The sequence below is a fragment of the Lynx rufus genome, unplaced genomic scaffold (genome assembly GCF_022079265.1).
Source record: "Lynx rufus isolate CCGP_SWC_20201006 ecotype Redwood Valley unplaced genomic scaffold, mLynRuf1.p SCAF_1, whole genome shotgun sequence".
NCBI lineage: Eukaryota > Metazoa > Chordata > Mammalia > Carnivora > Felidae > Lynx > Lynx rufus.
Window position 1 is genome coordinate 190,288,455 of NW_025814823.1, and position 65,867 is coordinate 190,354,321.

At 37.3% G+C, this 65,867-nt stretch overlaps 1 protein-coding gene across 2 annotated transcripts; it reads left to right on the plus strand.

Moving 5' to 3' along the window:
• The first annotated feature begins 13,538 nt into the window (after positions 1–13,538).
• SOX30 (SRY-box transcription factor 30) lies at positions 13,539–49,198 on the plus strand. Of its 2 annotated transcripts, XM_047073397.1 has the most exons (5): positions 13,539–14,550; positions 16,150–16,389; positions 17,581–17,760; positions 24,057–24,549; positions 48,817–49,198. In XM_047073397.1, the coding sequence occupies exons 1-5, from the start codon at positions 13,539–13,541 to the stop codon at positions 49,196–49,198; spliced, it is 2,307 nt and encodes a 768-aa protein (XP_046929353.1). The 2 variants fall into 2 exon arrangements, with proteins under 2 accessions (XP_046929353.1, XP_046929361.1); XM_047073405.1 differs by lacking the exon at positions 24,057–24,549 and having other exon boundaries at positions 48,817–48,935.
• Positions 49,199–65,867: the final 16,669 nt, after the last annotated feature.

Below are 65,867 nucleotides of genomic sequence, written 5' to 3' on the forward strand. Positions count from 1 at the left end.
CTGCTTTACTGTCCACACCATATCAGAGAGATCTCTCCTCATGTTCACAAAATGGCTGCCATAGTACCAGACATCACGTTCTCACACTATAACATCTAAAGTGGAAAGGAAGGTGATGAACACAAAAAAACTTTCTTTGTACATCTGCTCTCTTTTCTACTAGGGAAAATGGTTTTCCTCAGAAGCATCCAATAGACTGCTCCTTATGTCTCAGTGGAGAACCTGGGTCACGTGCTCACCTCTATACCAAGCTCAAGTAAGGGAACAGTACTTGGGACAGTGTCTTCTAAACAAAAGCAGGGTTTTGTTAGTAAGGAAAAAGGGAGAATGGTGGAAAAGTAGGCAATCGATAGTGTTTACCATATCCTTTTTCTAATATGAATGCCAAAACAGAGGTATATAGAAAGTGCTGTGAAAGAATAGATTAAAAAAATATTTTATTCTGCCTATGAGATCTAGAGATAGCTTTTTAAGGAATTGTACATTTCAGCTGAGTCTTGAAGGGTAGATGGAAGTGTACCAGACAAAGAACCAGAATCTCAGAATATCAGAGATAACAGACCTTAAAGAATATTAGAAAAAATTACACTGAACATGTACATCTCCTTCACAGTATTTTCCAATTCTGCCTCATTTCTTTCTATGACCTCTGCCTCTAGTCAAGTCAAAACCAACAGTGCTTGGGCCTCTTTGCTTTGGCCAATAGGGATTTTATGTGGTAGGAGGTCCAAGATAATAAAAATGCAAGAACCACATTTTTGCCAGCTGACCAAATGCTCTTTTGACCAAATAAGATAATAAAGGACACAGTATGTACACTGTGAGGGACCTCAAATATTTGTTCCTTTCCCAGCTACCTTTATTTCTCTTTCCATCTTTCTCTTTTATTAATTATCTTCCATTCTTATTTCAGAGAATGACAAAATTGAAAAGCTAGAATTTTGATTCTTCTGATAGTAATAAAATAGAAACTATAGGATACCATGTGATAGAGACCAAGGAGCCTCGCTTTTCGCTCTTTATTCAGGACAAAAATTATGTTACTAATCCTTTCTTATGTAACAAATTATCCTAAAACTTAGTGGCTTAAAACAATAATAAGTATGTATTGTCTCACATGGTTTCTGTAAGTCTGGAATTCCGGAGTAGCCTAGCTGGGTGGTTTTGGCTCAGGGTCTTTCACAAGGTTGCAATTAACATGCTGGGTGTGTAGTCATCTGGAGGCTTGAATGGGACCAAATTATCTGCTTCCAACATAATTTACTTATGTGGCTGTTGGTGGGAAGTGGCAGTCCTCCCCACGTGGCCTCTTCATAGGGCTACTTGGTACATGGAGGTGGGCTTCAGTAGCAGACAAAACATAGATTGTTAGATGGAGTTAGGATAACTAAATATGAAGTGAACTCCAGTCCTTATTTTACATCACATATAAAGGAAAATCACACACAATAAAGACCTAAATATGAAAGGTAAGACTATAGAACTTAATGGAAGAAAATATAAAAGAATTCTTTGGAGAAACTTGAGGTGGGAAAATATTTACATTTCCTTTTCCTTTTCTTTTTCCTTTTCTTTTTCCTTTCCTCTTCCCCTTTCCCTTTCCTTTCCTTTATTTCTAGAGAAAGGGAGATAGTGTGTGAGTGGGACAGAGGGGCAAAGGGAGGGAGAGAATCCCAAGCAGACTCCATGCTCAGCATGGAATCCAATGCAGGGCTCAATCCCACGACCCTGGGAACATGACCTGGGCCAAAATCAAGAGTCAGACACTCAACCAAATGAGCAACCCAGTTTCCCCAAGAAAATATTTCTTAAACAAGACTCTAAAAGCACAAATTATGGGGTAAAAAAATGATGGATGCAACTGCATTAAATTAAGGATTCCTGTTCAACAGAGGATATCAGAGATAAATGAACAGATGGGTCACACACAAGAAGATATTTGCAATGTTTGAAGATCAATAATAAATAAGGGACTCCTGTGGATCAACATGGAAAAAGCAGGGAACAATAATAAAATGATAAATGATTTGAATATGCATAGTTATTAATTGAGAAGGCCAAAAGACTAGTAAGCTTATGATGAGATGCTCAGCCTTTCTAATGATCAGAGAAGTGCAAATCGAAACAATAAGATACTTCTATACTCCAATAAGATTGGCAAAATTTGTTGAATAAAACCAAGAGTTGGTAAAAAAGTAGAAAACAGGAAATCCTCGTGTGTGCCACTGTTATGAGTTTGAAGTCAAACAGACACCTGAGAGAGCAATCTGTTCATTAGTGAAGTGGTGTGTGTGCATTCCTAGAACCCAGAAATCCCACTCTTGGATGTGTCTGCACAGAAGATGTTGTACAGGTTTATGGGGGCATGTCCATGACAACACTGCTTGTGGTGGGAACTTGCCGGAGGCACCCTAGGAGTCCATCAGTAGAGCAATGCAGAGGTAACAAGTGCTTGACAGAATCCAGAATTCAAGAGCTCAGAACCAGATGTACCTATATAGCATGGACAGATATTTCTACAGATTTTTCTGCTTCACAAGGGTAGAAAGTAGATCAGTAGTTTCCAGGAGCTGGGGAAAGGAAAAATGGGGAGTAACTACTAATGGGTTTGAGGTTTCCTTTTGGGATAATGAAAATATGCCAGAATCAAATAGTGGCGATTGCTGCATACTAAAAAACACGTACTAAACATATTAAAAATGTACTAAAAACTACTAAATTGTACACTTAAAAAATAAGCTAAAAAATCAGTAAACACATCCACTGGAAAAAATACAGATAACCCAGAAGAAATTTTAAAAATTATGCTAAATGAAAAAAAGAAACAAATTGAGTCTGTATCTAAGATGATATGTGTAAATTAAAAAACAAATACATGTATCCACCAAACACTGTATATCACTCAATGATACATATATAACCAAAGATACACTAACTACATTAAAGTGGGTGCCTGGGGGATGGGGGTGAGGGAAAACAGAATTGGAACGGGAATAGAAAATGGTGAATAAAGAAGTGTCATAAAATAATAAAATAAAACAGGAATAGGGACTTCAGTAGACAGACTAATGCCCCTCTAAAGACATCCATGTACTATCATCCTAGGAACATATAATTACGTTACCTTATATGGCAAAAGGAACTTTGCAGATATGACTAAGTTAACGATTTAAAAACAGGGATATTATCGTAGATTATCTGGGTGAGCCCAATGTAATCATAAGGATACTTAAAAGATGGCAAAGGAAGATAAATGAGCCAGAGAAGATGATGTAATGATGGAAGGCAAGGGGCATGGAAGGTCAGAGTGATGCATTTGCTGGCTTTGAAGACGGAAGAGGTCCATGAGCCAAGAAATGTGGGCAGCCTCTCAACAGTGGGAAAATCAAGAAACAGATTCTTCCCTAGAGCCTCCAGAAGGAAAGCAGCCTTACTGACTTAGTTTTTGTCCCATGTGACCTACTTCAAATTTCTGACCTCCAGAACTATAAAGTAATAAATTTGTGTTGCTTTAAGTCATTAAATTTATGGCTCCAACAGCAATAGGAAATTTACACAGGGACTTGCCCATAGCAAAGTTAATACTCTGCTGGAACTACAGAGAATAATGAACTCAACTATCTGTACTGAAAGTCCAAAAAGAAAAAAAAAATGTCCGTCTCCCCACATAAACAATTAGTACTTGGTTCATTCTGTATTTGTTCTAAGAATTAGCATGCGGTGGCAATTCTAAACCTTAAAAAATTCTAAAATTTTTTAAATGTAAGTTTAATCAAATTCATTTCACAATTTTGTAAGGATAAAAAGGTACCCCCTTCTCACCAGTTACTATGGATATTTGGTTCCTGTTTGTGTTAACTGCTTGGGCTGCCATAACAAAAAAACACAGGCTGGGTAGCTTAAAAAACAGACATTTATTTCCTCACAGTTCTGGAGGTTAGAAGTCCTAGATCAAGTTCTGGCAGGGTTCATTCTTGGTGAGCGCTCTCTTTCTGGCTTATAGATAACTACCTTCTTGCTATGTTCTCATATGGCCTTTCCTAGGTGTGTTCTCAAAGAGGGTGGGCAAGAGAAGAGAGCTCTCTGGCTTCTCTTCTCATAAAGACACTAATCCTATTGGATCATAGTCCCAACCTTATGACCTCATTTAAATTTATTTAGTTCTGTAGAGACCCTATCTCCAATACAGCCACACTAGGAGTTAGGGCTTCAGCATTTGAATTTTGGGAGTCACAAACATTCAGTCTATAATACCGGTTTAGTGGATCCATTTTAAGTAATCTTCTTAGGACATTTTTGTGACCCTAGACAGTGTTGTTATTAATTTAAATTTTCTGTTAAAAAGATAAGCTGCATAGGGGCGCTTGGGTGGCTCAGTCGGTTAAGCGTCTGACTTTGGCTCAGGTCATGATCTCGCGGTCTGTGAGTTCGAGCCCCACGTCGGGCTCTGTGCTGAGAGCTCAGAGCCTGGAGCCTGCTTCGGATTCTGTGTCTTCTCCTCTCTCTGCCCCTCCCATGCTCATGCTCTGTCTCTCTCTGTCTCTTAATAATAAATAATTTAAAATTTTTTAAAAAATTAAAAAAAAAGATAAGCTGTATAAGAGAAGAGAAATCATTTGTTTTATCTTCTGTTATGTTCCCAGTACCTAGTACAGAGCTTAGCACATTTTAGGGGTTCATTAAATATTTGCTGAATGAACAAGTTAATCAATCAGTGAATGGAAACTCTCCTCTAGGCTTTTAGTCAGTGACTGGTAGCAACCACAGAAAAGAACAGAGCTCAAAACGTTCTGCTGCATATTCTCTCTTATGAAAAGAGAAAAGAAATGGAAATGTATTAGTTTCCAAGGCTGTTTTAACAAAGTACTGCAAACTGGGTGGCTTAAAACAGTGGAAATTTTTTCTCTCATGGTTCTGGAGACTAGCACTTTGAAATCAAGATGGAGGCAGATTGATTCTTTCTGGAGGCTCTGTGGGAAAATCAGTTCAATACAGGACATTTCTCCAACGTAGACATAGAGATCTCTGCCAACAGGGGCACCTGGATGGTTCAGTTGGTTGAGCGTCTAACTTTGGCTCAGGTCATGATCTCGTAGTTTGTGAGTTTGAGCCCTGCACTGGGCTCTGTGCTGACAGCTTGGAGCCTGGAGCCTGCTTTGGATTCTGTGTCTCCCTCTCTCTCTGCCCCTGGCCCGCTCACACTCTGTCTCTGTCCTCTCTTTCAAAAATAAATAGACATAAAAAACATTAAAAAAAATTTTTAAAAAGAAGACATAGAGAAGGTCAACAGACACATGAAAAGATGTTCAACATCACTCTTCATCAGGTGAATACAATTCAAAATTACAATGGAATATCATCTCACACTTGTCAGAATGACTAAAATAAAAAAACACAAGAAACAAGTGTTGGCAAGGATGTGAGAAAAAGGAAGTCTTTTACATTACTGGTGGGAATGCAAACTGGTGCAAACACTGTGGAAAACAGTATGGAGGTTCCTCAACAAGTTAAAAACAGAACTACCCTACCATCCACTAATTGCACTACTGGGTATTTACCTAACAACAACAACAACAACAAAACAACAACAACAACAAACATGAATTCAAAGGGATATATCCACCCTTATGTTTCCTACAGATTTATTTACAATAGCCATATTATGGAAGCAACCCTTAACCATCAACAGATGAAACAAAAAGGTGTGGTGTGTGTGTGTGTGTGTGTGTGTGTGTGTGTGTGTACACACACATAATGGAATATTATTCTTCCATAGAAAAGAATGAAATCTTGCCATTTTTAATGACATGAATGGAGCTACAGAGCATAATGCTAGGTAAAAAAGATAAATACCCTATGATTTCACTCATATGTGGAGTTTAAGAAACAAAACAAATGAGCAAAGAGAAAAAAAAGAAAGAAATAGAGACAAAACAAGAAACAGACTCTTAATTATAGAGAACAAACTGGTGGTTACCAGAGGGGAGGTGGGTGAGGGGATGGGTTAAACAGATGGTGGGGATTAAAGAGTACACTTCTTGTGATGAGCACTGTGTGATGTATGGAATTATTGAGTCACTACATTGTACACCTGAAAGTAATATAGCACTGTATATTAACTACACTGGAATTTAAAAATAACAGTAATTTTAAAATAATACATAAAAAATAAAATAATAAAATCAAATAATCTCTATTTTAAGTAAGCATGATTTCAGGGGAACCTTGGTGCTCAGTCAGTTGAGTGTGTGACTCTTGATTTCAGCTCAGGTCATGATCTCAGAGTCATGGCATCAAGCCCTGCCTCAGGCTCCCTGCTGAGCATGGAGCCTGCTTGGGATTCTCTCTCTCTCTCTTTCTGTCTCCCCCTGTCCCTCCCCAGATCACACATGCACTCTTTCTCTCTCTCTAAAATAAAGACAATTAAATTTAAAAATTTAAATAAAAAGCATGATTTCAGATAAATTTCTCTAAGTGTTTAAGTGCTCAGATAAATACATATTCAAAAATATGTGAGATTATATTTTATGAAATGTAATACAATTCATTAAATGTAAGTTCATTGAAACTATAAGGAGGACAAACTAGCTCAACTACTGAATTTCAAATACATGTTTCCTTGTCCCAAGATGTAGCATTCCATAATATATTCCTTTAAGGTAAAGAAAAAGTTATTTAACTAAAGGATGAGACCATAAAAAAATAAAACAGATTGAAAGCGATAGTATGGGAAAAGGTATATGAAACAAACACTAACCATAAGAAAGCTGGAGAGGCTATATTAAAATAGACTTTAAGAAAATCACTAGAGGGGCATCTGGGTGGCTCAGTCAGTTAAGCATCTGACTTTTGGTTTCAGCTCATGTCATGATTTCATGGTTTGTGGGTCCGAGCCCCATGTCGGCTCCACACTGTCAGTGAAAAGCCTGCTTAAGGATTCTCTCTCTGCCCCTCCCCCACTCACATTCTCTTTCTCTCTCAAAATAAATAAATTTAAAGAATTTTTAAAAAATAAGAAAATCGCTAGAGACAGAGAAGAATATTTCATAATGATAACAGGGTCAATTAATCAAAAAGATACAGCAATTCCAAATAGCACCTAGCAAGAGAACCCTGAAATATGTAAAGCAAAAATTGATAACTTTGAAAGGAGAAGCAGACTATTCAGGAATTATAGTTGGATATTTCAATATTTCTCTCTCACTGACAATACTAATTCATAATACAACTAGACAGTAAATAAGAAAGGATATAGAATACTTGAGCAATACTATTAAACAACTAGAACACTCCACCCAGCAACAGTAGAATATACATTCTTTTCAAGTACACATGAAAGATTCTCTAGAATATATCACACGCTAGGTGAAGGAACAAATCACAATACATTTATAAGGACTGAAATCATACAAAATATGTTCTTTGGCCATAATGGAATTAAATTAGAAGCCAATAACAGAAGGAAATCTGGGAGATCTTTATATAGTTTGAAATTAAACAATATGCTTCTAAATAACTCATGGATCAAAGAAGAAATCACAAGAGAAATTGGAAAATATCTCTACTGCATGAACAAAAAATTGGGACATAGCAAAACTAATGGAACACAGGTAAAGCAGTACACAGAGGGAAATTTATAGCCTTAACTGCTTATATTAGGAAGGAAATGAGCTTTAAAATAACCTAAAAAAAATTAACTAAGCTTTCAACTTAAGAAATTATAAAGGAAGAGCAAATCAAACCCAATGTAAGTAGAATGAAGGAAATAATAAAGACAATAGCAGAAATCAATTTTTCAAAAACCAGCAAAACAATAGACAAAATCAATGAAACTGACAGTTTTTTGAAAAGATCTATGGAATTGATAAAATTTTAGTAAAATGACAACAAAAAAAGAGAAGAGATACAAATTACCAAAATTAGGAATGAAAGAGAAACATTCTGAACCCTATAGAAATAAAAATATTACAACGTAATATTATAAATTATAAACAACTTTATTTCAATAATTTGACACCTTAGTTGAAATGAGCAAATTTGAAGACAGAAATGACAAATTGACTCAAGATGAAATATAGAATCTGAATGGACCAATATCAAGCAAAGACATTACATTACTTAATTGAGTTACTAAACTACAGACCAATACCCTTCATGAATATAAATGTTAAAACTCTTAAAAGATCCAGTAAGGTATAAAAAGTATTATACATTATGACCAAGTAAGGTTTACCCAGATTAGCTTAACATTTGAATAGCACTTAATGTAATGCATATATTAGCAAAATAAAGCAGGAGCCAGCAAACTACAGCCTGCAGACCAAATCTGGTGTCTTTTTTTCTGTAAATAAAGTTTTGTTGAAACATAATTATTCCCATTCATTTACATGTTGCCTATAATTGCTTTCATGCTACAAAAGCAGAGTTGATTGATTGCCACCGAGATCATACAGCTCACAACACCAAAACTACTTACTTTATGGTCCTTTCTGGAAAATGTTGCTGACTCTGGAATAAAGGAGTAAACAATATGATCATCTCAATAGATATAGAAAATGCATTTGATAAAATCCAACAAACATTCATGATAAAGCTCTCAACAAACTAGGAATAAAACATAACTTCTTTAATTTGATAAAAAGCAGCTACATAAAACCTACAACTAACATCATGCTTCAAGATGAAAGACAATGCTTCCCCCCAATATTGGGTACAAAGCAAGGGTGTCCACTCTTGCCACTTCTATTTAACACTGGACTGTAGCTTCTAGCCTGTGCAACAGGCAAGAAAATATGAATATAATATCAATATACAACCAACTAGAAATGAAATTAAGAAAATAATTATATTAACAACAGTTTAAAAAGTATTCAGGGATTTTAACAAAAGAAGTGCAGAACTGTAGACTGAAAGTTACAAGACATTGTAAAGAAAAATTAAAAAAAAAAAAAGAAAAAAAAAAAGAAAAATTTAAGACCAAAATAAATGGAGACATGTCCCAAGTCTGCAAATTGGAAAACTCAATATTGTTAAGATATCTATTTTTCTCTGCAAGTGAATTGCAGAGATTCAATGCAACAGGCTGTGTGTGTGTGTGTGTGGTGAAAATTGATAAGCTAATGTTAAAATCCATATGGAAATCCAAAAGACCAAAAATAGTTAATATGGTTTTTGAAAAGAACTAAGTTTGAGGACTTATTTGACTTAATTTCAAGATTAACCATAAAACTGTAATGATTAATACAGTGTGGCATAATACTTCTAGAGAAAAACATGACAGAAAAACCTTTTTAACTTTGGTTTAGGCAAAGATTTCTTAGATATGATTAAAGGCATATTGATAGTTAGACTCCATCAAAGTTAAAAAACTTTTACTATTCAAAAGACATCATTAAGAATGAAAAAATGGGGTGCCTGGGTGGCTCAGTTGGTTAAGCATCTGACTCTTGATTTCAGCTCAGGTCATGATCTCACGGTTTGTAGTTAAAGCCCTGCATCAGGCTCTGCACTGACAGTGCAGAGCCTGGTTAGGATTCTCTCTCTCCCTCTCCCTCTGCCCCCCCGCCGCTTGTGCTCTCTCTCTCTTTCTCAAAAGTAAATAAACATTAAAAAAAAAAAAGAATGAAAAATAAGAAGGAGACTCTGTATCCAGAATATATTAAGAATCCCTAAAAAAAAAAAAAAAAATCCCTAGGGGCTCCTGGGTGACTCAATCAGTGTCGGACACTGGATTAGGTCATGATCTTGCAGTTTGTGAGTTTAAGCCCCACAGTGGGCTCTGTGCAGACAGCTCAGAGCCTGGAGCCTGCTTCAGATTTTGTGTCTCCCTCTCTCTCTGCCTCTCCCCCTGCCACACTCTCTCTCCCTCTTTCTCAAAAATAAATAAACATTAAAAAATTTTTTTAATCCCTAAACATTAAGAAAACAGCCGAATATAAAAAAATGGACAAAAACACTTTAATAGACACTAGGCAATGGAGATGTATAGAATAGCAACTAAACACATGAAAAGATGTTCAGTGTCATTATTTATTGTGAAAATGTAATTTTAAATCACAATTATTTACTATAACATACCCACTAGAGTGGCTAAAATTTAAATGACTTATGATACCACATGTTGGAGAAGAGGCAGAGAAAGTGAGACCCTCATGTTGTGAGTGCAAATTTAAAGTGGTACATTCATTTTGCAAAGCAGTTTGGCAGTTTTGTAAAAGTTTATACTTACCGTATAACCTAGCAAGTCTGTTCCTAGATGCCACAAATATTTGTATATGAATGGACATCATATTCACGGCATCAAAAACCTAGAAATAATCAAAATACCAATCAGCTATTGAATGGATAAGCAAGATGAGTGACAGACATCTTACAACAAAATATCTAAAGACAATTTGGTATTTCCGTATAATAGAATACCACTCTGCAAAAACAAACAAAAAAAATGAACCACTAATACATTCAGCTTGGATGAACTTCAAAAACATTATGCTATGTTAAAGAAGACAAACAGATAAGCTTACATATGATATGATTCTATTTATATGAAATTTCTAGGAAAGGGAAAATTACAGAGACAGAAAGCACCTGGCGTTGGAGGTGGGGCAGAGTTTTTACTACAACTGGCAACAAGAAGAGTTTTTTGGGTTTCATTTCAGAACTTTCTTGAGTTGATAGAAGTGTTCTCAAACTAGATTGTATTTATGCTTACACAACTTTATCAATTCATTGAAACTGATCAAATTGTACACTTAATTGTAAGCTTATGATACAGAAATCAAACCTTAATGAAGCTATTTTTTGTTTAAAAAAATATTGCTTTCTGATTAAAATATACTCCCCATATACGATTTGCATTGCTGTTACAGAAGATTGTCATATCACTTTTTAAATTTCTAATTCAGATTGGAAAATGAACTAGTCCTGAACAAAATCAATTAACTTGATTTATTTCTATGCCTCTTTCAACATTCTTTGTACACATGTTTGGCTCTTATATTTAAACCCCAGTTCAGTGGTTCTCAAAATGCAGTTCAGGAACCAACTGTTTCTGAAAGTCTGCTAGGTTAATACTATTTTCATAATTCTTTAAAAAAAATTTTATTGTTTATTTTTGAGAGAGAGAGAGAGAGAGAGAGAGAGAGAGAGAGAGAGAGAGACATAGAGAGAGGGAGACAGAGGATCCAAAGCAGGCTCTGTGCTGACAGCAGAGTCCGCTGCGGGGCTCAAACTCATCAACTGTGAGATCGTGACCTCACAGTTGGACTGTGAGACGCTTAACTGACTGAGCCACCCAGGCATCCAATCATAATTATTCTAAGACAATATTTGCCTTTTTCACTTCATTCTCTCATGAATGCAGAATGAAGCATTCTATATGACATGTGGATCATAACACATTGCCTGAAACACATGAGAATCCAACCTTTTTTTTTTTTTTTAAATTAAGCCAGACATTAGATTTACAGTGCCACTCTTTTAATTTCTGGGAAAACAGGGGTTTAGCATAAAAATGTGATGTGTTAACATGTAATCAGTTTATTATTGATATTTTGAATGAATTGAGAATATTTTTATTTTTTATTTATTTTTTTAATGTTTATTTTTGAGAGCGAGAGAGACAGAGCATGCGCAAGGGAGGGAGAGCAGAGAGAGAGACACAGAGAATCAGAAAATTGTGTGCACTATCAGCACAGAGCCTGATGCAGGGCTCAAACTCACAAACTGTGAGATCATGACCCTAGCCAAAGTTGGACACTTAACCGACTGAGCCACCCAGGTGCCCTGAGAACTAATTTTTTTAAATGTCCTTAGTTTTTATTTATAATATGGCAAATATTGATAGATAAAACCACAAATATTGATAAATAAAAGCACTTTGGAATCTTCAATCATTTTTGTGGGTGTAAAGTGTTCCAAGATAATAAAGTTTGAGAACCACTGCCCTTGTCTACCTTCCAGATAAGAACTCCTCTTTGCCACATTTGACAATAGGGGATTAGAGAATTGGGGCAGGTCTTCTTGTAGAGACAACTTGTTTTGGTTACAAAAATCATCTGCTTCAAGATAAATCTATAGATCTTAGGACATCATTTAAAAATGTAGCAATTTCCTTTTTCCTCCATGATGAAAATAAACACAGTCCTAATAAAAGGAGAGGCATAGTCATAGAAAGGACTTGGAGAGTGCCTGGCACAAGAGTAAACCCTAAATATAGATAGTAATTACTGTTATTATTAGACGATAGGCAGTCTTTATTTATCTAACAAGAATTTCTTGAATGCCTACTATAAGCCAGGCTCTATGGACAGCATCGAGAATTCAATGATGAGCAAAACACTGTCCTCAAGGAGGTTGCAGTCAAGGAGTAGAGTCAGTAAATAATATAAAGAAATACATAATTACAAATTGTGGTAAGAGTTTTAAGTGATAGACATGAGTACATAAAGGAAATTTGCCCTGATTTTCAGAATCTGGTAAGACTTCTCTGAGGAAGTGACAGTTGAGCTACAATTTGAAAAATGAGCAGGGAGGAGGTAAGGAGACATAAGAGAGAAACAGCTTTGGGGCATTTTCAAAGTCCCTTAAGATAAAATGATGAGAGGACAGTGTAGCTGGAACCCACAGAGCCCAAGGTATTTGGAGCTTTACATGCTTTGCAAGTACATTAGGCCTTTATCATGAGATCAATGGAGAGCCATGGGAATATTTAGGAGCGTAGGGTGTGACAGGACTAGATTTGCACTTTTAAAAAGATCTCTGGCATCTGTAATATAGTGTAACAAGGATGCAAAATGGAGACTATTTACACAGCAGCATCCAGGTGGAAGATTATGGAAGCTTGGAATAGAGTAATGGCAGTGGAAGCCCCCCAAAAATGGGTAAATTTGGGATGTATTTTGCTAGTAGGGCCCAAAGAACCTGGCGATCAACTGAAAGTTATTGTACAAAAAGGAGGGTTGCAAAATCCTCCCCCTTTCCCCTTGGCAGAGATCTGAAGGGCCCCCCGTGATGCACGGGACTTACATGTATTCTGGCACGTCAGCCGGCAAGTACAAGGCCCAGCTCCCCATCCCGCGTAAGAGACTCACTCGACTTTATCCCCTGGAGGTCAGTGGCGTAGAACCGCACCGTTCCCTGGGCAACACCATTGTCGGGCTCTCCAGGCGGGGGAGGGGTAACTAAGGACAACGGCCAGGAGAGAACTCCGGAAGAGAGGCAAAGTCAGAGGGGGAAAATGGGCAGCACGTGCCACAGCCCCTGCCATCGCGGGTGATTCGAGGGCTCAGCACGAGGAGAGAGCGGTGGACGGGAGGGGCCGGAGAATGCGCCTGTGATTGGAGGGCCGGGGGTACCGGGACGCTTGTGGTTGGGCGAGGCCAAGACGGAGGGCCGCGTTTTGAACCGCGTAGGGTTCTGGGTAGTAAGTGCCTTGGAAGGGTCTTAACCGAAAGGGGAAAGGGGAAGGTCGCCAACAAACGGCTGAGCTCACAATCCGGGTTGGGACCAGGCCGGGGCGTCGTTCCCCCCCTCCCCCCATGGAGAGAGCCAGGCCAGAGCCGCCGCTTCAGTTGCACCAACTGCCGCGGGCGACCCCGCCGCGCCCGCTCCGTCCTGCTCCGCCTCAGCTGCCGGTGGAGGGCACCTCTTTTAGGGCTGCAGGCGTGGATCTCCCTGCGTCGCCGCCCACCCCGTGCGCGGCCGCCATTACGACCGTGGCCTCGTCGTGTGGGGAAGCCCAGTCGTCGAGTGTACAGCCCGCGGCACGGCGACTGCTGCAGGTCAAGTCGGAACAGGTGTTGCTTCTGCCACCAGGGCCACCACTGCCTCAGGCCCTGGAAGAAGGTGTCGTTGCTTCACCCTCGCCAGCGAGGCTGCTGCAGCTGAGGCCCGAGCTGCTGCTGCTGCCACCGCCGCCGCCCGCGTCCGACGGCGCCCCCTGCAGACCCGAGCTGCACCCGGTGCAGCCCCGGGCGCTGCACGTCAAGGCCGAGAAGCAGGAGCCAGGGCAGGGTTTGGATCCGTCGGCGGGGACTCGAAGGCCTGTGGAGGCCGGCCATAGGGCCCCCAGGGAGGCCAAGGTGGAAGGCCCCGGGCCAACCCTCGACTGCCGCCGCGGGGGCGAGAAGAAGGGCAGATTGGAAGCGGAGGAGGTCATGAGGGATGCAGCGACAGGCGGGGAAGGTAAAAACCTGGTGGCCATCAGAGAAGGCATCATCAAAACGGAGGAACCCGAGAGACTCCGCGAGGACTGCAGGCTGGGCACTGAGCCCGCATCCAATGGCCTGATCCATGGCAGCAAGGAGGTCATCCTGGGCCAGCCATCCAGTGCCTTTGGGCCACACCAGCAAGACCTCAGGATCCCTTTGACTCTACACACAGTCCCCCCTGGGGCCCGGATCCAGTTTCAGGGACCTCCACCTTCAGAGTTGATACGGTTGACCAAGGTCCCCTTGACACCAGTGCCTATTAAAATGCAATCTTTACTGGAGCCTTCTGTAAAAATTGAAACTAAAGATGTCCCGCTCACCGTGCTTCCCTCAGATGCAGGTATTAGACGACAGGGGAATCTGTTTTTCAAACTTCGTCTGTGTTGCCCCATAGCTGACATGTCAGCTTTCAGAAGCCTAAACTAGAAAAATAAAATCATGGAACTGATTCATTACAGGGCAAAGTCTGCACAGGTATCACTTCCGATTGACTTGTACATATACCAGTAAAATACACTAACATGTTCCAAGATTCCCAAACATTTTTTAAAAAAATCTATTTTAAGACCCAGTGAATGATGAGATTTAGAAGTGACTAGTGTTTATACACAAAATAGAAATATTCTCACTAGATATCACAGTTACCTCAGCCCTCAGTTATGCTGCACTTAAACTACCGTATTTAGTAGCTTAATATTTTTACGTGTATCAAGAAGAAAATTTTAAATGGTGTTTAATGAAAAAATGGTTATAATCCAGCAGGAAAGTTTATTCTGGATTTGGGGGTGATTTGTCTTCTTTAAAAATGAGTAGGAAACATTTTTCTAAGAGAGAAGTAGTATATGATTAAATGTAACAGTTTAGTATTCTAAATGCTAAGGATTTATAGACATAGAAAATGAAAACACAGTAGAATAAGCTAGAAATTGTTTTCAAAGAAATGACTATAGTTAACAGCAGTAACAACTACGAACATATTTCTATCCATTACTTACGAACATATAGTTAGAAAATTCTTATTTTAAAATTTAATTCAGACAGTATTATGCCAATCAGTATCATGGGAAATCATATCAATCATCAGTTCATATTTTCATTAACTTTCATATTTATTGTTTTCTTATTTTTCTTAATGATCCTTTCTCTATTTCACCCTCTTGCTTTTATAAACTTCATTTTCTAAAGGAGAGAAAGGGAGACCTTTCTTTATAATACTTATTTGTGTGTTTTAAACCATTTTATGTATCAAGTAACTAAAGAGAAAATATAGGAAGTTTGTAGAAAGCTGTTTTTGATGAATTAGGTAAGAGATGTGAATTTAGCCACCTTCTTTTATTATAATTTCATTTGGTCACTTTTGTTATTTTTCTTTCATTTTTCTGCCAGGACATAGGATCAGTGTCGATTACCCACCTTGGCAAGAGCTTCTCCTTCATAGTGAAATATAGTATTATATTATATTTTTGCTTGAATGGACACTACAGGGCCATGTAAATGAATTCCTTTAAACATTTAGGGAACACTTAGCTAATGCTAGGATTATAGTCATGAATAAGTCATAGTTCTCATCCCCCAGTAATAGAATATTTTTAATGGGAAAGAAACTATATGATAATTATTGGTAGAGGTATTACTAAAGCTCAAAGAGGTAATGAGCCAGCAGTTTACTATATTTTCAACATTATTACTCTTACAATAACTTCAACAATATTACCCTTTTTGAAGAAAAGAAGAGTCATTCTAAGCTATAGTTTAGAATGCTGAGTTCAGGCGTTATGAGGCATTCTGGAATACTGCCAGTTCTTTGACTCTATTGAAGTGTATATTTTCTCCAGATATTTAAAAATAAATATAGATGAATGTGCACTTCACTTTAACATTGTGTGTATGTATGTGTGTATGTAGCACATTAATTTAGTTTTTAATTTTTGTCATGTAGGAATACCAGATACTCCCTTCAGTAAGGACAGAAATGGTCATGTGAAGCGACCCATGAATGCATTTATGGTTTGGGCAAGGATTCACCGGCCAGCATTAGCCAAAGCTAACCCAGCAGCCAACAACGCAGAAATCAGTGTCCAGCTTGGGTTAGAATGGAACAAACTTAGCGAAGAACAAAAGAAACCCTATTATGATGAAGCACAAAAGATTAAAGAAAAACACAGAGAGGAATTTCCTGGTAATCCAATGAAATGAACAAAACCTCTTTTTAGTTTCTTTTAAATTTATTTAGGTAAAGATTAGGTTAGGTTGAGATGAAAAGACAAAAATGCATATTTTTCTAATCCAATATGTACAATTAAGAGAATAATGGCTAATACTGTAGTAATGATTGAATCGATACTGGGCATAAGTTTTCTTAAATAGAACCAAATAGAGCATCTGGTCTCATACTTGCCAACTAATAAGAAACCTGGCAATGTAACAATTTTAGTGTGGTTTTGATTAAATATATAGAAATGAACTTAATGAAGGTAAAACTCCAGAGTTCTAGACTATAACTTTGCAAATAGAAAATGAAGAGTTAAAATCACAGCAACAGAAACAAATATGCATCATACACTTAATGAGAATGCAGGAATTGACACCATGCTCCATTTTAATGTTACACAGTTATCAGAACATAGTTGTGCCTTCTGACTGATAAATTTATCCTCATCATGATGTAGTTTTAAAGGAATTCTGATTTATCCTTCAGCTGTAGGACATTTAGATTAAGCTTGGGTAAAGGCAAAGTGTATGGCCAACATGATCATGCATGATGGGAGAGGAGTTATTTTTTTCTAAAATATTAGCAGAAAGGTTCTGGATGTGGGGGTAGGTGGTCGCAGTGATACCCCTGGTTATTCAGTGGCTGCAAACTGTTATAACTCCACTTTTCTGACTTTGGAAGGAAATTGGGTTGTCTGTGGACTTAAGACTGCCAAGTTTAGGAGAGTGACTCTTCCAACTAGGCATAAAAATGACTGGTCGTTAGTGACCGTTTCATTGTAAGATATAGACAATTAGATCTCACAGAAAGGAAACAGGAGATGAATAATATCTTACCTTACAGGTAAAGGAAAAGCCTTGAGATTCAAACCCAATGTCTTTGATGTTGATTTTACTATGGAATCAATATGTGTCTTTGGATATAAGACATTTGACCTCACTCTGAATTGTGGGTTATAACACCGACCACTAGTTAAGAGCTATCTGGATATTAAAATGCACAGAAATAGCCTAATAAAGCTGGAAAAGACACTTTAGACAATAACTTATTTTTTTTTTAATTTAGAAGTATTTTGGATATTTTATTGTGAAAAAAACTATCTAAAGGCTAAATAGGGCCTATATGTTCAAATTAAAAATTGCTTATCTTCTTCTATAGGTTGGGTTTATCAACCTCGTCCAGGGAAGCGAAAACGCTTCCCTTTAAGTGTTTCCAATGTATTTTCTGGTACCACACAGAATATCGTGTCTACAAATCCTACAACAATATATCCTTATCGCTCACCTACCTACTCTGTGGTAATTCCCAGCCTACAGAATACCATCACTCAACCAGTTGGTGAGTTGGCTTTATTGTAGATTATGAGTTTTTTTAATAACTGTGAAAATTTTACCTTAAGGTGAAATTTTGTTTCTGTTAGCTTAAGAATTTTTAGAACAACAATATTAAGGGAAAAAATCAAGAAGAAATGTTTAATGTTTAAAAGCATTAAATTGGAGAAGGAAAAATTTCAGTAGACCTCAAAGCGCTTGGTTTGCCAGAGTAGCAAATGTTCCATGTGTAAAACTTCAGACCTTTTAACCAAATCAGCATTAGCACATAGATTAGGCAGATAATGCAGGAAATGACTGACATAATTCAATAGGAAATAGGAGTGTCTTTGTACTATCACCAAAAAAGAATGCCTTGCTAATGGGATATAGAGCATCCTGTTTTGGAATTTAGCAATGATGACTGATCTGTTAAGACTGTTCTCTTGCTGCTCTAGAAAAGTAGTGAAAGTAATCTATTTTCTACCAAATATCTGGTTCTTTATATTGTCTTTCCCTAAATTTCTCTTCTATTATCAATTCTTTATAACATTCCTGTCTGTTGCTTTTAAGAACCCAAAGTTGAGAATCTATTATCTTGATAACTTGTTATTGGGCTGTCCATCATGGGTTTGTTCTTCTAGCACCTATTTTACAATCTCTTAGGCAGAGCTTTATACATTCACTACTTACTGTTACTTGTCCTAAAACCACTGCTTTTTCTAGTTGCCACCTGTTGCTCCTTCTGGTAATACAGCCACCCCTTAGCACTAAGGGGTTTAGATATGTTAAAAGTTGACTTTTTAGAATCTTACACATTTTCAATGTTTTTTTTTTTTCCCTATGTATCATTATAGCAATTGATAGGAACAAAGCCACATTTAAGATGTCTAGGCTCAAGAGAAAGATGCAGAAAGCTGATTATGTTGCCTTATTCTCTTCCAGCAGAGTCAGGCACTTTCACACGTCATTATTTGGTAGTATCTCCTTTAATCCTGTATTTCAACCTAGGCTTAATTAAGCCTTTGTTGATTTATTTTGTTTTGTCTGCTATGTTATTTATGATTTATGCTTTCACAATCCATATTTCTTCTCTTTATTCTTCCTTTCAAGACCTCTCTTCTATCTGCCTCTATCCACAGTTAAATACTGCATGAGACCATTTGTATCTACTTCATCTAATATTTTCTCAGTTATGACTTTGAGCTTCTATATAATTATTAGGTGAATGCTGCCTAAGATCTAGTTATATTAATTTTATCAACTTGGATTAGAACATTCTGTGAACTTGACATTATACTACTGTAATCTATATAATCTTAACCTATCTGCTATGAAAATGAATTAGGGTTCAGAAATCTTACAGTCTTCTTCTGTAGGTGAAGGGGTTTATTGAGTCTCTCTGGTCTTCTTTCAGTTGCCTTTTATACTATAATGACTATTCCACTGATTCCACTGTGTTCCTTCTATAAAAGTGAAGTCACTTAGTATTGACTTTGAGGTCCCTCAGATGTGACTCCTTCAATTTTCCTTTGGATTGCTTAATTTTTATTTATACTTACATACTTGGGCAGCCCTGTTTAATACATTTGGACAAACTTTCCATTTTCAAAAGATTTCTTTCCTTTTTGATGGGTTCTCTGTTCTCTTTAATTTGGTCAGTTAATCAATAACTCTGATTTTTGAGGCACATTTTTTACTTCTAGGTTTTTAGCATTATCATATAAAATAACCTTCATTTTTAAATGAACTCTTCATTTTAGGTACCCCTATTAGCTTTTTTTTTCCCCTAGGCAACATCTGTATTTCCAAAAATCAACCCAAGAATGGACTTTTTTTGGTCTTTTTTTGTTGTTAGGATCTTAAATTTAAGTATGTTGTGATCACTAGGCAATATTTCATATACAGAATTCATGCACCTCCTAGTAGTCTTTATCCATTATTTGGTTCTCAGTCAAGCTTATTTCATTTTACTGTGTAGAAGCAATTATTTGTTGTATGTACTGGATCATCCTAGCACATTTTTATCTCATTCTGTCAATCTATTTGAAATCTAGCAATGTAATTTGGTATCCTACCTTGTTTTGACGAACTTTTCCATCTCAATCTATAGTGTATTCCACTGCCATATTTGCATGCCTGCCTACCTGTCCCCCACTGCCTAATGTTTATTAAGCACCAGTTATAGATAAAACTCTGTGCTTGAGGCAGAATATAAAAGTATCTTTACAGTCTCTTATATAAGAGCTTATAAGGTAGTTCTAGAGAGGATAGATAAAAATACAACCAATTTTACTACTTCTTTGATGGAATCTGTAGTACCTTGTCTGATATCATTTCTGTGACCAGTGCATTATGTTCACTCCACCTTTCACATTTAATGCCACATCCCGAGCTCTTCTCCTATTTCTCATTTCCAAAAATGATTACAGCATGATAGTCCAGAATTCTTTTTAAACATCTTTTATCAAATACCTTTGATGCCAGTTATGCCAGTACTATTATTTTATATTGTCAAGTTTGTTTACTTTAACGTCTTACAGAATTCTAGTGAAAATTATATATATATATTTTTTTAGTGTTTATTTTTGAGAGAGTGTGAGCAGGGGAAGGGCAGAGAGAACGAGAGAGAGAATTCCAAGCAGGCTCTGAGCTGTTAGCACAGAGCCGGACATGGGGCTCAATTCCATGAACCATGAAATCATTACCTAAGCTGAAATTAAGAGTTGGATACTTAACCAACTTAGCCACCCAGGCACCCTAGAAATTATTTTGGCCTGGGTTTTGAATGTCACTTTATACATATATGAATTTTCTTGTTAATTATTTTGTTCTCTACATTTTATTTCTCAGGACTGAAATTGGTTTGCCTTATTTTATCTTCACTCATTTGACATCTTTCACTCTTCTGAATTCATACCTTTCTCTAAATTTTTAGTTAAAAAAGTTTACTACTATTTCAGTTGTTTGATGCCTTTTTGGTTTACCCACCTCTTCTTGTTTGACTGAAACAAGCCAAAAAAACCCTCCACTGTTCCGATCCTATTATAATCCCAAAAAAGCTAGTTGTCTCTCTACCTTAAGATCCATTCCAGCAAAGTATTATGTCCATGAAAGACACAACTCTGGCTCAGAAATTACTTGAAAAGTGATATAGCTCTATATTGTAGGTTTTCTTGAGAGGGTAGGGAAGGAGGAATCACATGGTTCAACATATAGTAAGTCTTGGGACTCCTCATTACCATTGTCTCTCTCCAAAGTCCCACTTTTTTTTTTTTTAATCAGTTGCCTAACTGTCCCAATTCTTTATTCCCCAACTCTGTCTCTGCATCTCTGCCTATTACTTTATTTCTCTCTCCTTTCTTTCTCTGCCTCTTTTTCTCTTTACTCAGCCATATGCTGGTTCTTCTCTCCTTACTATCTCCATATAGCTTTTTCTTGTAGAGAAATATGGGCTGTCCTCATTTTCTGCCATTCCTTACTCCTTCACTGTTTATCCCAGCCACACAACAAAATCCTAGTTGCACTCTTTGTCCAGTCAGCACAGGCAGTGGATTCTTCCTTTTTTGTAGAGATGGTGAGAGATTATTTGTAGAGATCGTGAGAGAGATAACTTTTTTTTTGTTCCTGTCATACTATACTATAGGACTAGAATTCTGCTCTTTATCTCATGTAATGATTAGATAATGCAAGCTGCTTTAACAAGCACCTAAACATAATGGTTTAAACAGGATTATGGTTTATTTTTATACATTTCAAGTTTAAAATAGGTATTTCTAATCAGTGTATAGCCGTCTTTGAAAGAGTGCCTCATAGACACAGACTTCTACCCTGTGGCACTGCCATCTTTAATATGTGGCATCCAAGGCCACCAGACCTCGTGTGCATGAACCTGCAGAAAGGGAAAGAGCATGGAAGATAATGCATGAAAGTTTTTCATGGACCAGTCTTAGAACTGGTGCAAATTTCTTCTACCTTCCACTGGGTAGCCCTTAGCCAAATGGCAGTTCCTAACTGCAAAGGAGGCTGGGAAAGATAATCTAGCTATATGCTAGAGAAGAAAACAAGAGACTGGCTAGTCTTTTACATACTTTATCTACAGCTTGAAACATTAGAGCTCTGCCCTTCCCACAAGTCTTCCCTATTCACTGACAGTTTATAGAGATGACTGGATGATGCAGACTTTAACTTCCTGCTTAACCACTGGAATTTTGACATTTAAGACATCTTCATTATAGTACAGTGTAATTATGCATCTTTTTTTTTTTTTTTAACCTCAGACCAAAACAGTGCCTGGCATATGTTCGTTGCTTAGTGAATATTGAATTAAAGGAATGCATGACTTATCATCTCATGCCTCATACCTCTTTTTTTTATAGAAATATCTTTGGTAAAAAAGAACATTTCATATCAGCTAAAAGATGAGTCCCTTCCTTCTTCAGTAGCTGAAGTAATATTAGTTGGTCTGTGTAGTTCCTTTCCTTTCTTTAGGAAGATCCTACTTCTTTAATGAAGACTGAGAGCTTCTTATACTAGCTATGGGGGAAAGAAACCTGTGTCAGAGGTAGATTTTAGGAGCAGATGTCTTGAGTGCAGTGATAATTAATAAAACTTTTGAAAGATTTTACGCATCAGCCCAGCTTCATAGTTGTTTAGAGAAGGGAGTTCTCTTTATACTAGATCAGTGGTAGAAGTGCTGTCAGTTATAGACTTATTTGTTAGTTGTTGTTGTTTTCATCTAGTCATACCTTTCTTAACTATTATTAACCAAGTTCTTTGCCAAATACTGGGATGCAAACATGAATGAAACTGTTCCTTCTCTCAAGCTTCCAGTTTTTTGATTGTGGTAAAGGTGACAGGCAAGCAAATAACAAAGATTTATACTATTTTGTGATAAATTATAGATTTACATGTTCTGAGGGAACATGGAAGAGGGAAATTACTTTATGCTTGATCAATCAGGAAAGGCCTAAGGCCTGTGCCTCACAGATGAGAGGGTACATAACTCTATCAACTAAGAATCAGGACAGCTTCATTTACACCCTTCTCCTATATTATCTGTACTTAACTCCTATATTATCTGTAACTTAACTTAAGTACAGATATATCCCAATTTCTTGCCTGCAATATATCTCTTAATTTCTTGCCTGCAAGTTTAAGAGGAGTATTATATGCCTTATCTGGAGAGAAAGAAGAAAGGAAAGGCCTTACCTGGGCAAGACTAAGAGAAGATCTGCATTCCTTTCAGCCTCGCACAAGACAGTTCTAATCATAGAGTTTGCTCTTGGACTGCATCTTATATATGAACAGAGGTCTAACTGCATTGGAATAAACCAGATCATGGGTCTATTGCTATGGCTTCTCTATGTCTTTCTTTGGAAAAGTTTAGTTTATTTCAGCTAAATGTGTCATTTAAATAACTCAGAAACTCAATTAGTCCTCTCCTGTTCAAGAACATGATTGTTTTATCTACCTTTAAAAATCCTGCCATATCCATCATGCTTTGCTGCAATAATATTCCTTTCCTATCTGCCACAAATTGTTGATCTGTGGCGAGTCTTCTTCTCACCTGGGCATTTCCTTCTGTATCCACATTGAATGTAATAAAGCAAAATAATTTTACTGATTGCTTATTTTTTCAATTAAAACATTAAATGTTATTCATAATTTAGTTTAATATAGAGAAGTATATGACATAGGAGAGAAATGATGCATACCGCTGCCCTGAAACCTCAAATAATATTTAAAATAAAGTTAACATATTTAGACAATAGAAAATTCAAATGGTATTGATAGATATAAAATGAAAGTCTAGCTTTTTTTTCTGCACCACTGCCCTGTCCCTTTCCCCAGATGATTGTTCCTTACAAGTAACCGTATTATTAGTTTCAGTAGTTTCATATTATTTTTTAACGAAAGATTTATATATACATATTAGTGTTTGTGTGTATTTGTCTTTCACTCAAACACTCAATAATTTTGTTCATTTATTTATTCATTCAAAAGTATTTGTGGAGGGCCTATTCTGTGCCAGCTAGAATTTTGAGCCCTGGGGATACAGCAGTGAGCAAAACAAAAGGTTTGTCTTCTCATGGCACGTAGAATCTAGGTGGGAAAGAGAGACAAAAAATGTAAAATAGGTAAACAAAATGACTTTGATTTGTTTAAAATACTATACAGGAAATAGAGTGGTTTGATGTGGTGATGTTGTTAGGTAAGCTGGTTAGTGAAGGCTTCTGGTTGTACAGTTTATTAAATTCTGAAAAAAGAAAGACATGGAGCAATTCAGTTAATGCTAGACCTATGCTGTTTTTATTTCTAAAGGTGACGCCACACCTGCCATCCAGCTGCCCACACCTGCAGTCCAGCACCCAAGCCCCATCTCACTTTTCCAGCCCACTGTCTCCAGTACTGCTCAGGTGGCTGTCCAGGCTTCAAGTCTGCCCCTCCGACCGGCACTCCCACCCCAGCGCTTCGCCGGGCCCTCCCAGACAGACACTCATCGGCTACATTCTGGAGCCAATCGCTCTGTGAAGAGACCCACTCCTGTCTCTCTGGAGAACACCAACAGGATTCCAACAAGTGCAAGTACTGCCCATGCCAGATTTGCAACCTCAACCATCCAGCCTCCCAAGGAGTATCCCAGCGTTTCCACTTGTCCCAGAAGTGCTCCAATCCCCCAGGCTCCTCCTATTCCACACTCACATGTTTACCAGGCTTCTCCCCTTGGCCATCCAGCCACATTGTTTGGGACACCACCGCGATTCTCTTTTCATCACCCTTACTTCCTACCTGGACCTCACTACTTCCCATCAAGGTAAATTAACATTTTTTTTTCTTTCACCTAAAGATACATATAGCTAACAAATTTTTAGTAAAAAAAAAGGGACTTCCTCAATTCTGGTTGGAATCTGATTTAGATTAGAGGCTGAGTAGGGGCCAAGCAGTCAACATAAATATATGAAGGAGGATAGATGAGGACTAAGGGAGCAAAAGAGAGTTCATGCCCCATCTAATAAGATAGCTGTTACTCAGCTTAGGTGACTGTTGCCACAAGATAATATGGGCTCCAATGTTATCAGATATGATTTTTCAGAAAAAATCAGTGATAAGGGTTTTTAAGATCATTTAGGAGTACTGATGCATAGGGGCACTTGTACCCCAATGTTTATAGCAGCACTCTCAACAATAGCCAAATTATGGAAAGAGCCTAAATGTCCATCAACTGATGAATGGATAAAGAAATTGTGGTTTATATACACAATGGAGTACTACAGGGCAATGAGAAAGAACGAAATATGGCCCTTTGTAGCAACGTGGATGGAACTGGAGAGTGTGATGCTAAGTAAAATAAGCCATACAGAGAAAGACAGATACCATATGTTTTCACTCTTATGTGGATCCTGAGAAACTTGACAGAAACCCATGGGGGAGGGGAAGGAAAAAAAAAGAGGTTAGAGTGGGAGAGAGCCAAAGCATAAGAGACTCTTAAAAACTGAGAACAAACTGAGGGTTGATGGGGGGTGGGAGGGAGGGGAGGGTGGGTGATGGATATTGGGGAGGGCACCTTTTGGGATGAGCACTGGGTGTTGTATGGAAACCATTTTGATAATAAATTTCATATATTGAAAAAAAAAAGATCATTTAGTTACCCTCCCACTCCCAAAGCACACCTTATTGTATAGAGCTGTGCTTCTCAAACTTTTATATGTATATCAGTCACATGTGATCTTGCTAAAATGCAGATTCTGAGTCAGTAGGTCTAGGATAGAGCAGTCTAAAGATATAGTAGGCCTGATATTCTGCATTTCTTACAAGCTCCTAAGTGATGTGAGTTCTGTTAGTTTGTAGACTACATTTTGAGTAGCAATGATATAGAGGAGAGTGCTTGGTTTGTGAGGTTAAATGACTGGTCTAAAGTTACACTGTGGTTTTTTTAACCAAAAAATTTCCCATATAAATTATCAGTAAAAGAAGTGATTTTATTTTATTTATTATTTAAAAAAATTTTAATGCTTATTTATTTTTGAGAAAGAGAGAGAGCAAGTAGGGGAGGGACAGAGAGAGAGGGAGACACAGAATTCAAAGCAGGATCCAGGCTCTGAGCTGTCATCACAGAGCCCAACACAGGGATTGAACCCATGAACCACAAGATCGTCACCTGAGCCCAAATCAGACACAACTGACTGAGCCACCCAGGCTCCCCTAGGAAGTGATTTTCATAGGGAAGTATCTAGGGAAAACAAATTTGTAACTTTTCATTTTGGAGCCATGGAATTTAGCTCCTTTGCAAACATTATAATAGAGTGTAACTTCTACTTTTCAATTGCTGTTAAGTGTATAAACAGAGATAGTTTCTATTGAAATTGGAGTGTTACATATCTAACACCAGTCTTTTATTGTTACTTATTTAGGAAGGTAAAATTACTTCCCTTTTAGGTATACCAATAGCTCAAAGGACTTTTCAGGTGTATATTATGTTGCTTCAATTCTGAATGGGATTGCTTGCTTTAAGTCCTTAGCCCAGTTTGCCACAATCGTCCCCCATTTTGTAGTTTACTGATGGTCAAGGGGATGGTGGCCCATGTGACTTTCTGATATTAGAAGAGGCAATATGGACCTTTTTTCTCAAAGCATTATGATTGTGCATTTTGACCTGTTTGGTGTTTCCTGAAGAATTGGTTTAAGGGCTTACTTTTGTTTTACTAACCTCATAACACTTTCAGGGTTTGAATGGTCTTTCAAGTGGTGTTGTGGAAAATATTTAAAAGCATATACTATCCACAACTTCCTGGAGGAAGGGACAACAGATGAGGCAAGCAGCATACAGACTGAAAAGCCTAGAATAGACTGGGAAGGGAGATACACGGAGGAATAAGAGCTTTGAGAAGCTCCCACGTATATTGGGGAACCCAGAATGGCACACACGTGTCCTGGGCTAGCCACATATTCAGCAAACACCTGAGAAGACGGTAAGCTTTTACCCATGACTGATCTTTAGACTCTGTATAAGTAGGAAATCAAGTCTAAGAAAAAATTGTGAACAGCCTGGTTAAGCACTGAAGGAGTGCCCCAACTTAGAACGAGTCTGCAAAGATTGGGAGGCTATTTATTGCTTTGTTTTGCTTTGCTTTGTTTTGGCTCTACATGTTTAAAGAAATCTCTGCCAAATCACTAGGTGATCACTAAGCTAGTGGAACAGACTCAATAATCACACATGGCAAAGAATGAAATCTAAACAAAAAAGTTTAGAAAGGTCACCAATGAAGCACACAAGTACAACCCCAAAGAAGCAACAATATCATACCCTGGGTGGGGGAGAAATCTGATTTTTGGAAATACTACATGATAATACTCAAAAGGTCCAGTTTTCACCAAAAAAGTATTAAAAGCATGCCAAGAAACAAGATGGTATGGTATTTACAAGAAAAATGAACAGAAACTATTCCTAAGGAAGCCTTGACATTGGATTTATTAGACAAAGACTTTAAATCAACTTTCTTGAGCTAAAGGAGGTAAAGGAAACTGTGGGCAGAAATCTAAATGAAACCAGGAGAACGGAGTATCACCAAATAGAGAACATCAGTAAAGATACAGAAATTAAAAAAAGGGACCAAATGGAAATCCTGGAACTTAAAATTACAGTAAATGAATGAAAAATTCATTATGGAGATTCAACAGCAGATTTGAGCAGGCAGAAGAATTAGTGAATCTGAAGCTAGGTCAGTGGAATCATCCAGTCTGAGAAGCAGAAAGAAAAAATAGTGAAGAACCTAAAAGACCTGGGAGATACCATTAGGTGTACTAACATAATCATCAGGGGAGTTCCAGGAGAAGGGGTGAGAAAAGAAAGGGCAGAAAGAATATTTAAAGAAATAATGGCCAAAAATGATCCAAATTTGAAGGAAGATGTGAATCCAAGAAGTTCAATGAATACTAAATAGGATAAATTCAAAGAGATCCACACTGAAATACATTATGATCAAACCATTAAATGCCAAAAAATAAAGAGATAATCTTGAGAGCAACAAGAGGAAAGTGACTTATCTCATATAGGAGATTCTCAATAAGGCTAACAGCCAATTTCTCACCAGAAACCATGGAGGCCAGAAGGCCAGATGCATAGTGCTGAAAGAAAAAAAAACATCAATTAAGAATTCTATAATTGACAAAATATCCTTAAAAAATAAAGGAGAAATAAAAACTTTCAGAGATAAAAGTTGAGGAAGTTCATAACTAGTCGACATGTCCTACAAGAAATGCTAAAGGGAGAACTTCAGACTGAAATGAAAAGACACTAGACAGTTACTTAAAGCCAAACAAAGAAATAAAGAACCCTGGTAAAGGTTACCACATAAGTAGGTACAAAAGCCAGTATTATTATATTTTTGGTTAGTAACTTCTCTTTGTTTTATATATTATTTAAAAGGCAAATGCATAAAACTATTATAAATCTATGTTAATGGATACAAAATGTATAAATATATAATTTATGACAACAATATAAAGTGGGAGTGATGTTTTATATAGAGTTTTCATATGCCAATGAAGGCAAATATCAATTTAAAGAGATTGTTATCAATTTAGGATTTTAATTGTAATCTACAAGGTAATCATTTAAGGAAATAACTTTAAAAATACACAAAAAGGAGGGGCACCTAGGTAGCTCAGTCTGCTCAGGTCCAACTCTTGGTTTGGGCTCAGGTCATATCTCGTGGCTTCATGAGTTTGAGCCCCGAGTCAGGCTCTGTGTTAGCAGCATGGAGCCTACTTACGATTCTCTCTCTTCTTCTCTCTCTACTCACACTGTTTCTGTCTCTCTCAAAATAAATATTTTTTAAATATTTCTTTTAAATTTTATTTATTTTTGAGAGAGACAGAGACAGAGCACAAGTGGGGGAGAGGCAGAGAGAGAGGGAGACACAGAATTTGAAGCAGGCTCCAGGCTCTGAGCTGTCAGCACAGAGACTGACATGGAGCTTGAACTCACAAACCGTGAGATCATGACATGAGCCATAGTCGGACACTTAACTGACTGAGCCACCCAGGTGCCCCAATAAATAAATTTTAAAAATAAAATAAAGTAAAAATATACACAAAGGAAATGAGTGAAACAAAATAGTACACTAGAAAAAACCCATTAAATACAAAAGAAGACCCTAATGGATAAATTGAGAAACAATAACAAAAGAATGACATATAGAAAGCAAATGGCAAAATGTTACAGTAAGTCCTTCCTGATCAGTAATCACTTTAAATGTAAGTAGATTAAACTCTGTAACTAAAAGGCGGAAATTTGCAGAATGGATTAAAAATAGGATCAAAATATATCCTGTTTGCAAAAGACTCACTTTAGATCCAAAGACACAAATAGGTTGAAAATGAAAAAATAAAAGAAGATATTCCATACTAATAGTAACCAAAGAGAGCTGGGGTGGCTGTAATAATATCAGACAAAATAGATTTTCTGTCAAAAATTGTTAAGTAAACATTGATAAAAGAATCAATACTTTAAGAAGATACAGTGATTATAGTCATATACATATATAAAAACATGACTCCAAAATACATGAAGCCAAAACTGGCAGAATTAAAGGGAGAAATAGATAAATTTACAATAGTTGAAGACTTAAATACTTTGTTTTTGAGATATAGTTGATAGATAACATTATATTATTTTCATGTATACAACATGCTTTTTTTTTTTTTTTTTTGCTTGTGATAAGAAGTTTTAAGATTTATGGGGTACCTGGATGGCTGAGTCGGTTAAGTGACCAATTACGGCTCAGGTCACAATCTCACGGTTTGTGGATTCGAGCCCTGCGCCGGGCTCTGTGCTGACAGCTCAGAGCCTGGAGCCTGCTTCTGATTCTGTGTCTTCCTTTCTCTCTGCCCCTCCCCCTGCTTTCAGTCTGCCTCTCTCTCTCTCAAAAATAAATAAACATTAAAAAAAATTTTTTTTAAAGAGATTTATTCTCTCAGCAACTTTCAAATATACAACTTGACAGTATTATTAACTACTGTCACTATGCTATACATTATGTCTTCAGGACTGACTTATAACTGGAAGTTTGTAACTTTTGACCACCTTCACCCATTTTTGCTCATTTCTAACCTCCTGTCCTGCCATCTCTGGCAGCTGCCAATCTGTTCTCTGATTCTACATATAAGTGAGATCATACCATGTTTGTCTTTCTCTGACTTATTTCACTTTGAATAAAGTTCTCAAGCTCCATTCATATTGTCACAGGATTTCTTCCTTTTTTGAAGCTGAATAATATTCCATTGTGTGTATGGAACTTCTGCTGCAATGAACATGGGGGTGCAGTTATTTTTTCAAGTCAGTATTTTCATTTATTTAAAATAAATACCCAGAAGCGGAATTGCTGAAACACATGGTAGTTGTATTTTTAATTTTTTGAGGAATGTTCATACTATTTCTCATAGTGGCTACATCAGTTTGCTTTCCCACCAACAGTACACAAGAGCTCCCTTTTCCCTACATCCACACCAACATTTGTTATTTTTTGTCTTTTTGATAGAACCATTTTAACATGTGTGAGGTGGGGTCTCATTGTGATTTTTATGTGCATTTCCCTGATAATTAGTGATGTTAGCACCTTATCATGTACCTCTTGGCCATCTGAACGTCTTCTTGGGAAAAATGTCTATTCAGATCTTATGCCCATTTTTTTCCTTTTTTTTTAGGTTTATTTACTTATTGAAAGAGAGAGAGCAGGAGGAGGGGTAGAGAAAGAGGAGAGAGAGAATCCTAAGCATGCTCCACACTGACAGTGGGGGCTTGATCTCATGAACTGAGCCAAAATCAAGAATTGGATGCATAATCAACTAAGCCACCCAGGCACCCCTTGTGCCCATTTTTAATTGAATTGCTGTTGTTGCTGTTGAGTTGTATGAGTTCTTTATATATTTTGCATATTAATTCCTTATCAGATGTATGAGTTGCAAATATTTTCTCCCATTTGGTAGATAACTGTTACATTTTGTTGATGGTTTCCTTTCTCGTGCAGAAGCTTTTTATTTTGATGTGGTCCCACTTGTTTATTTTTGCTTTTATTGCTTTGCTTTTGGTGTCAGGCCCAAAAAATCATCAGTAATACTGATGTCAAGGAGCTTACTGTCTATGTGTTCTTCTAGGAATTTTATGATTTGAGGTCTTATGTTCAAGTCTTTAATTTATTTTGGGTTGATTTTTATGTGTGGTTTAAGATAGGGGTTTCATTCTTTCCATGTAGCTGTTCAGTTTTCTTAACACCAGTTGTTGAAGAAATTCTTTTCTTTCTCCATTGTATATTCTTGACTCTTTTGTAAATTAATTGGCCATATATGTGTGGGTTTATTTCTGATCTCTGTATAGTTTTCCATTGATCTATGTGTCTGCTTTTGTGTAATGCCATATTGTTTTGATTATTATAGTTTTGTAATATAGTTTGAAATCAGGGAGTGTAATGCCCCTAATTTTGTTCTTTCTCAAGATTGCTTTGACTATTTGGGGTCTTTTGTGGTTCCATCAAATTTTAGGATTGTTCTATAAAAAATGCCATTGGAATTTTGATAGGGATTGCATTGAATCTGTAGATTGCTTTGGGTAGTATAGACATTTTAACAATATTATTTCTTTTGATCCATGAGCACAGCATATCTTCCCATTTATTTGTGTTTTCTTCAATTTCTTTCATCAATGTCTTATATTTTTCAGTGTACAAGCTACTATCTTTTTGGTTAACTTTATCTTTAGGCATTTTATTCTTTTTGAAGCAGTTGTAAAAGGGATTGTTTTCTTAATTCCTTTTTATAATAGTTTATTGCTAAAATATAGAAATGCAAATGATTTTTGTGTATAGATTTTGTATCGTGGCACTTTACCTAATTTGTCAATTAGTTCTAACATTTTTTGTTGGAATCATTAGGGTTTTCCATGTATAGTATCATGTAACTGCAAACAGAGACAGTTTTACTTCTTCCTTTCCGGTTTGGATGCCTTTTATTTCTTTTTCTTGCCTGGATGTCTTTTTTTGACTTGGACTTCCAATACTATGTTGAATAAAAAAGGCAAGTATTAGCATCTTTGTCTTATTCTTGATCTTAGAGAAAACCTTTCAGCTTTTCAGCATTGAGTATGATGTTAGCTGTGTATACTTGAAATAATGAATAGAAGAGCATTCTCTGGGGCGCCTTGGTGGCTCAGTCAGTTAAGCATCTGCCATTGGCTCAAGTCATGATCTCATGGTTCGTGAATTCGAGCCCTGCATCAGCCTGTCTGTCAGCACAGAGCCTGCTGCAGGTTCTCTGTCTCCCTCTCTCTGCCCCTCCCCAACTAGCGCGCTCGCTCTCTCTCTCTCTCTCTCTCTCTCAAAAAATAAATAAATAAATATAAACTTTAAAAAAGGCAATTCCTCCAAAATGAATGAAGATTACAAGGAGATAGAAGACTGTATAATACTGTAAACCAACTAGACATAATAGGCATATATAATGCTTCACCCAACAACAGAATATAGATGCTTCACAATTGCACATGGTATGTTATGTAGGATAAATCATATGTTGGGTCACAAAACAAGTCTCAAAATTTTTTTAAAGTTTTAAAATTTTACAAAGTTTCTTCTCCAACCATGATAAAATGAAACTGGTAATAACAGGAAGAAAACCAGAAAATTTAAAAATATATGGAAATTTAACTCTTAAACAACCAATGGGTCAAATAAGACATCACAAGGGAAATTATAAAATATTTGAGATGAGTGAAAATGAAAACACAGCATCTCAAAACTTTGTGAAAGCAGTACTGACAGAAATTATAGCTTCAATGACCTACATTTAAAAAGTAAGCTTTCAAGCAAACAGCATAACTTTAAACCTTAAGGATCCAGAAAAAGAAGAGCAAACAAAACCTAAGCTCACAAAAGGAAATAAATAATAAAGATTAGAGGTAAATAAAGAATAGAAAAACAAAAGAGACCTTAATGAAGTAGAGAAAAGCAAAATCAATAAAAGTTAGCTTTTTGAAAAGATCAATAAAATTGCTGAAACTTTAGCTAGACTGACTAAGAAAAAAAGAGATAAGACATAAATTACTAAAATCAGATGTGAGATTCAGTACATTGCTACCAACTTTGCAGAAATAAAAATGACTATATGAGAATACACTGAATAATTGTGTTTCTACCTGTCAGATAACCTAGATAAAATGGACAAATACATGAATTATCAAAACTGACTCAAGAAGAAATAGCAAATCTGAACAGACCTATATTAAGGGATTGAATCAGTAATCAAAAACTTCCCAGCAAAGAAAAGCCCTAGGCTAGATAATTTCATTGGTGAATTCTACCAAATGTTTAAAGAGGAATTAACACCAATCCTCAAACTCTTCTAAAAAAATGTGAGGGAACACTTCTAGGGCCAGTATCACTCTGCTACCAAAGCCAGACAAAGATGTCATGAGAAGGAAAATTACAGACCAATATATCTTAAGCATATAGATGTAAAATATGTTCAGTAAAATACTAGCAAACAGAATCCAGCAGCATATGAAAAGGATTACATATCAAGACCAAGTGGGATTTACCCCAGGAATGTAAGTACGGTTCAACATCTGAAACTCAATCAGTGTAATACACCTCACAAATACAATAAAGGAACAAAATCACCCTATCATCTCAAATAATGTAGAAAAAGCATTTGATAAAATCCAACAATTCCTGATTTCAAAACTTAATGGGAAAACTAGGAATAGAACTTCCTCAGTGTGATAAAGGGCATTTTTGTTCAAAACCTACAGTTAATATTATCATCACTGATGAAGGACCAACAGCTTTCCTCCTAAGATTTGGAACCAGAAAGGGATATCTGCTTTCACAATTACTGTTCAACATTGTACTAGAAGTTCTAGCCAGAGAAATTAAGTGTGTGTGTGTGGGGGGGGAGACATCCAAAATAAAAGAAATAAAATTACTTCTTTTTACACATCATCCTATAAATGGAAAATCCTGTATTTAGAATATCCCAAAGAATCCACAAAAATTTGTTGGAGCCAGTGAATAATTCAGCAAAGTTGCAGGATAGAATATCAATATACAAAAATCGCCTGAATTTTCTGTACACTAATGAGCAATCCAAAAAGGAAATTAAGAAAACAGTTCCACTTACAATAGCATCAAAAAGTGAAATACCTAGGAATAAATCTAACCACGGATGTGCAAGACTATCAACTGAAAACTACAAATCATTATTGAATGAAATTAAATATCTAAATAAATGCAAAGGTATTTATGTACATGCATTGGAAGACTTAATATTGTTAAGATGACAGTACTTCCCAAAGTGATTTATAGAATCAATACAATCCCTGTCAAAATCCCAATGGCCTTTTTTTTGAAGAAATGGAAAAGCTGATCCTAAAATTTATATGGAATTGTAAGTGACCCAGAATAGTTTTAAAACAATCTTGAGAAAGGAGAACAAAGTTAGAGGAGTGACTTCAAACTTACTACAAAGCTACTGTATCAAACAGTGTGGTATCAAGAAAATGAAAAGACATGTCACTGTGTGGGAGAAAATATTTGCGAATGATGTATCTGATACAGGATTGGTGTACAAAATATACAAAATATTGAATTCTTAAAACTCAACAATAAGTAAATAACCTGATTAAAAATGGACAAAAGACCTGTGAACAGACGCCTCACCAAAGAACATATACAGATGGCAGTTAAGCACATGAAAAGATGCTTCACATTATGTATCTTTAGGGAATTAGAAATTTATTTTTATCTATTTATTCATTTTTTAAGATCAGCCCAATTATGATTTTTTTAATTTAATTAATTTTTAAAAAATTTATATCCAAGTTAGCATACAGTGCAACAATGATTTCAGGAGTAGATTCCTTAATGCCCCTTACCCCTTTAGCCCATCCCCCCCCCCACAACCCCTCCAGTAACCCTCTGTTTGTTTTCCATATTTAAGAGTCTCTTATGTTTTGTCTCCCTCCCTGTTTTTATATTATTTTTGCTTCCCTTCCCTTATGTTCATCTATTTTGTATCTTAAAGACCTCATATGAGTGAAGTCATATGATATTTGTCTTTCTCCGATTCACTAATTTCGCTTAGCATGATACCCTCTAGTTCCATCCACATAGTTGCAAATGGCAAGATTTCATTCTTCTAGATTGCTGAGTAATACTCCATTGTATATATATACATATGTATATATGTACATATATATATATATATATATATATATATATATATATATATATACTACATCTTCCTTATCCATTCATCCATCGATGGACATTTGGGCTCTTTCCATACTTTGGCTATTATTGATAGTGCTGCTATAAACACTGTGTCCCTTTGAAACATCATACCTGTATCCCTTGGATAAATACCTAGTAGTGCAATTGCTGGGTCATAGGGTAGTTCTATTTTTAATTTTTTGAGGAACCTCCATACTGTTTTCCAGAGTGGCTGTACCAGTTTGCATTCCCACCAGCAGTGCAAAAGAGATCCTCTTTCTCCGCATCCTCGCCAACATCTGTTGTTGCCTGAGTTGTTAATGTTAGCCGTTATGATAGGTATGAGGTGGTATCTCATTGTGGTTTTGATTTGTATTTCCCTGATGATGAATGATGTTGAGCATTTTTTTTCATGTGTCGGTTGGCCATCTGGATGTCTTCTTTGGAGAAGTGTCTATTCATGTTTTTTGCCCGTTTCTTCACTGGATTATTTGTGTTTTGGGTGTTGAGTTTGATAAATTCTTTATAGATTTTGGATACTAACCCTTTATCTGATATGTTATTTGGAAATATCTTCTCCCATTCTGTCAGTTGCCTTTTAGCTTTGCTGATTGTTTCCTTCACTGTGCAGAAGCTTTTTATTTTGATGAGGTCCTAATAGTTCATTTTTGCTTTTGTTTCCCTTGCCTCTAGAGATGTGTTGAGTAATAAGTTGTTTTTGCCTGCTTTCTCCTCAAGGCTTTTGATCCTTCCTTTCTTATATTTAGGTCTTTCATCCATTTTGGGTTTATTTTTATGTATGGTGTAAGAAAGTGGTCCAGGTTCATTTTTCTGCATGTTGCTGTCCAGTTTTCCCAGTACCACTTGCTGGAGAGACTATCTTTATTCCATTGGATATTCTTTCCTGCTTTGTCAAAGATTAGTTGGCCATACATTTGTGGGTCCATTTCTGGGTTCTCTACTGTTCCATTGATCTGAGCGTCTGTTTCTGTGCCAGTACCATGGTGTCTTGATGATTACAGCTTTGTAGTACAGCTTGAAGTCCGGTATTGTGATGCCTCCTGCTTTGGTTTTCTTTTTCAAGATTGCTTTGGCTATTCGGGGTCTTTTCTGGTTCCATACAAATTTTAAGATTGTTTGTTCTAGCTCTGTGAAGAATGCTAGTGTTATTTTGTTAGGGATTGCATTGAATATGTATATTGCTTTGGGTAGTATTGACATTTTAACAATATTTGTTCTTCCTATCCAGAAGCATGGAATATTTTTCCATTTCTTTGTGTCTTCTTCAATTTCTTTCATAAGCTTTCTATAGTGTCCAGTGTATAGATTTTTCACCTCTTTGGTTAAATTTATTCCTAGGTATTTTATGGTTTTTGTTACAATTGTAAATGGGATCTATTCCTTGATTTCTCTTTCTGTTGCTTCATTATTGGTGTATAGGAATGCAACCAATTTCTGTGCATTAATTTTATATCCTGCAACTTTGCTGAATTCATGGATCAGTTCTAGCAGTTTTTTGGTGGAATCTTTTGGGTTTTCCATCTATAGTATCATGTTATCTGTGAAGAGTGAAAGTTTGACCTCCTCCTGGCCAGTTTGGATTCCTTTTATTTCTTTGTGTTGTCTGATTGTGGAGGCTAAGACTTCCAATACTATGTTGAACAACAGTGGTGAGAGTGTACATCCCTGTCTTGTTCCTGACCTTAGGGGGAAAGCTCTCAGTTTTTTCCCCATAGCGGATGGTATTAGCGTTGGGTCTTTCATACATGGCTTTTATGATCTCAAGGTATGGTCCTCTGTCCCTACTTTCTGGAGAGTTTTTATCAAGAAAGTATGCTGTATTTTGTCAAATGCTTTCTCTGCATCTATTGAGAGGATCATGTGGTTCTTGTCCTTTCTCTTATGATGTGACAAATCACATTGATTATTTTGCGGATATTTAACCAGCCCTGCATCCCAGGTATAAATCCCACTTGGTCGTGGTGAATAATTTTTTTAATGTATTGTTGGATCCAGTTGGCTAATAACTTGAGGATTTTTGCATCCATATTCATCAGGGAAATTGGTCTATAGTTCTCCTTTTTAGTGGGGTCTTTGGTTTTGGTCTTCTATGCTGGCTTCATAGAAGGAGTTTGGAAGTTTTCCTTCCATTTCTATTTTTTGGAACAGCTTCACGAGAATAGGTGTTAACTCTTCCTTAAATGTTTGGTAGAATTCCCCTGGAAAGCCATCTAGCTCTGCACTCTTGTTTTTTGGGAGATTATTGATTACTAATTCGACTTCTTTGCTGGTTACAAGTCTGTTCAAATTTTCTATTTCTTCATGTTCAGTTTTGGTAGTTTATATGTTTGTAGGAATTTGTTCATTTCTTCCAGATTGCCTATTTTATTGGCATATAATTGCTCATAATATTCTCTTAATATTGTTCTTGTTTCTCCTGTATTGGTTGTGATCTCTCCTCTTTCATTCTTATTTTATTTATTTGGGTCCTTTCCTTTTTCTTTTTGATCCAACTGGTTAGTGGTTTATCAATTTTGTTAATTCTTTCAAAGAACCAGCTTCTGGTTTCGTTGATCTGTTCTACTGTTTTTTTGTTTGTTTGTTTTGTTTTGTTTTGTTCTGTTTTGTTTATGATAGCATTGATTTCTGCTCTCATCTTTATTATTTCCTGTCTTCTGCTGGTTTTGGTTTTGTTTGCTGTTCTTTTTCCAACTGTTTAAGGTGTAAGGTTAGGTTGTGTATCTGAGACCTTTCTTCCTCTTATGGAAAAGATTGGTTTGCTATATACTTCCCTCTTATGACTGCCTTGGCTGTGTCCCAGAGGTTTTGGGCTGTGGTGTTATCATTTTCATTGGCTTCCATATACTTTTTAATTTCCTCTTTAACTGCTTGGTTAACCCATTCATTCTTAAGTAGGATGTTCTTTAGTCTGCAAGTATTTGTTATCTTTCCAAATTCTTTCTTGTGGTTGATTTCGAGTTTCACAGCGTTGTGGTCTGAAAATATGCACGGTATGATCTCGATCTTTTTGTACTTGTTGAGGGCTGATTTGTGTCCCAGTATGTGATCTATTCTGGAGAACGTTCCATGTGCACTGGAGAAGAATGTATATTCTGCTGCTTTAGGGTGAAATGTTTGAATATATCTGTTAAATCCATCTGGTCCAGTGTCTCATTCAAAGCCATTGTTTCCTTCTTGATTTTCTGTTTAGATGATCTGTCCATTGTTGTAAGTGGGGTGTTGAAGTCCCCTACTATTATGGTATTATTATCAGTGAGTTTCTTTATGTTTGTGGTTAATTGATTTATATATTTGGGTGCTTTCACATTTGGAGCATAAATGTTTACAATTGTTAGGTCTTCTTGGTAGATATACCCCTTAATTATGATATAATGCCCTTCTTCATCTCTTATTACAGTCTTTATTTTGAAGTCTAGATTGTCTGATATAAGTAGGCTACTCCAGCTTTGTTTTGTTGACCATTAGCATGATAGATGGTTCTCCATCCCCTTACTTTCAGTCTGAAGGTGTCTTTAGGTCTAAAGTGGGCCTCTTGTAAACAGCATATAGATGAATTTTGTTTTCTTATCTATTCTGTTACCCTATGTCTTTTGATTGGAGCATTTAGTCCATTGACGTTTAGAGTGAGTACTGAAAGATATGAATTTTTTGTTTAATTTTTTTTTAATTATTTATTTTTGACAGACAGAGAGACAGAGCATGAGTGAGGGAGGGGCAGAGAGAGAGGGAGGCATAGAATCCGAAGCAGGCTCCAGGCTCTGAGCTGTCAGCACAGAGCCTGACACCGGGCTCGAACTCACAGACCACAAGATCATGACCTGAGCCAAAGTCGGATGCTCAACCGACTGAGCCACCCAGGCGCCCCTGAAAGATATGAATTTATTGCCATTATGTTGCTTGTAGAGTTGGAGTTTCTGGTGGTGTTCTCTGGCCCTTTCTAGTCTTTGTTGCTTTTAGTCTTTTTTTTTTTCCTCCGTCTTTTCTCTCCCCAGAGTCCCCCTTGAAGTTTCTTGCAGGTCTGGTTTAGTGGTCACCAACTCCTTTAATTTTCATTTTGTCTGGGAAACTTTTAATCTCTTTTTCTATTTTGAATGACAGCCTTGCTGGATAAAGAATTACTGGCTGCATATTTTTCCAATTCAGCACATTGAATGTATCCTGCCACTCCCTTCTGACCTGCCAAGTTTCTGTGGATAGGTCTGTTGCAAGCCTGATCTGTCTTCTCTTGTAAGTTAAGGACTGTTTTTCCCTTACTGGTTTCATGATTCTTTCTTTGCCTGAGTATTTTGTGAATTTGACTATGATATGCCTTGCTGATGGTCAGTTTTTGTTGAATCTAATGGGAGTCCTCTGTGCTTCCTGGATTTTGATGTCTGTGTCTTTCCCCAGGTTACGAAAGTTTTCTGGTATGATTTGCTCACATAACCCTTCTACCTCTTTTTCTCTGTCTTCATCTTCTGGGACCCCTATGATTCTCATGTTGTTCCTTTTTAATAAGGCACTGATTTCTCTAATTCTTAAGTCATTCTCTTTTGCCTTAGTCTTCCTCTTTTTGTCTGCTTCATTATTCTCCATAAGTTTGTCCTCTATATCACTGATTCACTGCTCTGCCTCATCCATCCTTGCTGCCATGGCCGCCATTAGAGATTGCAGCTCAGTTATAGCATTTTTTATTTCATCCTGACTGGCTTTTACTTCTTTTATCACTGCAGGAAGGGATTCTAATCTATTTTCTAACCCCAGCTAGTATTTTTTTTTATTTTTTTTTAATGTTTATTTATTTTTGAGACAGAGAGAGACAGAGCATGAACGGGGGAGGGTCAGAGAGAGAGGGAGACACAGAATCTGAAACAGGCTCCAGGCTCTGAGCGGTCAGCACAGAGCCCGACACGGGGCTCGAACTCACGGACCGCGAGATCGTGACCTGAGCCGAAGTCGGACACTTAACCGACTGAGCCACCCAGGCACCCCCCCAGCTAGTATTTTTATTATCGTGATTCTAAATTCTGGTTCAGACATCTTGCTCGTATCTGTGTTGATTAGGTCCCTGGCTGTCATGTCTTTTTTCTTTTGGGGTGAATTCCTTCATTTCATCATTTTGAAGGAAGAAAAGGAATTAATAAGGTAAAAAAAATTAAAATTAAAAAATTAAAAACAACACACACACACACAAAATCAAAGAAATTATGCTAGATCCTAGGTATATTTTGTTCTGGTTGTTGAAAGGAGCTTCATAGATTAGAGAAAAAAGAGAAAAAGGGGGGAAAAAAAAGAAGAAAAAAAAAGAAAAACATTTGAAAATTTGAAAAAGTGAATACAATGGAAAATAATAAAATGAAATGATGGAAGTAAAATAGAATTTGAAAAATTTACAAAATAGTAAAAAATATAATAGGAAAAAATTAAAGAAAAATATTTTTAATAAAAATTGAAAATAAAAATATATTTTTTCTCTTTCTGATGAGTTCTGTGGTTCAGGTTGTGAAGATTATTGTGTTAATCCTCAAATCAATTTTCTAGGTGTGCAGGATGGTTTAGTGTTGATCTGGCTGTATTTCATGGATGTGAGGTGCAAGAAAAAAAAACTTCCATGCTGTTTTGCCATCTTGGCTCTTCCCAGCTCCATTATGTTTTATTTGAAAGTTTTGGTTCTTCCTCCTTTTTTCTTTCTTTTTAAATTTTTATTTAAATCCAAATTAGTCAACATATATTGTAAAATTGATTTCAGGAATAGAATTTAGTGGTTCATCACTTACATATAACACCCAGTGCTCATCCCAACAAGTCTTCTCCTTAATGACTCTTGCCCATTTAGCCCATCTCCCACCCAGCACCCCACCAGCAACCCTCAGTTTATTCTCTGTATTTAAGAGTCTCTTATGGTTTGTTTCCCTCTCTGTTTTTCTTATTTTTCCTTCCCTTCCCCTATGTTCATCTGATTTGTTTCTTAAATTTCACATATGAGTGAAATCATATGATATTTGTCTTTCTCTGATTGGCTTATCTCACTTAGCATAATACACTCTAGTTCCATCCATGTTGTTGCAAATGGCAAGATTTCATTCTTTTTGATTACTGAATAATAGGGACTTACAAATTTAAATGAGAAACCACTATAAACCTATCTGAACTTACCAAATCCAAAATACAGACAACACCAAATACTGCAGAGGATGTAGAGCAAAGGACATTTTAATTCATTGCTAGTGGAAATGCATAATGGTATAATTATTTTGGAAGACAGTTTGGCAATTCCTTATAAAACTACAAAAACTCTTACCATATGATCCAGCAATCATACTCCTTGGTATTTACCAAAAATATTGAAAACTTGTGTTCACACAAAAACCTGCACACAGATGTTTATAGCCATTTTATTCATAATTGCCAAAACAGAAACAATCAAGGTGTCCTTCAGTAGGTGACTAGGTAAACTGTGATATACATAAACAGTGGAATATTATTCAGTGTTAAAAAGAAATGAAGCCCTGAAAACACATGGGGGAATCTTACATGCATATGAATGAGTGAAAGAAGCAATGAATAGCATTATATTTTTGTCTTAGTTACCGTCTAGTTACAGAAATTTTTATATGTAAAGCAGAATAGCATAATGAATCTCCATGTACCCATCACTCAACAATTATCAACAGTTTAGCTCTTGTTAGTTTATTTATTTCTTCTACTTTTTAGTGGGAAGTGCTTTAAGTATGTTAAAGTAAATCACAGATGTTATGTAATTTCATCTGCATATACATCAGTATGTATATTTATTAGCTAAGGACTTGAAAAAATGTTGAACCATTTTTATACCTGAAGCATTAATATTTCCTTATTATCATCCAACAACTGACCTGTTGAATTTTCCTCCATTCACAATTAGTTTGCATAAAACAGGATCCAAGCAAGACGTGCACATTGGACGTGATTATGTTTCTTAAGCCTCTTCTTTGCTAAAATCGTGCTCTAACCTCTTTTATTTTTTTAATTCCATGTATTTATTGAAGAAACAAGAAATTATACTCATCTTACATTTTGCTTATTACATCCTTGGATATTGTTTATATGTTTCCCTTTCACCTATTTTTTTTTCTGTAAAATGATAGATCTTGCAACTTGATTAAATTCAGGTTCAAATTTTTTTCTTTTACTTTTGTCCCCCTTTATTTTTCTTTTCCCTATTTCTCTCTCTCTCTCTCTCTCTCTCTCTCTCTCTCTCTCTCTCTGTCTTTGACAATGATACCCCCTGGGTGCTGTGTACTTTGTATTGTATCACATCAAGAGGTACACAAAGTCTGTTTTTCTCTAATAGTGATGTTAAGAATGATCTGTGGGTTCAGGTATTATCACTTTAATAGTACTTCTCAATTCTTGGCTTTACAGTAGCATCACTTGAAGAGTTTAGACCAAACAAATTAGAATCTTTGTCAGGGTAGGACCTGAGCAGCAGTATTCTTTAAAAGTTTCTCTAGGTTGGGATGCCTGTATGGCTCAGTTGGTTAAGTATCTGACTTCAGTTCAGGTCATGATCTCACAGGGTTCAGAGAGCCCCACATCGGGCTCTCTGCTGTCACTGCTTCAAATCCTCTGTCCTCCCCTCTCTCTGCCCCTCCCTCCACCCCCCCACCCCATCTCTCTCTCTCTCTCATAAATATTAAACATTAAATAAAAAAGTTTTTCCAGGTGATTGTAACGGTCAGCTAAGGTTGAGAATTACCATTGTAATGATTTTAGTAGCTATGGTGATTGTTGCCTAAACCAATGGGATTGTAAAATGGTGATTTTCTCTATCAGCATTTCTTCATTAACTAGAATGCTTTTTTGAAGAAAAACTTGCCATCAACTACTTGGTTACTCTGAAATACAGGAAGAGCAGGATAAATTCTTGATTCCCCCTCCCCCCCACTCCCCACACCCTCGCCTGATATTACTGAGTCTTGTTTTGTTTTAGGAATACCATCATGAACAAGTATATTTTTATATATTTGGTATTTTTTGATACATTGCAATCATTATTATATCTTCTGATGCTCAAATTATTCTTTTATTTGTCCAACTGGCTATAAGTTGGGTTCTGTGTCCTTAATCTTTGATAGCTTTTTTGTTCTATGGCAAAGTATGCCCTAGGTTTTTCTTGTACGTTTTGTACTTCCCAGACCTGGAATCAGCCATTTTATCCAGAAATCCAAGTTTCTTTTACTGAAATCACAATTTGGGCAATAAGGATGCTTATCACTTCTGAATTAACAAAGTGTCTAGGGCTTTTCAGTGTAAAATATGAGAATACGTATGAGAATAATATGTATTTTTTGTATGAGAAATAATTCATGAGTATATACTGATATTTATAAAATAAATTAAATATTGTAGTTTCAAATGAAGTTCTTTGATTTTATGTGCTAACATCTTTTCTCCCTAGGAGAAATCTTGTTTTCTAGTGATAATAATATATTTGCTTTGTCCTACGAAATATGTTTTCTTTTCCTAATATGTTTGTGGGGGGTGGGGGGAGAGAGAGAGAATAGCTTCAAAACAATTATAGCAAGAGTTTCAAAGCAGCAGTATCACAAACAATAAAATTACCAAATGTAGTTTAGTATTTGTCATTCTTTTCTCTTTAGGGTGTATCTTACCAGGAAGACACAATAAAGACATCAGATTTAAATTATCTTGAAATAATTTTTCTCTGTGTAGTCAAGGAAACTGCAACTTGATATGAACTTGGGTTCATTTGTTTTCATTTGCTTTTAATTTTTAGGGCATTACTTTTTAAAATAGTAAATTGTTTTAAAATTATGCAAAGTTGTTACATGGTTTCAAAGCCAAAATCATAATACAAAGTACATTCTGAGAAGCCTGGCTTCTCTGCCTGTCTCTTCCCCCCTTCCATCTTGCCTCCTACATGCCACCATTTCTTTTATTTTTTAATGTTTGTTTATTTTTGAGAAAGAGAGAGAGAGAGCGCAAGTGGGGGAGGGGCATAGAGACAGGGAGACAGAATCTGAAGCAGGCTCCAGGCTCCAAGCTGTCAGCACAGAGCCTGATGGGGCTCGAACCCATGAACAGTAAGATCATGACCAGAGCCGAAGTCAGGTGCTTAACCGACTGAGGCACCCAGACGCCCCTACATACCACTACTTCAATTAGATTTTGCTCTACCTTTGCATTCTTTCTTTTTGAAAATAAAAGCAAAACATGTGTGTATATTTATGAATACATTGCTACAAATAACTTTTTTTAAGACTAAGTAGTAACACATTATAAGTGTTTCTAGTTTCCAAAGTACTCATATAGACATCCTCTGGCAAGTTCCTCATGACAGACCTTTTAAGTTGTCAGAACAGGTAATATTATCTCTTTTATATAAGGAACCCAATGCTCAGAAAAATGTAGGTTTCTTTAAGGTTACCAGGTTTATAAGTGGCACAGCTAGAACTAGTACCCATGTACTGTGGCATGGTCGTTAGGAGAACAAGTTCTAGAGTTAGCTTGCCTGATTCTGTTTCACTACTTACTAATTACTGACTTTGAGCACTTTACTCAGTCTCTTCCAGGTTATCTTTTTCCTCATCTGTTAAGTGGAGATAGAGTATCTGTCTCATATAGTTATTCTAATGAGTAATTGAGATAACACATAAACCTTAGCAGATGGCCTAGAAAACGTAGTAATTGCTTATTAAATGTTGACTAATATTATCATTCTGAAAATTCTAATTGATGCTTTTCCCACTATACCTCAGTGCTTCCAAAGTTATTCATTTTCATCTATGCAAACTTCTAGGATTACTCCTGTCTTAACTGATCTATTTTGTGGGTCTGATGTGTTTTTACCACACTGGTATAGCCATCTGGTGTTTGCAGTTTGCCTTACAGACTTGAGCACATGTCTACTATATACCTAGATTCTAGATCATTTTTATTTTGTATTTATTTTTAATGTTTATTTATTTGAGAGAAAGAGAGAAAGAGAAAGAGTGAGCACATGTATGTGAGCAGGGGAGGGGCAGAGTGAGAGGGAGAGAGATGAACCGTGAGTTCATGACTTGAGCCAAAATCAAGGGTCAGATGCTTAACTGAGCTACCCAGGTGCCCCTAGATCATTCTTAAATTAAATTATCCACCAAGCCTTGCATAATATCTTGCCTACGTTGAGTCCTGAAAAAAAATAGTGGGTGATTGTTTCCACCTGATGTGAAGGTTTTGTGAAAGAGGAAGTGTCTGTGTAATTCAGTGAATGGGGAGACGCTCAGGTGAAAGAGCTACAGGAGCAAAATCATACTAGCTAGAAGTATAACACGTTCAGGACGTATGTATTATATTAAAAATGCTTGAATGAAGATGTGGCAATAGGAAAGGAAATCTGAAACATTTTGGAAACTTAGCCTCATACTTGTGATAGTTAACATGGGCAAGGTTTGTAGCACTTGGAGATTTGGGGGTGAGATATCAATCCGCTGAAGATACCCCATATTTTCAGAGTTTGAGATGATGTCTAGTATGTTGATTATACTTCTATTTTTTAATAGAAGGAAACAAAGTTGACCTTTTTTTAAAAAAAAAAGTGGGAGGGGCGCCTGGGTGGCGCAGTCGGTTAAGCGTCTGACTTCAGCCAGGTCACGATCTCGCGGTCCATGAGTTCGAGCCCCGCGTCAGGCTCTGGGCTGATGGCTCAGAGCCTGGAGCCTGTTTCCGATTCTGTGTCTCCCTCTCTCTCTGCCCCTCCCCCGTTCATGCTCTGTCTCTCTCTGTCCCAAAAATAAATAAACGTTGAAAAAAAATTTTTAAAAAAAAATAAAAAAAAAAATAAAAAAAAGTGGGAGCATGAAATGAAACCCCCAACTTGTCATGGGTTTTGCTCATGAGTATGGTTTTTATGTTTATGTTATCTGTCACTAGATGGAGTCCATGAGCCCAGGGAACTCTTGCTTGGACTTTTGTATATCCCTTCCTATGATTCCTGTTCTATGCCTTTACAATACCTAAAAAAATTGGGTTTGAATGGCAGAATTTTTAGATTTGCCTTAAAAAGGCAGTTTGTAAAACAGTAAAAATAATCTTTTCAATTGTTCATGTTGCAAAAATTTTATTTGGAAATGATCTTTAAAACCACAGTTTAATATCCATTCTAAATCTGATAGTGAGTGTTTTCAATTTAATTATTGTCAATTAAAGTTAAGTTGTCATCCTCTGTTCCAGTGGTGCAGTCCCACCCCTCCCCACGCTGCCCAGGAGCTTTTTTTTTTGTATAGTTGACACACAATGTTATATTCATTTCAGATGTACAGTATAGTGATTTGATAAGTGTATACATTGTGCTATGTTCATCACAAGTGTAGCTACCATCTGTCCCCTGTACATTGCTCTTACAATATTATTAACTGTATTCCTTAGACTGTGCCTTTTGTTCCTGTGACTTATTCACTTGTTAACTGGAAGCCTGTATCTCCCACTCCCCTTCACTCATTTTGCCCAACATCCCACCCCTCTCTCCTCTGGCAACCATCAGTTTGTTCTCTGTATTCTGCTTACTGCTGTAATACTGTAATACTGTTGTATTCTGCTTATTATGCTTACGGTATGATTCTGCTTTTTGTTCATTGTTTTTTTTTTTATTCCACTTATAAGTGAAATCATATGGTATTTGTCCTTCTCAATCTGACTTATTTCACTTAGCATGATACCCTCTAGGTCCATTTATATTGTTGCAAATGACAAGATCTCACTTTTTTTTTTTAAGTTTATTTATTTTGAGAGAAAGAAGGGGGAAGGGGCAAAGAGAGAGAGAGAGAGAATCCCAAGCACAGAGCTGGATGTGGGGCTCAATCCCACGAACCATGAGATCATGACCTGAGCCGAAATCAAGTGTTGGATGTTTAACTGACTGAGCCACCCAAATGTCCCAGCATCTCATACTTTTTTATGGCTGCATAATACTCCATTGTGTGTATATATAACACATCTGTTTTATCCATTCATCTACTAATGGACACTTAGGTTGCTTCCATTTCTTAGCTATTGTAAATAAAACTGCAATAAACATAGGGGTGTATATATCTTTTTGAATTGATGTCTTCATATTCTTTGGGTAAATACCCCATAGTGGAATTATTGGATCATATGGTAATTCTATTTTTAACTTTTTGAGGAACCTCCGTATTGTTTTCCATAGTGACTGGTACCAATTTACCAACAGCATTGAGGTCCCTTTTCTCCAAATCCTCACCAACACTTGTTATTTTTTGTCTTTTTGACTTTAGCCCTTCTATCAGGTGTAAGATGATATTCCATCATGGTTTTGATTTGTATTTGCTTGATGACGAGTGATGTTGAGCATCATTTCATATGTCTGTTGACCATCTGTATATCTTCTTTACAAAGATGTCTATTCAGGGGCGCCTAGGTGGCTTAGTCGGTTGAGCGTACGGCTTTGGCTCAGATCATGATCTCACAGTTTGTGGGTTTGAACCCCACATCGGGCTCTGGGCTGACAGCTTAGAGCCTGGAGCCTGCTTCTGATTCTGTGTTTCCCTCTCTCTCTGCTCCTCCCCCGCTCATGCTCTGTCTCTCTCTCCTTCAAAAATAAATAAAAACATTAAAAAAAAATTAGAAAGATGTCTATTCAGGTCCTCTGCCCATTTTTTAATCAGATTGTTTTTTGATGTCGAGTTATATAAATTCTTTATATGTTTTGGATATTAACCCCTTATCAGGTATACTGTTTGTAAATATCTTATCTTCTCCCATTCAGTAAGGTTACCTTTTTGTTTTGTTGATAGTTTCCTTTGCTATGTAAACACTCTGAGGTAGTCCCAGTAGTTTATTTTTGCTTTTGTTTCCTTTGTCTTAGGAGACATATCTAGAAAACTGTTATGAGCAATGTCAGTGAAATTACTGCCTGTGCTCTTTTCTAGGATTTTTATGGTCTCACAGTAAGGTCTTTAATCCATTTTGGGTTCATTTTTGTGTATCGTATTCAAAGGTGGCCCAGTTTCATTCTTTTTACATGTAGCTATTCAGTTTTCCCAGCACCATATTGAAGACAGGATTTTCCCCATTGTATATTCTTGCCTCTTTTGTCATAAATTAATTGATCATGTAATCATAGATTTATTTTTTAGTTCTATTTTTGAGTTCTGTTCAGTTCTGTTGATCTATGTGTCTATTTTTGTGCCAGTGCTGTATGTTTTGATTGCTATAGCTTTGAATATCTTGAAATATGGAATGGTGATATCTCCAGCTTCCCCCCACCACCCCGCCCAAGATTGCTTTAGCTATTCGGGATCTTTCATGGTTCCATACAAATTTTAGGATTACTTGTTCTAGTTTTGTGAAAAATGTAGTCGATGAGTAGTTCTTGATTGCAACACAATTATACATCACCCCCCCCCATAAGATTTGTTTCAAATACTAATAAGAACAATTGTTGCACTGCTTACCAAGTATCAATTTTTAGCACAATATAACACATGTCTGCATTTCCAAAACCTTACATGGTAGTAGGCATCATGAGAAAAAAGCCCAGATAAGCAATTTTTCTTTATCAAGGCTGTCAAAGGTAAGAAGCCTGAGGCTGATAATAGATAATAGTTCTAGTGAGTCACAAACTTACTTTGCCATTTAGTTTCTGTTGGGACTTGGTAGTAGTAAAAGAACAGATGGATACATGAAGTGGTTGAGGAGTTATCTTGGGAACTTTCCAGGCCCCAAAGAGGAGCAGTTAAATGTGCTCAATTAGTCTGTGTGCAAGGAAACACGTGGGCAAGGTATGATCTAATTCCTTTTTTGTCTTTCTGCTGCAGCACGTGCCCTTATAGTCGGCCTCCCTTTGGCTATGGAAATTTTCCAAGTTCAATGCCAGAATGCCTTGGTTATTATGAAGACAGGTACCAAAAACACGAGGCTATGTTTTCAGCTTTAAATAGAGACTATCCTTTTAGAGACTACCCAGATGAACGTACACACAGCGAAGATTCTCGGAGTTGTGAGAGCGTGGATGGGACCTCTTACTATAACAGTCATAGCCACAGTGGGGAAGAATACTTAAATCCTATGCCTCAGCTGGACATTGGAGCCTTGGAGAACGTCTTCACAGCCCCAACGTCAACTCCCTCTAGCATCCAGCAAGTCAATGTCACTGACAGTGATGAGGAGGATGAAGAAAAAGTGCTCAGGAATTTATAATTTTAAAACAAATATGCGCAGAAAATAAACATTTCTTAAAATATACTCTGGGTCAGTTGGTGTGAGAAAAAAAGCCTAGAAAGCTTTGCTGAGGGTTTTCAGCCATGATATGAGGGGTCAAAATCAAACGTGATATATGCCTTCATAAAGATTTGATTAGTGAAACTGGAGTCCTGATGTTTCATCGTAGGAATATTTAAGATATAAAGTAGTTTATTTTTGTGGCTGAAATTTGTATCAATATATATTATCATTACTTTATCTTGGAATGTGAAAAATACTGAATCCTCACAATTATATTTGAAGGGATAGGGAGTGTATAGCTGGCATGATAAGTGTGATTTGTATTTTATCTCAACATACATTTATTTATTTTTCTTATATAATTTTTTGTTTGGTGTTTATGTAACATTTATGGATATTGTCAGTTTTTATGTAACATTTTGAAAGTATTTTGATAACTTTTAGTAGTGAATTTGGACTCAATTGCTAAATTTAATTTATGTGAATAACCAATTATAAGTTGCAAATATGTTTTCATGGCACTGGGTTAAGTCCTTCAGCTAAATTAGTCATTTCTGTTCCTAAACATTTTCATCATCTTTTTTGGATTTATTTTTCCATTTGGTACGCATTGTTCTACTTTTGTTATAATTAAATAAACATAGATAAAATTGTTCTTGTTGGATGTTTTCTGTTTGGGGGATAGAAATAAGCAAAATGAATACTGTTCAGGTGCGGATGGTTTCCATACCATGTGCAGATTCTTATTAGATATTTATTTTTATTTAATAGTCTCCAGAATTGAACAGATTCTATTAGCTTACACGAGACTTAAAACTGTATCAATAAAGATGTTGTGCACATATTCTGATGCCGTTTTCAAACTCTTTTCACGTGTGTACATGTGACTTAAGCACTACCCCAAATGGAAAAACTCTTCCAGGTTTGGTTCAAACAGCTGTCTCTAAAACCATGGAGTTCATGGAAGAGCACGTGGAATTTTTTTAATTCACAGTGAGCAATAAAAATCCTTCTTGTGATGTGTCCTCATGGTAAGTGGCCACTGTGGATCGAGAGAACCTATTTAGAACAGGATCAGGACCACCAGAGTTGGGATCATGGTAGAAGAGATCTACAAGGCACCTGAACCAAGGATCAGAAATATCCACAAACCAATACACTTTTCCCTCAGTGATCTGTATAATTTATGCAAATTGAGATCTTGTTACTTAAAACTGCTTGGAAATTATATATGGAAACCTGTTCTAAGCTTCCAACATCTTCCTTTACTAAGTCTGTATTTGTTCCTTAAGGAAAGGTTGTTAATGTAATATATTTCATCAACCCTATACTTAATTGTATGTAATATTTCCTCTTCCCAATAAAATTTTATTTTCATATTTTATATTTTTTATTACTCTGTGCAATGTCATTTCAATGTGGTTAAAGAGCAAAATTTGAATTTATTGATAGGGCAAACATGTAACCCCACATTGGAACTAAAGTGACATTTGGTTGTCTTCACAATTGATGTTTATAACTAAGGGAAAATGTGTGTGTCAGCTTGACCCATTTTATCCCATCTAATTTTTTTTACTGTTTGTTTATTTATTTATTTATTTATTTATTTATTTATTTTAACGTGTATTTATTTTTGAGACAGAGAGAGACAGAGCATGAATGGGGGAGGGTCAGAGAGAGAGGGAGACACAGAATCTGAAACAGGCTCCAGGCTCTGAGCAGTCAGCACAGAGCCCGACGCGGGGCTCGAACTCACGGACTGCGAGATCATGACCTGAGCCGAAGTTGGACGCTTAACTGACTGAGCCACCCAGGCGCCCCAGTTTATTTATTTTTGAGAGAGAGAGAGAGAGAGAGAGAGAGAAAGAGAGAGAGAGACTGAGTGGGGGAGGGGCAGCAAGAGTCGGGGCGGGGTGGGGGGGGGGAGACACAGAATGTGAAGCAGGCTCCAGTCTCTGAGCTGTCAGCACAGAGCCCAAAGTGGGGCTCGAACTCATGAACCATGAGATCATGACCTGAGCTGAAGTCACTAAACTGACTGAGCCACCCAGGTGCCCCATCCCATCTCATTTTAATAATACCTTAGTGATGAAATGGGGTTTTGATTACAGATCTTATTCTTATAGACAAATTGGTTGGGGTAAATCCCTTTGTAAGGCAGCTGAATGTTACAGAGCATAGTTTAGTGTTTTCCCTGTCTACCTTCAGGCTAGCTCTGTACCACCAATTCCTTCCTTCTTGTACTTAATGGCTGTTGAGGATGGGCAACAGTGCTGGGATCACATGTCAAGAGTTTAGATTATATACAGATCCACAAGATAATTTGGGCTGGAAAATATGGGTAGCTCTTATGGAGAAAAGTAACCCAACTGCAGATAAGCATGCCTCGCTACAAATGCCCATATCTGCTCATTTATAGCTCTTTAAATCACTGTTGGCTCTGACTAGAGATCTACAGACTAAACAAAGCCCTGCCCCATTGGCACTAATTCATCTGCCTCTTCAAGTCATCAGAGTGAAATTTTCTAAGCTTGGAGCCACAAGCACTTTCTAATAGGTCTCATTGCCTTGTTTGTTCTTATGAATTAGAGGTAATACTTGTAATAAGAATAGCCTTCTTTAAAAGTGTGCTGAAATATCAGCATGTTCAAAGCATCAAACTTTTCTGTGCTTTTGACAAAGCTGCTCTGGCTAATTGCAAATTAAGGAAACTGTTTTCACTGAAAATAAAATGAAAATAAATTTAATCCCAATTTTCAAGTAGCCTAATTATCAAATTTAGAAGGGCAGGAGCAGTGCTTTTCCAAATGTGTTAGTTGGAACCCAAGCCATTTAGATATTCTGACAATATTTAAGTTTGGGAAACACATCCTACTCCTCTGCCTTGGGGACGGTTGTTAAAAGTCTCGCAGTGAAAAATCATGTTTAACAGTTTATTTCAGTGCTCCCCAAACTTATCTGGCTTGAGACCCCCTTTTTTTGTTTTAACATGTCTGCTAACATCTCACAGAATCCACTTTGGAAAATGCTAATACAATTACAGCCGGTGGCTTTGGTTTTCAACTGCTGACTTCACATGTGGTTTCCTGCATTGATCACCTTAAATCCTTTATTGAAAGAAGGCAGTGGCTAAATAAACTGTTTTTTGTACTAAGTATCTGATGGTCTTAGAAGAGTCAAGAATTGAAACTTATAGTTGTAAGTTGCCTTTCTCTACTAAACTGGTTTTTTAATGAAAGTTGATAGATATTACATCCAGGAATTCAAGTGGGCAAATGTGCTAAATTCCCATGCAAGTATATTTTCCACAGTGTAAACCAGCTGTCAGTAGGATTATTCCTGAGCCAAAAGTATAAGCTACTTTTGAAAGTTGTAGTTTGGAACTGATGTTGAAATGAAATTCTGGGGATTCTATGAATTACTTGCAATATTTTAAAGTAGTATAATTTTGATGTGGGCAGGGTAATTCTGAAAAATCTCTGGCCTATATTTTGGGACAGACTGCTGAGGCACATCATTTTTTTAGCTTTCTGACTCATTTAAACTTATTCGATTTTAGAGAAATTCCAAAGGCTTCATAATGGAATCAGTTTTCTTAAAAACAAACATATAAGTAGTTACATTCTATCTAACTCTACTTGATGAAAACGTTCACATCCTCTAGACAGATGTACTCTTTATCTCTACATTCTGCGTTCTAACTACTTGACCCAACCTACCTGTCTCCTTTCTGATGAGTGTAATATACACAAATTCAGTAAACTTTTCACTCAGTGATGAATGCTTGTAGGAAAAGGGGAAAATTGTGTGTGTGTGGGGGGGTAGTTTCTGTTTGCTAAACCCTTTAGTCTCTGGCTCCTTCTCTGAAATTATTTTAGGAAAATCTTGTTTTGTTTTGTTTTAATGTTAATTTTGAGAGCGAAAGTGGAGGAGGGGCAGAGAGAGGGGGAGAGAGGATCCCATGCAGGCTCCATGCTGTCAGTGCAGAGCCAGACCCTGGGCTTGATCCTACAAACTGTGAGATCATGTCTGAGCTGAAATCAAGAATCTGACACTTAACTGACTGAATCAAACACCCTGAGACATGTTTTATTTCTAAAAATAATGAACAGCATCTTACATGTATTCTTTTTCAAAGGAATATCTTCAAAGAGCTAAGATTTGCCTGTGCTCCCTGAGATACTGTGCAAGCTAACACACCCATCCTGGAGGATGTCTTTTCTTTTAAGCTGTATCTAATTACATAGGTCATAGACAACGGAAAGGTGTAGGGTGACCAACATTTTCCCAGTACTGTGGGGTAAGGAGTCCCAGAACAAGGGACTTTCAGTGCTAAAACCAGAAAAGTCCTGGGCAAACGAGACAAGCTGGCTATCCTAATAAATAAAATGAATATAGAATCATCTAGAGGGTTGGCTTATGAAGACTGTACTATCCAAATTTAGAGTTTGAAATCATGATGCTTCTCTCACAAAAGCAGAGTATAGCTGAACTTGTGCAGGTTTAATAGAAAGGTGTGTGTGTGTGGGAGGGGGTGGGGATAAGTTACAGGACATGTAGGAACTATAAGAGAACTGAGGATAGCTAATTATTAATACCTGTGGTGATTTAATCAGACAGTTCACCTTTACTTGGAAGACTAAAAGAAAAATAAAACTGTACCTTTTAGTGATATTTATTTTTATTTATTTAATGTTTTTATGTATTTATTTATTTTGAGAGAGAGATAGAGAGTGAGCAGGGGAGGGGCAGAGAGGGAGAGAGAGAGAGAGGGAGAGAGAGAGAGAGAGAGAGAGAGAGAGAGAGAGAGACAGAATCCCAAGCAGGCTCCACACTGTCAGCATGGGGCCCGATGTGGGGCTCGAACCCACCGTGAGATCATGATCTGAGCCGAAATCAAGAGTCAGGCACTTAACCAACTGAGCCACCCAGGGGCCCCAGTGATATCTCATTTTATAATCCAGGGTGGGTAATAATCTTTGTTAATATGGAGTCTTTGTTTTAAACTTTCTTGCTGTTTTCCCCAGCAAAGGTAGAGGAATATTGGTCATAGTCTTTAGCCCGATGTAAGCCAGGGCTACTTTGGCACAGATAATGTGCCAATTCTATACTTATTTAGGTATCTCTGAAACACTAGCCATGATAGTGGTTTTCAAATGTGGTCAGTGTATCACTTCCCACAGAGTGATATGCTTGTTATGCTTGTTAAAAATGTAGTCATTTCCCAGACCTATGGAATCACAGTCTCTCTGGCTAGAATCCAGAAATCTGCACTTTTACTAAGTTCCTCAGGTAATCTTTAAGCACACCTACCTTTAACAGCAAGTAGTTTTGTGAGGCTTATTTCAAATTATATCTGTTATGAAAACAATATAACCACAATGGTTTTCAGAAGAAACAAAACAAAACAAAACTTACATCTACCCAATAATTGTTTTTATTTTATGATGTTCTTTCTAATATTTGTCCATATACACATTTTCCACATAATTATATTCACAACACAAGTGCACTTTTTCATATACACTATTGTGTACTTCCTCAATATTTTATTGTGAGCTGTTTTTCATGCTCTATGGTTTTATAATTGATTACCTTTCATGTTTGCACAATATTGCTTCAGGCTGATGTGCCATAATTAACCACATGAAAGAGTTAGGATTGTAGTTTTTTCCAAGTTGGTTTCAGTAATTTGTCCTAGCAGTTTCAATGATGTGATTTCAAAGTGAGTTCTCTTACAGACCAGAAGGAATGGGGGTCCCTCTGAGTAGCCATTATTTCAGTGACATGAGGGATTTTGATATCATTTTAGAGGTCATTTTAAAACAGAGCACTGAATGGTTGAGGTAGGCAGGCTCATTCTAGTCCGACTTTGGGTCACAATATGAAGGATGATGAGCAGAGCACTTGGAAAGAAAAATGTGGCCTAGTGTCCCATTGTGTTGAAGAGGACACACTAGTCCCTGTTTCTTGAGTCTACTTCATGACTTACCTGGCCTAATGGCCTACTTGTTCTTCATAGCTCAGCTTAGAGATCTGCCCATTGCCTCTCAATGCTTTTCTTTTTTGGTAGTAGAACTCTATATTTTTAGCTATATTTTGTTTCTTGAAGCCAGGCATGGTCAAGTACTTAAGTTCTGGACTATAAGATGTCAAAGGAAGTTTCATATGCAACTTTCAGAAGGTACCCATAAAGGGAGAGGTTATGCCCTTCTTTGCTCTGTTGTCCTTCTTGCTGGCTAGAATACAGAAGTGAGGGCTGGAATCTGAGCAATCACCTTGGAACCTACAGGCCTCATGCTGAGGATGACAGCAAAACAAGAAATGAGTGTACAGCACCATGCCAGCACAGGATTACTTTCCTCAAGACCTTTATGTAACAGAAAAATAATTTCTTTCTAGTTTAATCCACTATAATTTTGTGTTTTCTATCATATGCAACTGAACCAAATTTTAACTTATCAAGAATTCTTCCTTTCTGCAAAGTTTTCTCTAACCCTCAAAGACCATGTTAGTTGTTCCTGCTTTATATTTCCACAGCATCTTTGTTCATATATCCTGCTAAATTCTAAATTCCTTGAGGGCCACTGGGGGCAAATATCCTAGAAACTAGAAAAATAAACACATGGTAGGCCACAGAATTACAGACACAGTTCTGTATTCTCAACCTCAGGGACTAATGGATTTCATAGACTGACTGGGAAGCAGTGTTTCTCATGTCTGATTGCCCATAAGAATTACCAGGGAACTTAAAAAAAAAACACCCTAGACCTCCAGAATTTGAATATTTGAGGAGGGGAACTGGGAGTCTGTATCTTTTAAAGGATCCCCCCCCCCACCAGGTGATTCTGAATCCCACTGGGCAACGGTTGACGAAATGGCATTTGGATATACTAGAGGATAGTATCAGAATTTTCCTACCATCAACATTCTGTTTTCCTTTCCTCTTCATGCAATGCCTTTCCAAGCTCCAGCTTAATGTAAATGCTGAAATGTCTTTGAAAATGGCTTTCAACACATAAAGCGGTGGAGAGAGACTGCACAGGATGGTTGTTATACCAATAATAAATATCAGCATGGAAACAATTTCATTTTTTTTCAAAGCAGTTTCGTCATCTGTAACTATCTTGTTTCCTTGTTTATACTCTCCAACCCCAGCTGTGAGAAGTTGCAAGAGAATAGAAGCATTGTCTTTTGTTCTTGATTAACGATCCCAGATACCCAGCCCTCTGCCTTGCAATGTAGTACGTGCTCAGTAAGTATTTGTTGAATTATTTAATAGAGATATAAGCTATACTTTTTTGAGCACCTGCTATGTGCCACTGTATCTAATATCACACTTAAGTGTGATTATCTCACTTAATCCTCATGACAAGCTTGGAAATAGGTGTTATCATCTTTATTTAGCCAGCGAAAAATCTGGAGATTTTAAAAAGTGAAGTGACTTATCCAAGGCAACCCAGCAAGTGAACAGAAGAGTTGACAGTTGAACTTGAGTCTCTGCATCCAAACTCAGCATTCTTTGTGCTTCCCCATGTTACCCTTGCTGACAAACAATTCTGGAGAAAATCTAATTCAACTGGAACTCACAGATTGGTGGAACTTTTCTTCCACCAGATATGGAAGTCTGAGCTACCATAGGATGAAAGAAAACATGAAAGGAAGCTGCAGGATTAAAGGGATCATCAACTCATCGCTAATTTTGTCACTACCTTCCAGAGTGCCCTGGGTGCCTCCTACATTTTCCCTCTTGGGACCACCACTCCTCACATATTCTTTTCTGGATCCTTTGCAGCCATGTGGCTGTGGTACAGACAATCCCAACAGTGCATTGAATTCACTGTTGGGTCCAGGGTTGGTTGAGCTATTCAGCAGGCCAGTCAGAGCCTTCACAAGGAGTTTTCTAAGTGGACATGGTGGGACAACTTTGCCATCATAGAAATGATTCTCTAAGAAGTGACTTTGGAGCTTCCCATGGCCATGTTTCCTCTGTGTAGGTAAGGTCTACCTTTGGTAGGAGGAAATGATGATACCAACACAGAAACAGAGGCAGGAAGACACAGAGAGAATCCAGACATTGAGCCTTTGCTTCCATTCACCACAAAGCTTAGCTTCACACTGTCACTGGTCCTTGAGCCAGTTAGCTTGTTCAAGCATTCCTTCCCCCTGTGGTGGTGGGTTTTTATTTCTTGCATATTAATCTGGGCAAACACAGAAACATATAAAAATCCCCTTCGTGTGGTGCAAGGAGCCAGTCAACATCTTGAAATTCAGTGAATACTCTTCACAATGTACATTTTTCACATCTAGTGATGCTGTATAGAATAGTGTTTAAGGATTTCTATCAAGTTTTGGATCAGACATGACTGGGAAAGACGCCTGCTCCATCATTCTGGAACCATGTGACATTGGGCAAGTAACTTCACCTCTCTGAACCTGTTTTCTTTTCTGAATAATAATAATAATAATAATAGTAATAATAATAATACATACCTCATAGGATTGTTTTGGAGGATTAATGATAATACGCAATGTTGGGGCATATGTGGAGCAGTAGTGGTGTCCTGGTGTTTCCCTCTTATGTTTTAAGCAACACACAGCATCTCCTCCCCCACTCTTTCATAAAGTCTTTGGGACACCTCCCAGTTGCTAGGACAAGGCCAAACCTGAGAAAATGATTGGGAGGGAAAGAAATTTGTCCTACTCAGGTGTCCACCTGCCCCAGTATTTTGGCTTCTCTCTTTCCTTAAGATATAATGGTACAGTTGTCCAGAAGGTACTAGCCACTATCACCTCCTGACATTTGTATAAAGCCTTTCAGAACACTTTGCTTTCTCCTTTGAGTTTCATGAAAAACACAAGGTGAAGAAACAGAGACCCACAAAACAACCATTGACTTGTCTCCCATCAAACAGCTCATTGTTGGAAGAGCAGAACTCAGGTGTGTTGGGGAGAAGTTCAACTTTGTATAGACACAGAATACATAAGTATTCACACATTTTCTTAAAATGTCTTCATAGTGTTGTGTGAACTATTCACACATTTTCTTAAAATGTCTTCATATAGCGCTGAAGTTTCTTCATTCTAAATTTCTTCTTATAACAAACTACTCTGCGTGAATTAGGAAAATATAGAAAAGCCTCAAATTCTGTCTTTCAGAACCACTATCCTTCCATAACTTTTCCTGTGCAAATATAGTTATACATATATTTTTTTCTAATTATAGATAGACTTGTTATTTTCTGCTTATAAGAGTAACAATGTATACTGGAAAAAATTCATACTAGTAAACACCATAAAAGAGTATAAATGTAACCCAGTCATTCATATTCATTAATCACTTTGGTTCATATATTTTTGCAGACTTTTTCATACATATACCCACATGGGTACAAAAATTAGATCATCACGGAACTCAACATACAACCCCCTTATGCACTCTCTCTTTATTTTTATGTAATATGTCATAAACACTTTTCTACGACACTAGATTTTTAAAAAACTTGTTATTATGATAATTTCAAACTATATGAAAATAGTATAAACATTATAATACACTTCCTGTACCTCCCATCCACATTCGACAATTACCGATTGTATACTCCTTACTCCCTTTACTCAGTGGATTTTTAAAAAGCAAATTGCAAATATTATTTTATCCATAAATATTTCAGTATATATCTCTAAGGGATTAGGACTGTTTTTAAACAAATTGTAGTCATTCATTAGTATTATCTAATATCCAGTGTTCAACTTTCCCAATTGTCTCATAAATGACTTTTTAAAAAATATAATTACATATTTTTATCAGGATTTAAGCAAGGTCTACTTACTGACTTTGTTTTAAACATATTCTAAGTCTCTTTTTCTTTATGTATTCCTAATGGTCTGTTTTGTTTTGTTTTTTATTAAAGAAGAAACTAGGTTTGTGCAGTGCTTACATTCTGAATTTTGCTGATTGCATCCCCTTCGTGTCATTTAACATGTCCCTTTGTCCCCTAAATTTTCTATAAATAAGTAGTTGGACCTAGAGATTTGATCAGAATATTTCCTAAGTGGTAGGTAATATTTACTTCAGGAGGTATTAATCTAGAATAGAATTTTTAATAGTTTACTTGTATAGATATACTATAATTGTTTTAACCAATCACTTACTATTGGAATTTAAATGGTTTCTTACATGTATTGTGATTATCAGCCCTGGGACAACAGCCTTATAGTCAAAACAAATTCCTTTCTTTAGAATAGATTCCTATAAAAAATTCAGAGACAGAGCTCAAAATATATAACCTTTTAAAAGGTTCCAAGGAGTTAAACTTTCTAAGAGACTCTTTTGGTAACTCTGAGCTAGACCAGAGCATAAAGCTGGTTGGATTTAAGGGTAAGTGAAAATATATCTCACTCTAGTGAGGTTGCTCTTACTTTGCTTTACTGTGACCTAAGCCAGTGACCAGTGAAAATGCCTCCTATAGAATCAGGAGTCCAGGAAGGCAGATGCAACCACCCTCCACCCTCACCCCAAGCATCCCTTCTTCTTGGGGCAGCTGCCCACACATCAATGTGCATCCACATGGGTGAAGGGCTGCCAGACCAGATTAGCCTGTTTGGGATTCTTTCCCTGGATCTTTTGTGAAGTGTATAATGCTTGGATTCTGGGTTCATAACTTCTTGTGAGACTACAGGTACTTAAGCTTAGCTCCTTCCATGTGATATCATGTTTGTTGTAGCCAAGGAGTCAGTGTACCAGGCTGGCCTGAGTCTCCTCCACAACTTTCATTGGGAATAATTTCATTCCCAATCATTTGAATCATGTTGAAATCTTTAGTAGCTCCTTCTCCACTCTAGTCTGAAGGAGAAGGGAGAGTGTGAAACCCCTCCTAGCCCCAGACTGGGAGTGTTGAACTCTCATATAATAGCACAAGCCCATGACAAGTAGGGATACAGCAGGTCAATTTCTGACTCCTCTTGCCCTGAGAAGACAATCCAGAGCACTGATGAATTCAGAAGTACTTTGTACTTGCAAAGTGTCTTACTACAAAGGCAACAAGACCAAGCAGGTGACTTTATTGAACTGAGAGAAGTGACTTGAGCATGGGCCCTGTATTCCTAATGCCCCAGTCTTGGGCAGGACCATACTTGGCAACAAATGGGTAAATGTCAGGGAAGACCCAGAAGCAGGTAAAGATGCTGAACATAAATGAAATTGATAATAGAGGCCACTGAGTCAGGACACTGGATTCTGCTGTCCTGAGAGGACACTGAAGTCAGTCTTTCTAACAGTCCAGCCTTGTTTAGCTTATCCAATCTGGATGGAGCAAAAGCCCCAGGATCCACCCACTTCATCAGAAACAAGTCTGAACAAGCCAGGCACTGTCCATCAGATACCCAGGCATTTTGACAGTTCAGTTCTGACCATCAGCCAAATGTAAATTGAGAACACCAAGTCATCCATCATGCGTTAGCCACGTGTGAAGTTAATGCCCCATCTTTTAGAAGCACACAAAGGGCCATTTGAATAGGAAAGTCCCTCCAAATCCTGCTGAAACACATAACCCACATTTGGATCATCTTTCTGAACAGCATCTTGGTTTGGAAAGCACAGCTGTTGCTGAGATCCCTGAATATAGCCTGCTGTTCTCTGTGAAAGCTAGGGTAGATTAGTGTGGTTAACTTGAGATGCAGTAAAGCCCTCCAGCCTGCCCCCTCCTCCAAATAGCCAAGCTGCTGGCAGCCAGATGCTGGTGTTTGCCAAATTATCCATGTCTGCTTGCCAGTGGGAAAAGCTGGGTGGTAGTTGAATTCTTTGTATGACTTTAGGAATGTCAGCACCCCTCTCAGGAACTTGGTTCCACTGAAAAAGAACAGGAATGACTCTACTTCATACTGGAAAGTCCCCTTGGGAATGAGCACTCAGCACTTCTGATCCTGGGAGGGTGATGATTGGGAGAAGTGGCCTTCTCTGACTCAACTCCCAGAGGTGTGGCTTTGAGAGAATTCTATGAAACATGAGACATAGACCAAGGACAAAGACAGAATCAGGTTTATGCCTCTAACAGCTGTGGTTTTCAAATTGTTTGAGACTGAAGAAGTTGAAACAACAGCTGCAGATTTATTCCGTGCTCTTGGGATAGGAGGTAATGGGTGCAAATGCAATGGAGACACAATAGCCATCACTATTTTCTTCTTTAATAAATCCCAAATTATGTCTTGGGTTCTGTAAAATAAGATGTAGAATGAGTGATCTGGCACACCTAGCCAAAATGAATAAGTGGAATTAGGTAACCCCAGCTCCTGTGACTTTCCAAATTCAGATTAATATTTTTGGTTAAAGATGCTCTGGACTCACAGAGTTCTAAGAAACCTTAAAGTTATCTAGTCTACATATAGGAGCTGCATGGTTGTCCTGTGTCATTCCTCATCCTTAGGTCCATGACAGACATTGTTAGTCACAGAGCTCTAGCCTGCTTTCAGGCATTCATTCTCATCACAGAGGTGGTCCAGGCAGTCTCTAGCAATGATACGGAGCTGACACTCAAGACAAAAGTCATTTGCCATCCCTGATCTATGCCCAACTTATGCATTTTACACATGGAAAACTGAGGGCCAGAGAAGGGAAGAATCTGCCCTAAGTCACACAGTGAATCAGTGTTATTTGTGGAAAGCTAAATAAAGGGCCTAGAATTCTTAGAAATGTCTAATAAAGGGGGGCCTGCGTGGCCCAGTCAAGTGCCTGACTCTTGATTTCGGCTCAAGTCATGATCCCAGGGTCATGGGAATGAGCCCCACATCAGACTTCACCCTGAGCGTGGAGCCTGCTTAAGATTTTTCTCTCTCTCTCTCCCTCTGCCCCTCTCCCCCACTCGCATGGTCTCTCTCTGTCTCTAAAATAAAAATTTTTGAAAATTAAAAAAAAAGGGTCAAATAAAAAATAGGTCACTGCTGACTTACCTATTGTGCTGTGTTTGTTCTCTCTTTCTGTTTTCTAAATTCATCAAACTGTTTCTCTAAGTTTCGAGGGCTTTTTTTCTAATATAAAAGCAATATATCTCTACAGAAATAGAAATAAAACAAAAACCCACTCAAAAGCAGCACTCACACATAAACTATTATAAGCCAAGGTCTGTAGACCTTTTCTACATGCATCTACACATTTACCCATATATCTATATTTTTATGTTTTAAATCAAGTTTCCTTTGTAGAGCTCCTGGTGACAAGAAGCACTACTTCAGGTCATACTTTCAATTGGGTCCATATTTTACATATTGTTTTGTGACCTGCTTTGAGTAAATGTTCATCAGTTATAGGGGTGCCTGGGTGGCTCAGTTGGTTAAGCATCTGACTTTGGCTTAGGTCATGATCTTGTGGTTCTTGGGTTTAAGCTCTGCATTGGGCTCTGTGCTGACAGCTCAGAGCCTAGAGCTTGCTTCAGATTCTGTGTCTCCTTTCTCTCTGCACCCCTGCTCAAAAATAAACATTAATTTTTTTTGTCAAATTTTCATCGATTATAATGTCTAAATACACATGTTGTTAGATGTTTAGACTATTACCAATTTTTTTGCGAGTCAAATATCCACTCTAAATCTTTGCTCACAAACTAAATTGTTTTCTTAATTTTTTTTAATGTTTATTTATTTTTGAGAGAGAGACACACACACACACACACACACACACACACAGAGAGGCAGATTGTGAGCAGGGAAGGGGCAGAGAGAGAGGGAGACACAGAATCCGAAGCAGGCTCCAGGCCCTGAGCTATCAGTACAGAGCCCGACACAGGGCTCAAACACTCGAACTGTGAGATCATGACCTGAGCCGAAGTCAGACACTTAAACAACTGAGCCACCCATGTGTCCCCTAAATTGTTTTCTTAAGGGCAAACACATTTTAAAGGATTTGACACACATTGACAAATTGCTCTCCAATAAAGCTGGAAGCAGGAGGCCAGCAGTGTCTCTAAAGTACATGTTTTTTTGTTTGTTTGTTTGGTTTTTGTTTTATTTTTTTAGCAACTTCACTAACACAAGATCTCATTATTTTTGTTGTTATTTTATTCTCCTGTATGTATGTTTTGTGTAAAAAGACTGAGTGTGGAATTTCCAAAGTTTAAACCACACTTTACACTTCCCAGGGTAAGAGGCGTGACTGAATACATAAAAATGAATTAACAGTTACTGAACATTAACAAAGTGAGGGGCATTATAAGGTTCACAACAACCTATCTTGTAGGGGAAGTTCATAAGGGTTGAGCAACATGTCTGATGCTACCTGGGACCAAGCTTGGGTAAGTCTGGCCTGCATACCAACCCCTTTGCCATGTTGCCTCCACATAGTCACTACAAATAAATATTTACATGGGTTGATTGATTATGTTCTTCTGGTAAGACAGACCTGAGCAACTCAGAAAGGAGTAGCCATAAAAATAGGCCAAAAACGCAATGTTAGTTCTCCTAGTCAGTCCTAACTGGAATAGCCCCAATGGATTTCAGCAATGTTTAAGCTGGGTTTGAGGGTATGACCTGAGGTAATATTTTTATTAAGGATTTCTTATGACTGGGAACTCAAAGAAGGAAGCTTGAATTATCCCATATAAAAATATAGCCACTCAAGATTATCAGTGGCATTTCCTTTTTATAGTGTTTGGTGCTAATAATAACTCCAAACTCCTCAACCCAACTTTCCAGCTTTTTAAAAGAACAGTACTTAGGAGAATATCTGAACACTTGTGAGTGGCAGGATTTATTCCATCTAGCATTTCCTGTGGCTTCTCTGGAAAAAGCAAAGGGCTTGGAAGTTGGTGGCTACATACAGTTTCTGTGCTGCCCCAGGGACATGGTGAGGGGTCCCTGGCCACAGAACGAGAGCCAGAGAGAAAGGCTGCTAAGGAAGCAAGGTGGGGATGTGAGGTAGGAGGAGGGGAGAGGCATGAGGGTTCCTATGGAGAACTCAGAACAAGTCAGAATATCTATCTTCAGTTCCAGGGAGCTGAGTAGGAAAAATAGGCTCCTTTCTCCATATTGTTGTCCTTTGGGCAGCTCTGTTCCTGTCAGACCAGCACTTGGTGTCTGACAGGACCTGAGGAGCGATTGTGACCTCTAAGAGTATGAAAGGTCTTGTCAAAGCAGGGAGTGATTTTATAAACTAAAATGTTCTCCTTAGGTTTCCAGCCCTTGTCTACTTCAATGTCTTCCACACCGTGTCTACCCATGGAGGCTCTCTCCCTGCTGCACAGGCATGTTTCAAGGCTCTCTCATTTTGAAGAAATAATTCTTGGAGATGTAATTTACATACAATAACATGTCTCCATTTTAAGTACACATACAGCTCGATAAATTTTGACGAATGTGTGCACCCATATGACCACCACAGTCAAGATGTAGAACACCCCTATCACCTCAAAAAATTCTTACTTGCCCCTTCCAGCCAATCTCCTCCCCCAACCCCCACTCTAGAACACCACTGATCTACTTTCTATCGCTGAAACTTGACACTTCCAGAATTTCACATAGATTGAATCATAGTGCGTGTAGTATCTTGGTCATGACTTCCTCCCTTGGCATAAAGTTTTTGAGATGCATCAGTGTTGTTGGATATATCAATAGTTCTTTTTCACTGCTGAGTAATATACCAGGATACATGGATATACCACAATCTGTCTAGCCATTTGAGTTTGCTTCTTTTGATTATTATGAATGAAGTTGCTGTGCACATTCACATCAAAATCTTTTTGTGGGCATATGCATTCATTTGTCTTGGGCGAATATCTAGGAGTACAATTGCTGGGTCACAGAATAAGTAACTTAATGTGGTCTCAAGCAGTATCTCATAGTGCTTTTAGTTTGCATTTCCCTGCTAACTGATCATGTTGAATATCTTTTCACGTGCTTGCTGGCCATTCATATATCATCCTTTCTGAAGGGTCTGTTCAAATCTTCTGCCCATTTGTCTTTGAGTTACCTTCTCTTAATTGACCTTTCAGGGTTCTTTTTATATTCTGCTTACAAGCCCTTTATCTTTTGCTTTGCAAACATTTTCTCCCATATTGTGGCTCACCACTTGAGTTTCTTAATAGTGGCTTTCAAAGTTCTGGTGTTTCAAAGTGCAAAGTTTGGTTTGGTTGGTTTGGTGAAGTCCAGTTTATCAGCTTCTCCTTTAATGGTTTAAACTTTTCTGTCCTGTCCATGAAATCCTTGCCTACCTCAAGGTTGTGAATATTTCCTCCTATTATTTCTTCTAGAAGTTTGTAGTTTTAGTTTTGCTCTTAGCTCTATGATTTATTTTGAAGTAATTTATGTATATACTGTGAGGTAGAGGCCAAGACCTCCTCCCCACCCCCGCTTTTTGTTCCCATATAGATATCCAGTTGTTACATAAATGTGGGTTTGCTTCTGGTTCTGCTACTAATTTCATGACTTTGGACAAAGATTTCAGGCTCCATTTCTTTATCTGTAAAACGGAATGATAGTGTTTTCTTCTCTGGCACTTTATTTTCCTTTAAAGAATAGGTACACAAGATTTGTCATTGTTCTTGGCACAGTAGGTCATAACTGTGAATTGTTAATGTTTCTGGTCTGAATACTAACATCGATTATATGTACAAAGCTATTTCCCATTTACAAAGCACTTTTGCATATATTTGGTATGATC

Bases quoted from the DNA above. Each gene is read 5' to 3' on its own strand.
- SOX30 (XM_047073397.1), top strand. From the start codon at position 13,539: ATGGAGAGAGCCAGGCCAGAGCCGCCGCTTCAGTTGCACCAACTGCCG. The intron at 16,390-17,580 runs GTAATCCAATGA...CTTCTTCTATAG, and splicing joins ACACAGAGAGGAATTTCCTG to GTTGGGTTTATCAACCTCGT. The intron at 17,761-24,056 runs GTGAGTTGGCTT...TTATTTCTAAAG, and splicing joins TACCATCACTCAACCAGTTG to GTGACGCCACACCTGCCATC.